Source organism: Spermophilus citellus, assembly GCF_964194105.1.
Source record: "Spermophilus citellus genome assembly, chromosome: 9".
Classification (NCBI taxonomy): Eukaryota; Metazoa; Chordata; class Mammalia; order Rodentia; family Sciuridae; genus Spermophilus; species Spermophilus citellus.
The window spans coordinates 11737813-11809901 of record NC_138191.1 but is presented as its reverse complement, the minus strand read 5'-3'; the positions used below and the strand labels follow the sequence as shown (position 1 = coordinate 11809901).

The 72089-nt window shown below is 42.0% G+C and overlaps 1 protein-coding gene across 1 annotated transcript; it reads left to right on the top strand.

The window, feature by feature from the left end:
• Window positions 1–37073: 37073 nt before the first annotated feature.
• Window positions 37074–71809, top strand: SLAMF1 (signaling lymphocytic activation molecule family member 1; the record flags this gene model as incomplete). Its single annotated transcript, XM_081308217.1, has 7 exons — window positions 37074–37329; window positions 45255–45593; window positions 47881–48168; window positions 58118–58216; window positions 62584–62657; window positions 70876–70956; window positions 71756–71809. Exons 1-7 carry the CDS (start codon window positions 37254–37256, stop codon window positions 71807–71809), a joined length of 1011 nt encoding a protein of 336 aa, XP_081164343.1. The 5' UTR covers window positions 37074–37253.
• Window positions 71810–72089: the final 280 nt, after the last annotated feature.

Below are 72089 nucleotides of genomic sequence, written 5' to 3'. Positions count from 1 at the left end.
TAATCCTCTAGACTAGAGTTGACCATTCCCCACTCTAAAATCAGCTTTGAAGGAGCAAAGAATTTCAATTAGCCTCTGGCCAAAGCAGAGGTATTTGCATCTGAAAAGATGAGGCAGGATCCAAAGGAGCAGAAATTCTGTCTCCTATGTCAACTGGTTGTATGCAAAATGCATAAAATTGAAGGCCCTCATTCAGAAAAAGGAGGAAGCCTGTGAAACTACTGACCAGCTTTTAGCACATATATACCTGTATATGTGCTATAAACTTATACCACATGCACATAAAATTTAAATACAAGTGTACATATCTGTGTCTTGGCTATACACATATGTGCACTTGTATTTAAATATATATATATATATATATACACACACACACACACACACACACATACATGGGAGAGAAAACAGGTTCAAATTGTTGTGGCTCAAATGGATAAACCAAAGAAGTGTAAGGGTCCGGCGAAACATTGGAGAAGGAAAGACCACACAAGACTAGCTTCATGCAATGGCAAGGGGGATTTTTATTAGGGATCCATTCCAACGCGTTGGGACTCTGTGCTCACTCAAGAAGGGAGAGCAGCCCAGAGCCCAGAGCAGAGGTCAAGCAGAGCTTAAGTACACTTTTTGGAGAGGGCGGTGGGCTTTGCATACATCAGAACAAATCATCATGAGGCGCGGGGAAATTGAACAACAACTCTGAGACATGATTAGTCCATTCATTGGAGGGAACAGTTTGGGCAGGGGTGATTGGTCACTTCCAAGTGGGGCACACATTCAAACTGATTGGTCCTGGGGCCTATACGCGTACGTGCCATGTTACCTGGAGCCCTTAGCTATTAAACAACCAGGGAATCAATGGAGATATTTACTGAGCAGCTCCTGCATTGTCCTAACAACTTACAGGTTCCGGGGATAGCAGAGGAATTGTAACAATAGGCTTTTACCTTTTAGCCCAGGCCTTGTAATCTAGAAGCTTTACAATGCCCTAGTCTTTTACACTTTAACTCAGACTTTTGCAGCTTAGAATCAGCTTAGAAATTTTACCTTTACAGAAGGATTTGGAAAAAAAAAAAAAAACACTTAAGAGTCAACATTTCCTCAGAGCCTGTCTTTTATCATTGTCATTCTTAATTCAAATGTACATGATAAATTGATTGTAATTTTGTAATTGAGGTGCAGATCAAGAAACAGAACACTTAAAACTTTTTTTTTTCTTTTTTTTTTAATTTTATTTTTTTTATTGGTTGTTCACAACATTACAAAGCTCTTGACATATCATATTTCACAATAACATTCTTAACAAGGAAGAAGGCAAAGTATCGTTTAATCACAGCTTACCACTTTAAGAGATTTCAGCTATTAATATCTTCTTGGGGAATTTCCTTTCAGATTAAAGATCGTCCTTGATACTCATCTCTGAACACTTAAAACTTTTAATAAATGTGAGGAGATTTTATTACGACATTTTTCTCAGACAAAAAGGGAAAGCATATAAGTTGCTAGATGTCTCCTCATTCCACCTGACTGCCAGGCACACGTGTTACATACATGCACACCTTTATCTTCTATATCTGAGTGCAAAGATGTCTCCTCTTGCTTGGTTGAATCATTCCCTGGGTGCCAGAAACACTTAGTCTGCAACCAAATAAATGTTCATCTTTCTTTTTTTCTCTCAAAATAATAAGCTCTGATATTTAGTTGGACACATTGCCACTCATCTAAAAGCTGTATTTCCCCCATTCTTTACGTCATTAGTGTAGCCATTCAACCAAGTTTTAGCCAATGCTATATAAATGGAAACCGTATGGAGCCCTCTGGAAAGGAAGGGGAAGGTATCTTTCTCGTCCTGCTGTCTGAGACAAAAATGTCACACAGCTGCAAGAGCTTGGAAGTCAAGGGCCAGAACCTAAGGATGGTAGAACCTAGAGCTATTCCAGACATCCTAGAGCCTGAGAGGTGTCTGAGGAATCCCCATGTAAACTTGAAATTACTCACCTTTTGTTGTTGTTGTTTTGTTTTGTTAAAGATCATTTAACCACTGAGCCACATCCCTGCCGCCTGCCACCCCCAACCTGCACTGGCAACTGACCTAAGATCACTCCTGTGAATTTGCAGGGACACAAAATAAAACACAGACACAATTTGCCTTTACACAAGCTTCAGGATGGCTTGCCCAGCTCTTGGCCTCAGGTTCCCAAAAAGGGTGAGCAAGAGAAAGTCAGGAGAGGCCCATGCAGGGATTGCGGGGGAGAGGGAGAGGGAGGAGGAAGGGAGAGGGAGAGATCAGAAGTGAGCTTTCATTGGGGGGAAACTTGTCGCGACCCCCTTGCCCGCAAGGAAGACGCAACACCGGGAATCTTCTTACAGCTGTTTATTCAGGCTCTGCAGAGTTCTTTCTTTCCCGGAAGCCCCTCCCAGCCTTAATAAAGTATCCGAACACCCAATGTGAAGCTGCCACGTGGAGCTTTCTCATAGGGTGTCAAAGAACCAAGTGCCAACTCTCCCAAAGAAGGAGTTGTTTGTCACAGACCACAACGAGGCCGGCGCCATCTTGTAATGGCGACCGGTCTGAAGAAACGGCTCACCACAGTTCCCCCTTTTGTTTTCTAAAAACAACACAGGCGAGAGTAGAGGTCCTATCCCACTGTGCAGAAGTGGCTGCATAGTATGGCTCAGCACATACTTATATATTTCTTGCAGATAGAATGGAAAGTTACCAGTAGGCGGGAGCAAGGACGGAGGGGGGCAGGTGGTCCTTGTCGACTCATACTAAGCCTTCAACCAGGAACCTTATCAGACCCAAGCAGGTCAGGACGTTCCCACATGACCATTATAGGCTGAATATGAAAACAGACACCACAAATCTTTCAAGGCCTGGTGAGCTGCCTCAAGGCCTTGTGAGCTGGCCTCTTTGACGTGCACAACAAGAAACCAGGGCTGGATCCAAGCCCTGGGGGCCGGGGGGAGTCCGTGCCAGCAGTTCCCCCTCTTTTGTTTGTGGCACGTCAAAGGGAATCAAGTAGCCCCTGTCTTAGGTCGTTCACTGCCCTTACAGTGCTTACCCGTCTCTGGGGAGGCCCCATTCCCCTGTCTTAGGTTGCAGTGCAAGCGTGAAAGTTGCCCGTCTCTGGGTACTACAAGATCAGCTCGTTGTTGCCAAGGCGTTTAGTGGTAGTGATCCAGCCAGTCATTATTGGGTCTTTAATTGGTTCCGGTTCAACAGGGCATAGAGTCAGAGGAGAGGAATAATAAAAATAAAGAAGGAAAAGGGGGTAAAAGGAGGAAGGCATGAAGCAGGGATCATTGTAGAAAAATCATCTTCGAATCGGTCGGAGACAAACTTCAGCAAGATCATCCTTGGTTTGTAGACGTTGATAATGGACCTGTATTGGCTTAGAAGTCAGGATGTTAATTTGGTCTTTAATAAATTGTGTCATTCTCTTGACAAGGCAGGGGCCTACAGCAACTATAAGGAGGAGACCGAAAAGCGGTCCCATATTGTGAGTGGAGGCATCTGCTTTAGCATTGCCTTCCGCCAGAGGTCCAGGAAGCTCTGAATGTCCTCGGATATGTCCAATGAATAAAGGATCTCGTCTAGCCCAAACAAGAAGTTGAACTGTTTGTAATTGTTCCATGATAGTAGATTGCCTGCCAATATAAGGGGCTGTTTCAATAACTAAGGCTAAATTGGCAACATAGAGACTATCAGTATACACATTAAGTGGGGTGGAATTGTAAAGTTTAAGAGTCATAATTAGAGCCTCAACTTCTGATCTTTGGGCAGACAGTTTAGGAACAGGGTGTCGAATTACTTGAGATCCATCAAAAACAACAGCAAATCCCCCTTTTGCTCCGTCTGTATAAACAGTCTGAGCTCCCGGGATAGGTTCCCCTTTAATAATTTTAGGAAAAATAATAGAACATTTTTTTAAGGCCTTCTAGAAGTTTATGTCGGGGGAAGTGATCATCAATTTGACCTTTGAAATTACAAAGGAAGAGACACCAAAGATTATGTTCTTGTTGTAATTTTAAAATCATATCCTGGGTATAAGGCTGAATGAGAATGTCAAAAGTTTTTCCAAACAGTGCATCACCCAAATATTTGGCTTTCCAGATCAGATTTATCACTAGTTCATAAAAGGGAGTTATCACCCGAGAGTTAGAAGCGGGTAGATGGACCCAATAAATGGGACCTGTTTGCCAAAACACTCCAGTAGGAGTTAATTTTGATGGCAGGATTATAAATGATAGGGGTATAGAATAATCTATCTGGGTAACCTGTATCTTTTGTGGGGCTGTTTTTATTAACCTGAGTGCCTTCAAGGCTTTTGGAGTAGGTTTTTACAGGGAGGTGGGTGAGGGGTCTCCTCTCAAAAGGTCATACAGGGATTTAAGTTAGTAGTTCAATATACTTAATGTTTAATCAACAATGTGAATTTATTTACCAAAATTAATCTTTATCTTAAACAGTAAGAATTATTAGGCAATAAGGATCTTTCTTTAAAGAAATAAACTTACATTTTAATAGGTGTTTATCATATCAAAATATGGACAAAATTTTTGTTCACATTAGTATAGTTAAATTAGGAAAATAACCTGAAATACCCTTAAATTAATTATAGTCAGTTTAGTATATATAAATCTCTTTTTTAATTGTTCTAACTTTTTACATCATCTGTTTAGATACCAATATAAACCCCCCCCTTTTTTTTTTTTTTTTTTTTTTTTTTTTTTTTTTGGAAAATGAATATAAAGACCTTGTTTTACCCAAAGATGATTTCTTTCTTCTTTTTAGGATCTATGTGTGCTTTTTCTTTGTTGAAGCACCTTTTTCTTAAAAAAAAATATACTTTGGAACAATTTCTGAAAACCTTAGAATCTATAAACAAATTATTATACTTTGATAAGAAATATCAATGAAAATATAGTTAAAACCCTTAGATATTTTGTAGAAATAATTATAATAATTTATCATCTTATAAGTTTAAACAGTAACCTTGAGAATTAGAAACTACTTGATTGTATTTTCACTTAAAAGCAAATTTATAGTAAACACATTTATCTCAAATATCTGTAACTGAAAAGGCAGAGTATCTGATAAATGTAGATATAAAACATAAATTATGGGTTTCCTGTTGAAGAAAAACAATTAGGCAAATATATATTAACTAATCAATTAGGCATGTGCTAATTAATTTATAGATTAACAAATATAGGTTATTTAAATATCTAAAAAATATATATTAAGAATAAGAACTTAACTTATAATTGTATTAACTTTATGTAACCACGTGGTCTTAAAATATTTGGATCCATTTTAATTTATTTTTAACTAGGAGTGCACTCTTTTATGTGACGTCACTTGATGTAACTGAAATAAGATCCTTGAGTATACATTTTTATTTTTATAGTTAGCAATTAGAATAAGGATTTTTTGGTCATCACAGGAACCTTGCCGGCTTGTTCCTGTGGCAAGCAAATGCATCCTCATAACTTCCAAAATTAAAAGTAAAATATAAAGAAGCATATTTGATATCTCTCATCAATAGAACATTATTTAGTAACACAACTACAGAGAAAAGTCAGGTTATTTAACTTGGAACTAGCTTAAATTTAGGACTGTAACATAGAAAGCTGTGGAATTAAATTTTGTCTGAAAAAGATATCTTTTGTTAGCATTGATAGGCAGGCATGTTTCAAAAATATAGGCTCTGAGTAGCTCCGGTAGAAATCTGAAACACAGCAAAACAGGTCAGTGGCTGGAAGGCGGGACTAGAAGTCCTGTCTGAGTGACTGTGGAAGAACCAATCGGCAGCCCCCAAAAGTGTGGGAGGTGGGACCAGGAAGCCGCTCTTCTGGCTAGGCACCCCATGGTTACCATGGTGATGCAAGCAACATGGAGTTCGCTGCCCATTTTCAGGGCAAAAGTTCTCCAAGGTTTCCTAGCCGATTGCATTTTGTTTGATTTTGTCTGCATTTTTCCCCGCCTGGCCAAGATCTTACTGCGGTAGCAGCTTGTTCTGTCTCTGGACCGCCCCGTACACTCTGGCTTCCGGGGCCCGGGGTGGGCCCCTGTTCCCGTTTCCCGGCTGCAGTGGGCGTCCCTGAGCATCAAACTTGGAATTACGCTCGCTGCTGTAGCTATCTGAGCATAGACCCCAGGACCATAATTAATTTGCTGATTTATGATAGCATATTGTCCTGAGCCTGTTAAAATTTCAAGGTTACACTGTGGGAAGCCGGCGTCCTGATTGACTCAGGCTAGCTCACGACACCTCTCTTGATTTTCACTTGTCCACAACAACAACAACAACAACAACAAAAAAAAATCCCTCCGGACAATACAGCCCTGCAAAGTTGTTGCCAGTCACTAGGTGTCAGCTGATTGGCAGAGAAAAACTCGAAGAGAGTCAATGTAAAGGGGGCATGGGGTCTGTAATTAGTAATTGCCTCCTGTAGTTGTTTAATGTCCTTAAAGGCTAAAGAAACATACACTCTGGCCGGCTGTCCATCGGCATCCAGGTTTTCAATTACTGGAAAAGTTTGGGATATCTTAGGCTGCCACTGAACACCCCCCCTGCCTTCTGGGGTTGTCCTCGTTCCAATCGGGGTTATAAGGAGGGAGTGCAACAGGGATCGGGGCCGTAGATGCTTTAAATCTTGACTTCTTCATTCGACCCTCCAGTTCCTCTATCTCCCTTTCCAGTTCCTCCTCCTGCCAGCTGTTACCATGGAGCCCAGTTAGTAACTCCCTTATCTTAGAAATGTACTCAGCACTGTGAAGCCCAGCTCAAGGCCAGAGGCCTTGTTACATATTTGTGTGAAAAACTAGTAAGGGAGTGTCTAGCGCCTGGAGTGCTGATCTTTTCAGACAGTAGCCAAATAAAACAGGACACAGCAACAAAAGAAACACAGAAAACAAAAGTGAAAGTACACAGTGCAGCTGCAATAAAATATGAGGCTCTCTCTTTCTTAGGAGAGGAGCTGATTCCGCTTTGGTCGCGGGTCCCACTAACCGGGACTATCAGGTCCCGCCCACCGGGACTATCGGGTCCCACCCACGGGACTGTCGGGTCCCACTCACCGGGACTATGGGGTCCCACTTACCGGGACTGTTCAGTGCACCACCTCTGACGACTTGCAAGTTTTGATTTTCCCGGGTCTCGGCACCACTTGTCGCGACCCCCTTGCCCGCAAGGAAGACGCAACACCGGGAATCTTCTTACAGCTGTTTATTCAGGCTCTGCAGAGTTCTTTCTTTCCCGGAAGCCCCTCCCAGCCTTAATAAAGTATCCGAACACCCAATGTGAAGCTGCCACGTGGAGCTTTCTCATAGGGTGTCAAAGAACCAAGTGCCAACTCTCCCAAAGAAGGAGTTGTTTGTCACAGACCACAACGAGGCCGGCGCCATCTTGTAATGGCGACCGGTCTGAAGAAACGGCTCACCACAGAAACTGTTCCTAGAAAGTTCTATCCATAAAAGGGCAGAAGGGGTAGAATACAAGGGAATAGGTGAGAGAAACTCAACCCTAGGGTTATGCCCATAAAGAAGACCTCCTTACTATAGGAGGGGATCTCTGCTCAAGCCATAATGAATGCAGTGGTTGGTCAGAGCCCGAGGCATCAGGACTGGAAGGCGCGCTCATTCAGTGTGGCTCTCCACACATCCCCAGCCCTTTTTTAAATGTTTTATTTTGAGATGGGGTCTTGCTAAGTTTTTAGAGCCTCCTTACGTTGTTGAGGTTGGTTGAACTCCCAATCCTCCTGCCTCTGCCACCTGAGTCCCTGGGATTATGACTTATCTTCTTTTAATTGAGAGAATAATAAACATTTATCTTATTTAAACCATTCTTTTTTAGGTCTGCACAGTTCCCCTAATCCTAATCCTAACTATTCTCCATGTGTATCCTCTATTAGTTAATACGCTTATTTCCTTATAGGAACCATTTCAAACGTTTAGCCAAATCCCTGTAGATTCAGGCAATGCCAAGAATACAATCTTCTCTGAATTCAGGTCTCCAGAATATGGTTATTTTTCTTGGGATTCTACTATATATTATAGATTAATCTCTCTTACAAACAGAAATAAATCCTAAATAAAATAGTGCTAAATTGGATTTAACATTATAAAATGTGCCATAAAATTTATCCTAACAGTGTAAAGATGGTCTAACCTTGTACTATCATAAGACATTATTTAAGTAACTAACCACATTAACATTAAAAGGAAAGATTGCAATCACTTTAATAATTGAAGAAAATGTAAACAATTTATATCAGAGCAAAGTGTTAGAATACCATTGAAATTAAAATAACTGTCATCTCTTAACCAACTACTAAGAAAATAACTTTTAAAAATAGAGTAGTGTTGGGGTATAGCTCAGTGGTAAAGCACCTGCCTCGCACATATGAGATCCTGGATTAGATTCCCTAGCATTACAAAATAAGTAAAGAAATGACTAGGGAATTTAAACAGTACACTAGAAATTATTTAACATTAAAAGTGCAGTAATGGGGGAATAGAAGAACACAAAATATATATATAGACAGAAAACAAATAGAAAAATGTCAAACACAGTCTACCTTGTCAGGAATTACATTAAATATAAATGGATTAAACATTTTAATTAAAAGACAGAGATTGACAAAATGGATTTTTAAAAAATGATTTATCCATATGCTATTTACAAAAAAAAATAGTTTATATTCAAATACACCAATAGATTGATAGTAAAGGATGGAAAAAGATAAACTATGTAAGAAGTAATCAAAATAAACCTGAGGTGTTGGCACTACGGTTAGTTAAACTAGTATTAAAGATAAAAATTGTTCTAAAGACAAGGAAAGTCATTTTATTATGACAAAAGGATCAATTCATCAAGAACATATAGCAATCACTAAAGTTTATACCCAAGGATTTGTAACATACCTTAAAGATCCAGTATTTTCTCAGAGTTTGCCTTTTATCCTTATCCATTTTTTTTATTCAAATGTCATGATAACATCCAGGAACAAAACTCAAAAGTACATGGAGCAAAAAAGAGAATTTAAGGAAGAAATAGACAATTCAAAAATAATTAGAGAATATTAATTTGAATATTATTGAAATTAAATGCTCTGTACTCTGATTTTAATAATGGATTAAACAACTGACATAAGATCATCAAAAAATTTGAATAATACTATAATTCAACTAAATAGACATCTATAGAATACTCTACCCAACAACACAAAACATTATTCTCAAATATACATGAAACATTCACTCAAAAGAGACTAGATGTTTGACTGTAAAACAAGTCTCAATAAAATGATTAAAATCACAAAATATTAAAAGTATGTTTCTGAAAACAATGGAGTAAAATTATTCATAAAACTCCCAGATTGGTGAATTTAGCAACATATTCCTAATTAATTAATGAGTTGAAAAATAAAACACAAAAGAAATTGGAAAATACTTGGAGATTAGTGAAAAAATACAATATGTCAAAAAGCTCAACAGATGAAGTAAAAGCACTGCCTAGAGGAAAATTTATATCTGTGAGTGCCTATACTAAAAGAGAAGAGCCAGGTGTGGTGATGCATGCCTATCAACTATTTGGGAGGCTGAGGCAGGAGGATTGCAAGTTTGAGGCCAGCCTCAGCAACTTAGCAAGGCCCTAAGCAACTTAGTGAAACCCTGACTCAAAATAAAAAGTACAAAGGGTTGGGGATGTAACTCAGTGGTAAAGCACCCTGAGTTCAATTCCCAGTACGAAAGAAAGAAAGAAAGAAGAGAGAGAGAGAGAGAGAGAGAGAGAGAGAGAGAGAGAGAGAGAGAGAGGGAGGGAGGGAGGGAGGGAAAAGAAAAGAAAAGAAAAGAAATAAGTAGAGAGACTGTATTCTTCAAGTATGTCCATGTCATAAAGGAGAAAAAATTGACTATGGAAATGTTCCACATTAAATTGTGGAGAGCCATCTGTGGGCTATGTGTGGACCACACCAGTGTTGTAACCCTTGAATAGGAAAATCTGGTATTTGGAAACTTCCTGTGGCAATCCCACTGGGTAAGATATCCCAGACACATGAGAAAACTATTCAGCTCTGCAGGTCCCCCCACAGCACGGGAGATGGTGACCTGCTGTAGCCACACAGCCTCTCAGAGATGGGTGTAACCTGCCAAGATGCCAATCATCCTGCAAGACATCATGAAGCAAGACCCACCCCTGAAATCTTATCCCTGCCTTTGATGTACCATGGGAGCTATTTTCTAGTTGTTCAACTCCAGTTCCTGTGTGGGATGGACCTAGCAGGCACTCCAAGCTCCCTTGAAGCTATAATTCTGACTCTGCTTCTTATTTTTCACTAATTATTTCAGATTTTAATTTTCTCCACTGGCTTAGGACCCTCCAGGAGAGGGACTGAAGACCTATAAAGACCTATGACAAGTTGAAGTAATGCTTATTTACATGACAACTAAATGATACCAGACGGGTTTTTGTACTAGAGGAGAAAACATGGCTTTAAGGACATTATTGACTTGAGCATGGTGGCACATTCCTGTAATCCCAGCTCCTCGGGAGGCTGAGGCAGGAGGATGATGAGTTCAAAGCCAGCTTCTGCTACATAGTGAGGCCCAAGCAACTCAGGAAAAGCCTGTCTCTAAATAAAATATTAAAAAGGGCTGGGGATGTGACTCAGTGGTTAAGTGCCTCTTTCAAACTCCCTTACCAAGAAAAATTTAAAAATAATAGAGGACATTATTGGGTCAGCTGACAAAATTGGAGCATGAACAGTGAATTAGATAAAACTATTGTCATTAATGTAAAATAGTGTAAATAGTGGTGGTTATGCTATGGTTGTGTAAGACTTCTCATTCCTCACACTGAAGTTAGGGATAAAGGGCCATGATATATGCAACTTACCCTCAAATAATTCTGGAAAAACCATGTGTGTGTATGTGTGTGTGTCTTTATGTGTGCACACAGAGAGAAAGAGCTTATATTAAGCCTATAAAATAGAGCTGGATGTGATTGTGCAAGCCTATAACCCCAGCAACTTGGGAAACAGAGACAGAAGGATTGCAAATTCAAGACTAGCTTCAGCAATTCACTGAGACACTGTCTTAAAATAAAAAGGACTGGGGGTGTAGCCCAATGGTACAGCATCCCTGGATTCAATCCCCAGGACCAACAAAAATAAAAATAAAAATGGGTCAAAGCCAGGCATGGTGGTGCATGCCTGTGATCCCTGCAAGTCTGGAGGTTGAAGCAGGAACATCATGAGTTCAGTCAGCCTCAGCATCTTGGTGAGGCCCTCAAGAAAGGTAGCAATACCCTGTCTTGAAATAAAGTGGCTCAGTGGCTAAGCACCCCTGAGTTCAATCCCTGGTACCAAAAAAGGGTGGGAGAGACATTAAAAAACAGGTATTCACAGCCACAGACAATTTGCAAATTTGTGGGATGGTTATTAGCTTTGTACTATTTCATGTAACTCCCTGAGTTTAACATTTATTTATTTTTTTTTAGTTGTTGATGGACCTTTTATTTATTTTATTTTATATGCAGTGCTGAGAATCGAACCCAGTGCCTCACACATGCTAGGCTCTACCACTGAGCCACAACCCCAGCCCCTAAATTTGACATTTTAAAATAGAAAGTTAAAAGGACATATTACCAGGGCACGGTAGCACATGCCTGTAATCCCAGTGACTCTGGAGGCTGAGACAGGAGGATTGAGAGTTCAAGGCCAGGCTTAGCGAATTTGTGAGACCCTGTCTCACAAATAGAAGAGGGGAGCCCTGGGGATGTAGCACAGCGGTAAAGTTCCCCTGGGTAAGATCCCCAGTACCAAAAGAAAAAAAAAAAGAAAAGGGAAAATTAATGAACCATATGCTGTGCTTGTTTCTCCCTGGTGATCCTTAAAGTTGCTGAAGGCCTGTTTTGTATGTACCCTACTACCCTCTTCCCCTATATAGGCTCCTCTTCTCTTAGATCTGCAGCTCTTAGTATATAACTATTTTCAACCTTGAACACCCACTGAATCATCTACCAGGAGAAGACATAGTATTTTTTTTCTTGATCCAATCAATGGGAGGTGAAAGCGTCCGTGGACAACATAGGGCAATAAGTTGGCCGTTGCTGTGCCCCACCTCTCTTTCCTTTCTGGATCAGCCTCACTATCTCTATGGACATATATGTGAGATCAGGCAAAGGGGGGTGACCAAAAGAGACAGATTTAAAAAGACCTCTAAAGAGGCTTTATTTGAGACTCACTCCTGCGCGGAAATCGATCAGACCAACAGAGTGGACAGGAGAAGAGTCTGAGGAGAAACCACGTGGGAGCTCGACCAGACTGGAATTTAATGGTGCTTAGGCAGGAAGGGAAGGGCTTGGGACAGGAAAAGATGTTTTTAGAGTCCCTTGCCCCACTGGACTTAGTTGGGGGAGCTAAACTCCAGGATTGGCCAGGGGGTCCTGCTGATTGACAGGTGTTAGTCAGGAGATCCTGTTGATTGACAGGCATTTCCGACACACCTGATTGCATGGGCTGCTTTGTCCTAAGTCACCGCCGCCACTGACCTGACATCCTGGCCTTTTTGACGATATAGGGCAGGGAATTTCATCTGGCTACTTCCTGTTGGCTTAGGAGCACTGGGGGGAAGGGGGTGGCTCGGGTGTTGGGTTCGGTGGGGAGGTGACTGTAGGGATGTTGGAGCATCTGGTTGTAGGTCACTCTGGTGATTTCACTCATGCGCTTTCAGGTGAACCTGGGGAGGCAGGGAGCAATGACTAATAGAAGTCCTATGACTAATATAGGAGTGAAAAGAGAGTCAGCCACACAATGAGGGTTGAGTTTGGCCAGCCTGGCCAAGGGTCATTTGATGGTTGCTGTTTACGCCTTTCACCCAATCGACGGAGGGTGTCAACATTCTCTTCAACCAATCCAGTTTCATTGATATAGTAGCAGCATTCTTCTTTCAGGAATAGACAGGTTCCTCCCTTGTCTGCTGTCAGGAGATCTAGAGATCCATGGTTCTGTAATGAAACTTGAGCAAGAGATGTTATTTGCCTTTGTAGGGAAGCTAGAGAGGTGGCCGATGCCTCTACTGCTTCCTGAAGTTGTTGTTCAAGCTTCTGAGTAGTGGCTACTGCATAACCAAGTCCTCCTGCCCCGAGTCCAGAGGCAGCAAGGGAGGAGGGCGGGGAAAGTCCAACTACTACTGGTAGAAAGATGGCCCTTCTTGTCCTGGAAAGGGAGGTGGTAACAAGCCATGTTAATTCAGCCTCACTGCACAGTGTTAGTTGAGGGACCCAAGTGGAAGGAACACCGAAAGCAAAGGGCATGTTGAGGCTTAGATTTTTGTTAGAGTACCATTGCACCAGAAAAAGGACCCCGGCAGAGCAAAGAATGGGGAAGAAATTCAAACAATCGATCAGGGTTCTGAACCAGAGGAAGTGTAGCAGCAAGGAAATTCCCTGATGAGTTACCAAAAAAAAAAAAAAAAAAAAAAAGTACTTCCTCAATGGGAATCACAATTAACGGAGTACAATCCAAACCTGTGCAGAAGAAACAGTCTGAAATGTTATTCACTTTGGACAAATTGAGAAGCTGAAGGCCCTGACATATTAGGGCCACCCATGAGAAAGGGTCAGCTCTAGGATGGGCAACTGCATCCAGATGGTGTTGGAGTTTCCTCTCTTGCTCCTGGATGGTTTTGTGAATTTGAGGGAACACTTGTATATAAGTTCTCCATGTTCTTATAGAGGCTGAGGGGTGTTTGGCAAAACCCCACGAATAAAATTTACCATCAACACCAGAAGCCCATTTCGGGTCCCATGGGTCCCAAATAGTTAATTTGGTGTATGCTTGATTCTCTTAGCCAGGCTTATCTAGGAAGCGTTTCTTGCATGAATTATAAGGGCTCCCACCATAAGTGTCAGGCCAGTGCTTACAGGATTCCTCAGTTTGGTTTGCTAGGAAGCATAGCATTGCTGCACATAAATGGGACGAGGTGGCCTGGTTGAATCCAGCAATATGAGGGGTGACCACCAGATTGCAGCCAGGGGAAGGGCAATCACCTTGACCCATAAACTGAGAACAGCTGGTGACATCCTGCTGCCGTGTTGCTTGGATGTAGAAGTGCCATCTATGGGTTGAGATAGAAACTTGAGAGAGATTAATGATTAGTAATAGAAGGAGAGTTTGGCTAGAAATCTTGAGTTTGGTGGGCCCCAGCATGGTGGAAGTCCAGGACTGGACATTTGGAACAGGTGTTTTCTAAGGTGGGAGACATGGTACCAGGAGGAGTGGCCCAAGAGCTTGGCTGCCGTTGGGGTAGTAAGTATGACTATGTGGGGTCCTGTCCAGTGAGGTTCCAATGATTGAGGATGCAGCTGTTGAAGTAAGACTGCGTCACCTGGTTGAAGAGGGTCGGGTTCATTTCCTGGTTGTGCTGGGATAGAGGTAACAGATGGTGCAGGAAGACACCAATCTGCATGTTCCCTTAGGAGTTTGTGTAGAAGTATGAGATAGGGCAGGTGGGACACAAGGGAAGGAGGATGACAGGAAAGCTTTGGTTGATTAAGAAAGGACGCCCATAGCAAAGCTCAAAGGGGCTAAGGCCTGAAGGGGATTCTAGGGGTTGCCCAAGTTTAGGTGAGGGCCAATGGCAGGAGATTGGGCCAGAACAGCCTGAGTTCAATAGCAAGTTTAGAAGATGATCCTTGAGAATGCTGTTAGCTCTGTCAACCTTACCCGAGGATTGGGGTCAGTAGGGGATGTGGAGCCTCCAAGTGATGTTGAGGTCTTTGGAGACTAGTTGAACAACCTGAGAAGTGAAGGCTGGACCATTGTCTGAGTGGATAGAGGTGGGAAGTCCAAACCTGGGAATGATCTGCTCAATGAGGATGGAGGCGACTGTGTCAGCAGTAAGAGAGTGCTATCCCCCAAGTCACAAGCAGTTAGATCCTGTGCCAAGGCTTGCCAAAGAGGTAGGAACTGTCCCTGAAGCCTTGGGGTAGGACTGTCTATATCAGCTGTTGAGACCTAGGGGATGTAGGGTCTTCCCATGTGAAGGCAAAGAGGTAGTAAGAGTCAGGATGGAGGGGCACTGTAAAGAAGGCAGCTTTAAGATCCAGGACAGTAAAGTGAGTGGTCAAAGGGGAGATATGGGAAAAAAGAGTGTAAGGGCTGGGAACCACCAGGTGGATGGGAATAACTGCCTTGTTTATTAGGCGGAGGTCCTGTACTAAGTGATAGGCACCTGAGGGTTTGTGTACCAGTGATATGGGAGTGTTGCAGGGGAAGTCAGTAAGGATTAGGAGTCCCTGGGCAAGTAACTGGTCTATGATGGGTTTAAGTCCCTCCCTATGAGTTTTGGAGATGGAAAATTGGGAACAAGAAGGAAATTTAGTTTGGGGTTTCAGCTGGATACGAACTGGCTTGTGGTGGGAGGCTATGACCACTTTGGAGAAAGACCTGGTTTGTGGTTGTGCTGGGATAGAGGTAACTAGGTCAGGGGGCAATGGGACAGTGGTTACAGTAAGGTTATTAGAGAGAGTAAGGATTAGAGCAGAAGATGGGTGGTAGTATCTGCCATGCGACCAGTGCTGGCTTCATGAAAGAAGGTCGGTTCATAAGTAATTGCTAGGGAGTTTAAAATTAAAGATACAAGACTCTCATTACCTTTAATACCAGAGGTGAGACGGCTTCTCCTAGCTCCCGCCTCCAGCCACCTAATGTGGTGGCGAGGTTTACAGAAGAGACTAGCGAGAGAGGGAGAACATGCCAGGGAGTGGGCTTTTATTGGGGAACAAAAACTTCCGGGGAAAATCCCATCCAATGAAGATTAAGGGGGACAGTATCCCAAGGTCAGGGGCAATGATTGGGTCTTCAGGGCAGTGGCCAGACACGCCTCTGCACAGACAAGCCCCGGACCTGGAGAAGGGTGGGGAAGGCTCTGACACAGCTGTGTCTAAGCACCTCTCACCCAGCCAGGGAGGTAACTCAAATCACGTGTGAGGATGGCCTCCCACAGTAGTATTCTTGGGGTTTAGTTGGAGAACATTTCTGCCTAGGAGAGGAACCGGACAGGATGGATTGACCAGAAAAAGAGTGTGAATGGGTGTCCCTCCAGGGCACAGGCCTGCTTAGCAGTTCAGTTTGGGGAGGAAGGTTTGCCATCAATCCCCATAACTGAGGCCTGGGAAGGAAACAGAGGCCCAGAGTGAGCAGGCAAGACTGAACAGGTAGCTCCTGTGTCCACAAGGAAGGTTATGAACTTACCCACTACCTGGAGCATTACCCTGGGCTCGGCAAGGGTGATGGGGGTCCTGAGTTTGGGCTTCTTCAGTCTTCTGTGAACCCCAATAGTTCAAGTGAAGGGACTGCCTGGCTGACCATACCCCTGCGTGGAGGCACCAAAGAAGGGCCAGCCATGGGGCAGTCGCTCTTCCAGTGTCCCGTCTGCTAACAGGAGGGGCACAGCCTGGAAGGAGGCCATGGGTTTGGACATTGATGAGCCCCAGTGACCTTCACATCCACATTTGAAGCAAGCCCCTGGAGGAGAGGAATTCTGGATCCCTGGGAAGCTCTTGTTTGAGCTGTAGGTCTCAGGGCTGCTGCCAAGGCCTGGGTTTGCAGTGTTACCTTTTTCTGTAATTGAGCCTGCCTGGCTAGTTCAGCTGACTCCTCTTGGGCGTTATAAACTTTAAAGGCCATTTTCATCAGGTCTTGGATAGGGATCTGAGGGCCCTCCTTAGCTCATTTGAGCTTTTTCTAATATCATGGGTCGATGGAGTAATGCAATGGGTTGTAGCCCTGGTGGGAGACTCAGCATCCAGCTTAGTGTATTTGGTGAGGGCATCTTTAAGGCGGTTGAGAAATAAGCCTGGATTTTCATCTGGATTCTGGGTGATTTCTCTCAGCTTATTAAAGTTAACCCCCTTATTGGAAACCACCTGCATGCCTGCTATAAGGTATTGGACCATGGGAGCACAATGATGGCAACCTTCTTGTTGGCCATCTTGATAGTCCCAGTTGGGTTTGGTTGGGAAATTCAACTTCTATGGATAAAAAAATATATCTGACTATTTTAGACAGTATAATTAATCAGAAAGGAAAACAGATAAAGAAAACTCAGTTATTACAATTCTTAAAGATTGTAGGTGAATATTGTCCTTGGTTTTGTGACCAAGAGTCTCCAAATTTACTTACTTGGGAGAAATTAGGAAGGAAGTTACAGAGAGTCTGTCTTTCTAATGAACTACCTGGAGGCATAGAAAATATACAGAAAACTTGGACGGCCCTAGAAGTTTGTCTTTTTGAATATATGGGCCAAAGTTCGTGGCCCCCTGAGAACCTTTTAAAAGGCATTCAAGGAGCTATTAGGTCTATTCAAATGGAGAATCAGCCTGAGGCTAAGTTAATTACCTTTCCCTTAAGCTGTTTAAAAACAAAGGCACTAGGGGCCAAGCCAAAGGTTAAAAATGTGAACTTAAACTCGCAGCCCCACGCAGAGGATTCAGATGGCGCAGATCAGCCCGCCTTCTCGCCACCATCATTTCCTCCTAGCGGGAGCCGAGCAACAATACGGGGAATTCCAAGCGAGGTCGCAGAGTGTGACGTCACTGGCGCTGACCAGGACAGTCCGCGATTTTTACCGGGACAGGGACAGAGATCACAGACAGTTTTTTTAGGACCTTCAAAGACAGTTGAATTAGATCCTAAAACAGGGCCAGAACAAATCCCTACTGGGATTTTTGGGCCGCTTCCTGATAATACTGTAGGTTTGAATTTGGGACGTAATGAATTAAAGGGAACCATTGAGGTAATACCTGGTGTGATAGATTCAGAATTTAAAGGACAGTTATATGTTACTGTAAAATCCAATTATGCCCTAAGGCTCACCCCAAAGGATATTTTTGCTCAATTAATATTATTGCCTTGTGTCTCAGAAAAGCACCTGCCAGTACATTCAGTTTCTAAACTGCCGGACAGAGTATACTGGTCCCAGTTAGTACGGCAAGAACGCCCTTTATTAAAACTTAGAATTAATAATAAAAATTTCCTAGGTATAATAGACACAGGGGCTGATATCTCGGTATTGTCCAGTAGGTTTTGGCCTAGGAACTGGCCTTTACATGTAGCACCAGCTAACCTAGAGGGAATAAGACAGGTTTCACAGCCTGCTCAAAGTGCCAACTATCTCTGTTGGGAAGATTCCGATGGGAACAGTGGAGTATTTAAGCCTTATGTGTTAGAGTCTTTACCAGCTAACCTGTGGGGAAGAGATATTTTAGCCAAAATGGGATTGTTATTAGTTACTCCAAATTCTATAAGGTCAATTGAGGAAATTAATCAGAGGTATTTTCCTGGAGATGATAAGGAGACCCTTCAGGAAGAGTATCTGTTTACAAGCCAATCTCCACGACAAAGATTAGTAAATGCTCCAAACCAAAATTTTTACTAGGGGCCCTGAGTACTTCCCCGATCCCTAAGACAGCTGAAAAAATCACGTGGCTCACAGAGGAGCCTATATGGATTTCTCAGTGGCCCATCTCAGGGGAAAAGCTTAAAATAATCCATAGATTAGTTGAGGAACAACTTCAGGCTAGTCATATTGAACCAACGCTTAGTCCTTGGAACACACTTAGTTTTGTTATTAAGAAAAAGTCAGGAAATTGGAGATTACTACAGGATTTAAGGGCAATAATCATGCAATTCAGCCTATGGGATCATTACAGCCAGGACTTCCCTCCCGCACAGCCATTCCTTTAGATTATATCTTGATAGTAATAGATTTAAAAGACTGCTTTTTCTCTATAAGGTTACATCCTGAAGATTGTGAAAGATTTGCTTTCACTGTCCCAGCAATTAATTTTAAGGAACCTGTTAAAAGATATTGCTGGACGGTACTTCCCCAGGAAATACGTAATAGTCCTACACTGTGCCAAAAATATGTTGACCAGGCGATAAATCCCATTAGAAATAGTTTTCCTGATGCATATATTATTCATTTTATGGATGATATATTATTAGCTCATGCTAATCCAGAGGTACTTTCAGAAATTTTTACTCAGTTAGAGACTTCACTTACAGCAATGGGTTTATGTATAGCTCCTCAAAAAATTCAAAAGGTATCTCCTTTTCAATATCTAGGTCAGATAATTCAAGGACATACAATCTGTCCTCAAAATCTTCAGATAAGAGTTAAAGAGTTACGTACCCTTAATGTCTTTCAAAAACTATTAGGAGATATTAACTGGCTAAGGCCATCCTTAAAACTAACTACTTCTGAGTTAAGTCCTTTATTTCAGATATTACAAGGAAATCCTTCTCCAACCTCTCCATGTCAACTAACCTTGGAAGCTAAAACAGCCTTAAGAAAAGTTGAAATTGCAATTAAAAATGCACAGCTTACTAGAATAGATCCTAAAGAAATAGTGTATTTATTAATATTTCCAACTGAGCATACCCCAACAGGAGCCATATGGCAAAGATTAGGAGTTATTGAGTGGATTTATTTATCCCACTCCCCTCAAAAAGCATTAATTCCTTTTCATGATTCTATAGCTCAATTAGTAATTAAAGGTAGAACTAGGATTTTACAATTAATTGGATCTGAGCCTGATATCATAATTATTCCATTTTCTGTTCAACAGACTAATTGGCTTTTTCAAACTTCTAGCTCATGGCAGATAGCTTTTGCAGATTTTCCTGGACAGATAGATAGCCATTATCCTCGTGATAAGACTGTACAATTTACATCATTAACGTCACTTATCTTTCCAAAGATTGTACAAGCTTATCCAATAGAGAAAGCTTTATCGGTGTTCACGGATGGTTCCAACTCCGGTAAGGCAGGTTTCTTCAGCCATGTTCACACAGAGGTAATACAAACTTCTTATACTTATGCCCAAAGAGCAGAGCTTCAAGCTCTGATTTGTGCCTTAGATTACTTTTCAAATGAGCCTATTAATATCTATTCTGACAGCTTATATGCAGTCGGAGTTACGAAAAATATTGAAACCTCAGTTATTGGGTTTACTTCATCACAGGAGTTATTTGAATTATTTCATAATTTACAGAAGGCAGTGCTAATGCAAAAGTACCCATGTTTCATAGGACACATCCGTGCCCATACTAATCTTCCTGGACCTCTAGTTTCAGGTAATGACAAAATTGATAAGTTAGTAGCTTTTTGTCAACAGATGTCTTCGTATGATGGTGCACTAGCTTCCCATTCCTTGCATCATCAAAATGCTTCTAGCTTACGTAAAAAATTTAATATTACCAGAGAACAAGCTCGTCAGATTGTAAGCCAATGCCCTAAGTGTGTTATTCATACTCCATCTCTGCCATCAGGGGTAAATCCCCATGGATTTAAACCAAATCAAATATGGCAAATGGATGTAACTCATATTCCTCAATTTGGTAAGCAATGTTATGTGCATGTTATAGTGGACACTTATTCTAGATTTATTTTTGCCACAGCACGTACTAAGGAAAATACTCAACATGTAATTTCTCATTGCTTAGCAGCTTTTTCCATTTTAGGGTGCCCTATGCAGATTAAAACAGATAATGCTCCAGCTTATGTAAGCTCTTCTTTTCAACAATTTTGCCAAGAGTTTAAAATTAATCATAAAACAGGAATTCCTTATAACCCCCAAGGTCAAGCCATTGTGGAACAAGCTCATTTATCTATTAAGCTTCAATTACAAAAATTAAAAGGGGGGAATAGGATTGTGACTCCCCAAAATAGCCTTAATCATGCCTTGTTTGTTTTAAATTTTTTAAACTGTGACTCAGAAGGTCACACTGCTGCTGAGAGACAAATGTCTCCTTCAGTAACAGGCCCCTTAGGCAGAGTTCTGTGGAAAGATTTACAAACTGGTCAGTGGAAGGGTCTGGACCCGTTAATAACATGGGGCCGAGGTCATGCTTGTATCTTCCCAGAAGGTGCTTTCCATCCTATTTGGGTGCCTGAACGTGCTATCAGACATGGAGGAGATAGAACCCAGATTCAAGCGACTGAGGATCGACCTGGAGGAGCCACAACCCAGAAGGAGGAGATATCGGAAGAAGATGAAGAAAGACCAGATTGAACCAGCCGAAAAGCTGATTTCGTGGAAAGATGTGAAGAAGCTAACAACCCAGGCTTCCCGAATACTTCGACGCCTAGGAAAGAGCAGGACCCCAGTGATGATGGTAGCAACAGTAATTGCCCTACTGGGCTGTCAGGTAAAAGGGAATCAAATAGACACTTATTGGACATATTTCCCAGATCCACCCCTGGTACACCCAGCTGTGTGGACTGGAGAATCTATTCCAGTATTTACTAATGACTCATTCATGATGGGAGGATTTTCAGATACTCATATTACTCCCAATCATGTGACTAGATTTAATTATTCTGGCTACAGTGCCCAATTACCTTTGTGTTGGTCACATGATAAACATGCTGGCTGTCTGAAAGTATCATTCGAAGAAAAGACAGCAATCGGTAAACCTAGACTGACAAATAATTCTATTTATGGGGACTTAAAACCTAATACTAGATCAGTAATTAAGATGGGACTTTCCCATAACAAGACAGTCATTTCTGCAAAACCTCCACAGATACCCCACTGTCCAAATAGTTCTATAATTGAGATCGGCACCTTTCCTAAATGGATGGATTGTGTAAATACCTTTCCTGTACAACATAAGGTGTCTAAAGATAGTGGGTATATTTTAGACTGGTCTCCAAAAATTGATAAGAGACAATTACGAAGAAATTCTGCTATGACACCTGCAGGATTTGTTAGTAATATTTTGACTTATAGTGAAGGAGGTGTTCAAAGAGATATTTGGCGTTTAATTGCTGCCTCAGAGTATTTACATTTTACAGATAAACCTTTACCAAAATTTGTCAGTAAGAACTGTAAAGAGGGATCTTGCTATGGCTTAAGAGCCTGTGTCCAATCTCCTTATGTTTTAATCATTGGAAATGTAAAAGTTAAATGGATAGATGATAGATATTTTGTTACTTGTAATAAGTGCAACCTAACCAATTGTATTACTAGGTATAATAGAGGAAAAGGAGTGCTGATACTTCATCAGCCCTCTTTCGTTTTATTACCTGCTAATATTTCAGAGCCATGGTATGCTGATGCTGGTTTACAAGTCTTGCAGCAAATTCATGCCCAGCTAACAAGACCTAAACATGCTATTGGTGTCATAATTGTTGGTGTCTTAGCACTGGTCTCATTTATTGCCTCAACTGTCTCTGCATCTCTGACATTGTCTCAGAATATTCAGCATGCAAAATTTCTTAATAATTTAGCTCAAAATACTTCCAAGGCTCTGCGTAATCAAGTAAATATTGATGAAAGGATTGAAACTAAATTAAACGCCTTAGAGGCTACTGTTATATACATAGGTAATTAACTTTCAGCCTTAAAATTTAAGGAAAGGCTTAAATGCCATGCTAATTATAAGTATGTATGTGTTACAGCTGCCAAGTACAATGCTTCTCTCCGGGATTGGGAGAAGGTTAAAAACCATTTATTAGGTATTTGGCAAAATAGTAATAATAGCTTGGATATTCTGGAACTTCATCACCATATCCAAGACATTCAAAATAATAGAGCTGATTTTTCGAATCCTTCTTCTTTGGCTAACCAAATATTGAAGGAGTTAAATGGATTCAACCCTGGAAATATTCTTAAACACTCGGCCTGGTACATTATTGGATTATTCTCTTTGCTGTTAATTCTCTTTTGTATTGTAACTATAGGATGGCGAGTCTTCCAATCAAGAATCCAGGAACTCCAGAGAGTGAACCGTGGCCTCATTGTTAAGAAAAGAAAGGGGGAATATGTGGGAAGCCATTCTAACACGTGATTGGGTGACTCCCGTTAAGGGCCTGAGGCGCTTTGGCTCTGTAGAAGCTTTCCCGACCCTTTCCTGATGAGAGAGCCCATCCGTGTGGGGGTGTGCCTGACCACTGACCCCGGGGACCCAATCACTGACCCTGACCTTGGAGTGCAGCCCCCCTCAACCTTCATTGGATGGAATTCTCCCCTGAATCTCTTGTTCCCCAAATAAAAGGCTACTCCCCGGCGTGTTCTCTCTCTCTCTCTCCTGCTAGCCCTGAGTAATCCTTGGTGCCCTGCTGGGCGGTTAGAGGAGGGAACCAGAGAGGGGAGCCATCTCGGACCTAGCAATATAAATAAGGTAACTGAGTCTGTGTGTTTTATTTTGATCTCTTCTAACTAACTTTATGCCTAGAACCTCATTAATGAAACCACTGTGCAGGCCGCGTGGTAGAGGGAACGGCTGCTTCACCTGTGGGGGGAGTCATATCTGTTAAACAAATTTGATCAGCATGATCTCATGTGGCCTGCTGGATGCAGCCTCACTCATCGGGGGTAAGGGTGGAGGAGAGAACAACATAGACGTCATGGCAGGTAAGATCCTAAGTCTGGGAGAGATACCGGAATTCCTTAATATAAGTAGAAGAGTCAGCAGAGAAGGACCCCAAGGTGCTTTTCAATCTGGGAAAGATTGTGAAGTGAAAATGGAACGTGTACTCGGACAATCCCTTTGGCACCAGCCACTCCCCTGAGAAGACAAAGGGACTTTGGGTTATCTGATAAGAGGAATGGATAAGGTCCAAGCAGAAGTTGAGGCATCCCAGCAACCCACTCAGGGGCCCAAACAGATGTGGGAGAGGGCTCACAGGAGGACTGGGATGTCCCCACAGTTCCTAGAGCTTTAAATGGAACGGGCAGGGTCTATGGCACATGTGTGACTTACTGATAGACCCCACGGATGGAAAGAGACTGGAAGGTCAGGGGAAACGAAAGAACTTACCCCACTCCTGTGGGCCCGGATGAAGGGAGAGGGAAAGAGCAGCTTAGGAATTTCCCGGTTCATTTGAAGCAGGAAGGGATGGACTTAATCCCTTGCAGGAGAAGCCCGAAAAATCCCTCCCAGTTTTTGGCACCAGATGTGAGATCAGGCAACAGTCGGCGACCAAAGGAGGCAGATTTTAAAAGACCACCAAATGAGACTTATTTGAGACTCACTCTCAGGCGGAACTCAATCAGACCAACAGAGTAGACAGGAGGAGGGTCTGAGGAGAAACCGAATGGGAGCTCAACCCGACTGGAATTTTACAGGGCTTAGGCAGGAAGGGAAGGGCTTGAGACAGGAAAGGTGTTTTTAGAGTCCCTTGTCCCGCTGGAGTTGGTTGGGGGAGCTGGCTGAACTCCAGGATTGGGCAGGGGGTCCTGCTGATTGACAGGCATTTCCTTAGGGGCCTGATTGATGTTTCTTTCACATGCAGGCTGTTTTGTCCTAAGTCACCGCCACCATCGACCTGACTATATATATATATATACCATAGTAACCATTTCTAAGTGTATCCTAATCCCCACAAAACAGCACAAGGCTCGTTTTATAATATAGTTTGATGATCTTGTGCTCATGCTAAAAATTTTAAAGGACAGGTGCATACACACACACACACACACACACACACACACACACACACACACAATATAACAATATATTTGTTGTTATATAAGATTGAACCACCCAGGGGCACTTAACCACTGAACCACTTCCCCAACCTTTTTTATATTTTATTTGAGACAGGGTCTCACTAAGTTGCTTAGGGCCTTGCTAAATTGCTGAGGCTGGCTTTGAACTCGAAATCCTGCTGTCTCAGTCTCCTGAGCCACTGGGATTAGAGGCCTGCACCATGCAGGACAGGACTTTTAAAGATACTAAGGCTACTAGTTACCCTTACATGACTTGATTCCTGTACATTTCTCCTGTCTCATTTCTAGTTTGGCTCCTCCCTTTCCCAAATGCTGTAACTTTCCTGTATTTGCAATTCCCCCAGAACTCACCCAGTGCCTTTGTTCACATTTTGCACTTCCTGGAATCCCCTGCTCCTTCCTCATTGACCCAACAAACTCTTACTCATTTGTTAAGACTCAGAACAAACATTGCTCTTCCAAAGCCCTAGAAACCCTTCTTAGGAGTAGGATACTCTCCTTTCCCCCTACATGTGATAAAAATGATACATAGACGACCTAGAAACCAGCAGGAGGGAAAGTCCACAAATTTTGCATTTCCCTATATTTTCTTAAATCTTTCAAGAGAGGGAAGTGGCTTGCCCAAGGCCATTTGACTAGTCACCAGCACAGCTGAGTCTGGAGATCAAAGACAATTTCTCCTTCCTTTGCTGAGGTCTACTGGTTATGCCCCTGGGCCTTAGCCCACTGTGGATCTGATGTTTTTGAGAGGTCTCTTGGTGTCTCTCAAACCCCAGATCATTGAATTCTGCAGGATGTTCTAGGATGGCAATATTGGAGGGCTTTTGGCTCTTAGAGTACACTCGAATGAGCATTTTGGTCTCCAGGTATAAACCTATTACTTGGAACTGCATTGGAAACCTCTGGAAGGTGTGTTTATCATAAGGGGAAAAGTATAACCTTTGGAGTCAGTCTTAAGTTTGAGTTCCAAACCTACCATTTATCAGTGTTAGATTCAAGGAAAAGTAAACTTTCTAATCTTTAGTTTCCTTATGTAAAAAACAATAGATAAGGGCTGGGGTTGTGACTCAGAGGTAGAGTGCTTGCGTAGCATGCATGAGGCACTGGTTTCGATCCTCAGCACCACATTAAAATAAAGATATTGTGTCCACCTATAACTAAAAAATAAATATTAAAAAACAGTAGATAATCCTTTTATGGAGATTAAGCAAGGTAGGTGCCATGGCACATGCGTGTGATCCCAGTGACTTGGGAGGCTGAGGCAAGAGGATCACAAGTTTGAGGCCAGTCTCAGCAACTTAGCAAAACCCTGCCTCAAAATTTAAAAAGGGCTGGAGATAGAACACCCCTGGGCTCAATCCCTAGTACTGGATTTTAATTTGACTGGCTCAACACAGGATCACTTAAAATTTCCTCCAGTTGTAAAATAAGATACAACTGATTACACGATTTCTGTGTCCCAGATCATACCCTTTTTAAATTTTCCCAGTCATATCTGTAGACTCAACATAAAGCCTGCCCTTGGGTTTGACTTAAATGACAGAAACTTTGCTTTCAGAGGAAGTGGAGAGGGCAGGCAGGTACCTGGGGAAATGCAAATTTGGTGGCTGAACAGGACTTCCCTGAGTCTGATGACTTCCAAGACGCGATGTAATTCCAGTGATGATGTAGAGAGAAAAGACCAGCCCAGGCTCAAAGAGTGGCTGCAATCTGTATATTCATTCCAAAAACACTTTAGAGTTCACTGTACATTAGGCATTGTCAGACTGGGGAAACATGAAGATAAATAGAACATAATGAAACTTAATCAGAAGATAGGTACACTGACTTAAGCCCAAGAGATCCGGTTTCTGGTTTTGGCTTTGCAAAAACTGGTCCTGTGGCAAGTCCCTCAGAGGTGTTAGCCTCTAAGCCCTACATATTCTCAGGGTGAGATAAGAAAGTTGAAAACGTGTTGGAAAAATAAATCAGTGGACAATAAAAAAGAAAGAAAGTTGAAAAAGTGGAATTTTTTTTGCGGGGGATGGGGTGGGGTTACTGGTCATGGAATCCTGGGGTGCTTTACCATAGAACTACATCCCCGTCCCCTTTTTACTTTTTATTTTGAGACAGGTTCTCACCAAGTGGCTCAGGCTGGCCTTGCATTTGTGATCCTCCTGCGTCAGCTTCCAAAGTCACTGGGATCACAGGTGTGTGTGCCCCTGTGCCCAAATGTATCCCTGAATTTTCATCTCAAAGCCAATCAATGCCCATGTGGAGGGAAGGAATTAAGACTGAGCAAAGGAGAAGTTAAACTTTGGATGGAGTTGCAGCAAAGGCCTCAGCTGACTTCGTGAGGTGCTCTGGGGCTGGGGTGACCCCTCAGAGCTGTTCCAGAGACAAGGGGACTGGACTTCTCATAGCCTTACTACTTTATAGATAAAAGTAATTGAGTTTCACCAACACTGTTGACTTACTTACCTGACATCACGACAGTGGTACATGCAATCCCTGTGATACAAATTGATATGTTTTCGTACTCCTTTGGCTATATTTACCTCTGCAACTAAAACTTCATCGGTATAAAAATTTCATAAGCATAAGGCCAAACCCTCAGATGCTTCGAGAGGCAGTATGAGTTGCTATACACATTAATCATCCAAGAAAGAATTAGAGCCTGGCACGGTGGCTCACACCTGTAATCCCAGCAGTTTAGGAGGTTGAGACAGGAGGATTATGAATTCAAAGCCAGCCTCAGCAACTTAGCAAGCCCTAAGTGATTCAGTGAAACCCTGTTTCTAAGTAAAATACAAAGCTGGCGGGGAGGGGGGGGCAGGCTTTGGGGATGTGGTTCAGTGATTAAGTGTCCCTGGGTTCAATCCCTTGTACCAAAAAAAGAAAAAAGAAAAGGAAAGGAAGGAAGGAAGGAAGGGAGGGAGGGAGGGAAAAGAAAAGAAAAGAATTAGAGCTGTATCTAAGTTCCCAAATTATAGATTTATGAAAATAGACAGTGGAAGTATCATGTGCTGTGGGACCTCCATGTATAACTCAGGATCAGAAGAGCAGGGGTGTACTTAGGGCAAGCCCAGGAGGAGTCTTTATAGAAGATTGGCAGCAAAGCAGCAATTACAGAGCCTGGGTCAGTGTCCAGTAATGGTCTAAAGGGATCCAAGTGCTGACAGGGAAGAAAGAGAAGGAGGGAGTGAAAGAGGAAGCCTAAGGTCAAGACCAGGACAGTTCCTAAGAAGACAGGAAAGACCAAAGGAAGGCAGGAGTCAAAAGATGGGCTGTGGAGGTAGCAGGACACTTTCCTAGTGTGTGCAGAGCCCTGGGTTCAATCCCCAGTACCACACACACAGACTCACATACACAGAGTCAAAAAATCCCTAATAGATAAATAGATTAGGATACGAGGCATAGATTCCAGGAGGGATGTGATAGAATAAATGCACAGAGCTATAGCTTTTCTCTTTCCTGTTCTTTTCTTATCTGGCCTTCCTGCTCCTAGACGCTAAAGACTCTGATAAGAGCTTAATAAGTGGTGTGTATGACGGGCCAGAATGGCAGGAAGTGGCAGAGTGTTTAACCAAGTTCTACCTCTGTTATTTATTTTCCATATGACTTTAGGCAAATTATTTAACTTTTTAAGCCTCAATTTTCCTCTTTGTAAATTGGGGGAAATAATAATATGGTTATAGCTGATGCAGAGTTCTGAGAAAGATGAGCTGTGTGACTGTAAAGTCATCGTACCCTTCTCTCATGACCTAGCACAGCTGTGTGAGCAGACTGTAAACTATGGACCCCCTACTTTTACGGTGGATTCTTATATTTCCAGTTCATTAGACAATGTAGAAAGCATCACAATTGCTTCTCTTTTTCCTAGCCCTGGGTCCATAGTACAGCTTTATTCTGGGAGTCTCCCTCAGGAACAAAAGTAGATCTTCTTGGATGCGGGAGGAATGACTCTACAGAAATCCCTACTGAAGGTTTTGGCTGGAGGAAAAGTCAAGAGTGGTGGGTCTCATGACACCATTTAAGTATGCATGTATGTAGGTGTGTATGTATGCGTGCATGTGTTTTGGCACTGGGGACGGAACCCAGGGCACTCTGCCACTGAACCACGTCTCCAACACTTTTTATTTTTTATTTTGAAACAAGGTCTCACTAAATTGCTGAGGCTGGCCTTGAACTTGCAGTACTCCTGTCTCAGCCTCCCTGATTGTTGAGATTACAAGCATGCAGAGCATGCAGCAATTAATTCCCCAGAGGTATTTATTATTAATATCCTGGGGCCCAAAGGAGACCAGGGCTTAACTTTTAGTGGCAAAGTCCACTAGGTTCTGTCATCATAACTGGTAGCAGTGAGTCATCCTTCTGAAAGACAATATAACAGAAATAGAGGCCCATTTAGTTTGCTACTGGGGTGCAGGGGTGCTTCACCTCTGAGTTAATCTCCAGCTCTTTTTATTTATGCTTCTTTTTTTTGACACAGTGTCCCAAGTTGCTAAGGCTGGCCTCCAACTTGTGATCCTCCTGCCTTAACCTCCCAAATCCCCTGGAATTCCAGACGTGTGCCATCATGCCCCACTTTTTTATACTATGTTAAATTTTTTTTTAAAAAAGCACAAATGTGTGTGCATACCATTGATTTTAGTTACAAATGTGTTTCTAGACTGCCATAGCCCATTGGTAAAAAAATACTTCACTTAAACACACCTTGGTAATGGGTACTGTTTCCACAGTCTTTAACCCCCTTTAACCATCCCCGGCACTAGCATCTTGACTATAATTATTATTTGGGATTAGCTATCAGATGTTTACTTATCATGATACCCAGAGACATTTTTTGATGATGAAATTTCATAATACAGCAAAAATATAAATTGAAACAGTCACTCCCAACCCCAAAGAATGAGAATCCTGTAGATGTTTTATACAGTTTAAATAAGCAATTTGTGCAATTGTTACACAGTGTGATTTTGGTATTGACTTTAAATCTCTCCACTCGTGGATTTCTGTGAAAATGAATCAGGTGAAGCTAAGGGTTCAATGCATATTTTCATTGTGCTTTACATTTTTAGTTATAATTCATAATTTATTTTGCTGTTCTGATTATATACTGATTTTTTTTAAAGAAAATGATAGTCAATGCTAAAATTTTTCAATTTGTTTATAACAGAATTTTAAATACTCTTGCGTAAAATCCATCTCCCTGTCTCCTATTCTTAACAACCCTTAACGTGCTTCTGTTTTTAATTTATGTTGCAAAATTACTGTTGTCCCTCTTACAGAGAAGCCCAGGAATGATGTTCATTTGTGGGTGCCTGGAACATTCTATTCCAATTCTCAGAGGATGGCTCCTGACCTTTCCTTTTTTTTTTAATTGATTATTTAAAGCATTACATAGCTCATGATATATCATCTTTCATACATTTGACTCAAATTGTGTTTTGAACTCCCATTTTCACCCCAAATACAGATTGCAGAATCACATCTGTTACATATTCACATTTTTACATAATGCCATATTAGTGACTGTTGTATTCTGCTACCTTTCCTATCCCCTACTATCCCCCCTCCCCTCCCCTCCCCTCCCATCTTCCCTCTCTACCTCCCCTGCTGTTGTTCAATTCTCTCCATTTTTTTCCCTCCCCCTTGCCCCTCATAACCTCTTATAATTTTATGTATCATTGAAGGTCTCCTACTATTTCCATGTGCTTTCCCTTCTCTCTCCCTTTCTCTCCCCCCATTCGTCTTTGCTTACTGTAGTCTTTTCCTCATGCTCTTCCTTCCTGTTCTGTTCTTAGTTGTTCTCTTTATATCAAAGCAGACATTTGGCATTTGTTTTTTAGGGCTTGGCTAGCTTCGCTTAGCATAATGTGCTCTAATGCCATCCATTTCCCTGCAAATTCTATGATTTTGTCATTTCTTAGTGCTGCATAATACTCCATTGTGTATAGATGCCACATTTTTTTTATCCATTCATCTATTGAGGGGCATCTAGATTGGTTCCACAGTCTAGCTATTGTGAATTGTGCCGCTATAATCATTGATGCAGCCGTATCCCTATAGAGCGCTTTTTTTTTTTAGTTGTATCTGGGCACAGTGCCTTTACTTTATTTTTATGGGATGCTGAGGATTGAACCCAGTGCCTCACAAGTGCTAGGCAAGCTCTCTACCACTGAGCTACAACTCCAGCCCCTGCTCTTGATCTTGACTACAGGTAATGTTTCCTGTGCATACCCAGCTGCACTTGCATGGGATTAATGAATTATTTAATCACCCATGCCCACTTCCAAGAAACAATGAGAATAATAGACAAGTGTAAAACCGCTACCAAGTACCAGGCACTGCATCAAACACCTTGTATTGATGTTATTTAGTTCTCCAACAGCCCTATGAGATATAGATAGATAGATAGATAGATAGATAGATAGATAGATAGATAGATAGATATAGATATAGACAGATAAGATAGATATATGTATAGATAGATATACATGTCTATGTATCTATATATATATATAGAGAGAGAGAGAGAGAGAGATTGATTTATTATGAGAAACTGGCTCATGTGATTATGGCAACCAATCTAGGAAAGCCAGTGGTAGGATTCCAGTTTAGATCTGAAGGCCTGAGAACCACACTAGCTGGTGTTGGAAATCTATCTAAGTATAGGAGAAGGTGAGTTGAGATTTCCCAATTCCAACAAGCACCCAGGAAGGAAAGGCAATTTCCTTCCTCCTCTACCTTTTGTTATATTCAGGTCCTTGACAGATTGGATCACTCCCTACCCATCTTGGGAAAGGCCGTCCACTCTTCTGAATCCACTAATTCAAATGCTAATCTCATCGAGAAACACCATCACAGATACTTTCAGAAATAATGTTTAATCTGGGCAGCCCCTGGTGCCATCAAGTTGATATAAAATTAAACATCAGTTGGTAATTAGATGTGTTATTTCTGTGGAGTGTAGCATTTTCCAGAAGAGTGCTCAGTGGACTTGTTAGACCCGTCAGGGGCTGCCAGGAAAAGGAGTGAACCTCGTGTGGAGGGAAGAACAAGATTGACGGTGGCTGTCCAGGTTTTTTCTAGGGTACTTTGGAAGTTATTGTCATATCTCCCACTTTAAGAAGGTGGATGAGGGGCGGGGGATGGAGTCCAGTTTTAGGTTCATAGTAAAGGCCTGGGGCTGATGACTCAAAAGCCACTGTCCCTGGTTCCTAAAATCTGTTCCTTCCTAGAAGGAGTAAAATGATGTGGGAATTTCCCCTCTCTCTAGCAACTTATGCCAGTAAAAACAGGCCAGCGAATTTCATGGCTGAGGGATATGAGAAAGCACACTAATCCTAGCAAGAATACTTCTAAAAATGCCAGGGAGTCTGTGAAGTGGTGACTCTCTTTCAGTCATTTCCCCCTTAAAGGACCTGAAGTGTTCAGAGTTAAGTCCAGGCAGGACCTAGGAGCGGAGAATCCCCACATAGAGCCTCTGGGGTCTGGAAGGAGGGCAGAAGCATCAGTGAAAATTAAAGGAGCCTGGACAGGAAGTGTTCAGATGACCCATGTCCACGGATCCCCCAGTCCCCAGTATTCAGTGCTCTGAACTGAATCTGAGCCCTGGAGGAGCTACTGCCGTGAGAAACCTGGTTGGGCCTTGCAGTGGGCAAACTCAGCCCCACAGATGGATAAGGGCTAGTATGTCCAGCCCTCCTCCTCCTTGGCCCTGGGCCATTCAGTACGTCCCTCTGCCCTGGAAGGTGTCTGGTGAGCATAATCACAAGGGCAAGAGAACTGGGTGAGAACAACCTCCCCGTCTAGTTTCATCCCCCCCACTTTCCCTGCAACTCCCACAGACCCAGCCCCACAACAGGGCTGTCTGGTCCACTGATCAGCTCAGCGCCCATGTCAGACATCTGCCCTCGCGGGCTTCCTCATCTCCCCAGCAGGACAGACCCCAGGGTGTTTTTCCCAGTGCTTTCCCCAGGCCAGTTTTAGACTCTACAAGTAGATCACCTAGGAGATGTTTAGAGTTTGGGGAAATTTTGTATTTTCATTTTGTTTTTATGGGTTTTTTTTTTCTTTACTTATCCAGATAAATGTGCTCATCATGAGACCCATGTGGCCAGGTGGTCCGTCCTGCCCCTCAGTGACTACCCTGTAGGTCTGTCTGGCTTTTATCTCAGGGACTCCTGGTCAGAGGCGATGACGAAGACAAGGCTTTGGCTGGGAAACCCATATGTTTGGGATCAGTCCAGCCCCAAACACCATCAGGAAGGTCATTCTGCCACCCCTAGCCAAAAGTGTCGGGAAAGAGAGAGAGAGTGGCAGCAAGTCTTAGGGAGACATTAAGTCCTTGCATTTAAGAGCAGGGTATGACCTCATTGCAAAGCCCAACTGAGGACGTTCGGGGAAGGCAGTTTTCCATGGAAATACGGCTGTCCTCAATCTTGGGTGGGCTCTGCGTCACCAAAGGGAAGGAGGTGGTGCTGTGCCACGAATGATGGAGGCCAGGGAGGGAGGGGACATGGTGCTCATCCAGGAGTCTCCTGCTGCCCATGCCTTGGTCTGTGCCCGAAGAAATGTTCTAATGATAATGGCCGTTGACCAGTATGAGTTTTAAGGTTGGCTGAGGTTTCTGCTCATATAATGGAAATGCTATAGTGAATAGATAGGGCACAGACTGGAGTCAGACAATCCAGGGTTTGGACCCAGTCCTTCCTCCTCCTCCTCCTCCTCCTCCTCCTCCTCCTCCTCCTCTTCCTCCTCCTCTTCCTCTTCCTCTTCCTCCTTTTTTCTTTTTCTTTCTTTCTTTCTTTTTCTTTTTTTTTTTTGTCTCTGAGCATTGGACAACTTCTATAATAGCCTCAATCTGTAAAAAGGTAAAAATTGTGACTACTCATTACTACTAGGAAGATTAACAAACTAATAGATGTGGAAACTCCAGATAACTAACTGGGGAGCTCAATTAGTGGGAAATCCTTCCTCCATACCCTCTTGAGTGTTCATGGGGGGAAAAATGAGTTCGTTTTAGTCAAAGAAAAGGAGTCCTTGACCTAGAGTCAGGATTCCCGACTTTGGTACCACACCTTACAACACCAGGAGCTCTGCCTGCTTCCTGGGGCTGCTGTGAGGACCAAATAGAGCCCACAATGTGAGGGCTTCTGAAAAGTGCATTTTCACCGGTGACTCTTCTGTTGTTGATTTGTCTAGCTGAAGGAAACAAGTATTTGGTATAGTAAGTGCACTAACTGCCCACCTGAGGTTAGTCACCTTACCTTAGTCCCATATTAGCTTCCTGTAGCTGCTATAAAAATAAAATTACCGCAGTCTTGGTAACTTAACAGCAGCAGTTCATGCTCTCACAGTTCTGTAGGCCAGAAGTACAAAGCTAGGCATCGGGAGGGCCAGGGTCCCTCTGAAGACTCTAGGGGAGTATCCTTCTCTGCTTCTTCCAGTCTCTGGTGTTCTGAGGTGTTCCTTGGAGTGTAGCTGCACAGACCCAGCCTCTGCCTCTGCCTCTACATGTGGTCTTCTTGCGTCTCTGTCCCTTTTCTCTCTCTTCTAAAAACACTCTCACTGAATTTTGGCCCCACCCTAACCAAGTGACAGGATCTCATCTTCATCCTTACCTTAATTACATCTGAAAGACCCTTATTCCAAATAAGCTCCCAGTCAAAGGTTCCAGGTAGACAAGAATTTGAGAGGGGAGACCGTTTAACTCACTACAGGGCCTCAGTCCCTATAGTAAAAACTTCTCTGGCCTCCCTCAGTGTACCAACTTCTTTAGCTTTAGGTCACACTGAACCGTGAATCCCTCAGACTAAGGCCTAGAACTAGCCCAATGTGGGTCTGCAAAGAGGATCCTGGGGAATGGGGTGGAGTGGCCACATCGTAAGGCTACAGAAGGGTTAATTCTAGAAATGAGAAGAAGGGCAAAATACTCATGAATGTAAGTGCCCGTTTGGAAAGAAAGGGGCTTGACCCTTTCTTACACTAGCGCCTACATTCTAGTAGTTGTGTGATTCAAGGAGACAACATCAATCTTTGAGTTAGACCCTGATCACTGTTTATAAAATGGAATTAATAATAAGAACTCCACCAAAGTGTTTCAAGGATTAGATGATTTGTGTGTGTGTATGTGTGCGTGTTGAGGGAGGCAAGGTTTCTGGGACTGAATCCAGAGGTGCTTTATCACTGAGCTTCATTCCCAGTCCTTTATATTTTTTATTTTGAGACAGGGTCTCACTAAGTTGCTGAGGCTGACCTCAAAACTTGTGATCCTCCTGCCTCAGCCTCCCGAGCAGCTGGGATTACAGGTGTGCACCACCATGTCTAGCTAGATCATATTATATTGAAAGACTACAGCATTTAATGGTCTTTTAAAAAGCCAAAATATATGTGTCTCTTTTTTTAAAGAGAGAGAGAGAGAGAGAAAGAGAGAGAGAGAGAGAGAATTTTTTAATATTTATTTTTTAGTTTTCGGTGGATACAACATCTTTATTTTTGTGATTTGTATGTGGTGCTGAGGATCGAACCCATCGCGCTGCGCATGCCAGGCGAGCCCACTACTGCTTGGGCCACATCCCCAGCCCATATATATGTCTTTTAAAAAGCCAAAATATATGTGTATTAACATCATAGGTCACTCTGTCTCAATTGAGTGGTTGTATGTTTTTTGAGATAATATGTAGGAGAATGAGATACCATATTATTTAGTTGTATTCCAGCTGATATTTTATAAATATACCGAGAGTATGCCACTCACTCCATCACTTGTATTCTCAGTTGTGATAGTACTGTGCTGGTAAAGAGTTAATAACCAGCTCTCTGAAAAATAATATCTGCACATATATACACACACATTTACGTACATGAAGGATACATAACCCACAACTTACAAAATACAATTTGTTATATTTTATTAAAATGTACAACATCCTCTATTGTAAATTCCATACAGCCAACTGATCCTCACAGAGCTCCTGTATTTCTATGGGCTTAACTAGTATCCATGACCAACCTGTGGTTACAACCGATGAATGCAGTTTCAACGTGAATGTTGGCCAATGTCCTATAAATTAAAGAAACGTGAAGCAACAAAGACATAGGTGGGGGCAACACTTCCTCATCAGTGATGCTAATGACTTTTTGCTGCATCAGATGGAAGTTTTTGAACACTGGAAAAATATTTCCTTCATTTTTAAAATGCCGTTCACTTCACAATGTAATGGGCCACACTTATAAGGTTAATTGTCATCAATTATGTTTTCCCTTTTGCTTTCGTATCTCAAGACAACCAACAAAACACTAAATTAAAGCCCTGACTTACAGTGCTTGTCAATTTCCATGATATTAATTTCCTTCATGGCTGATTATGATGTCATTTAATGCAGAGTTGGGAAGAGAGGTGCAATAGATACCATGATCTAGTGCATTATTTCCATCATACAGATTTCAAGGGGCATCGATGACATCAAGAGCGTAGAGAACAATCACGTAGTGCAATAATTAGGAAGTCATGAATTTTTGAGGTTTGATTCTCTGTTTTAAGTATATTTAAATAAATATAATTTAATCGTACATTTATGAAATTCGTGTGTGTGTGTATGTGTGTGTGTGTGTGTGTGTGTGTGTGTGTGTGTGTGTGTAAGATACTGGGTATCAAAACCTGTGCATGCTAGACAAGCCCTCTTACCACTGAATCACATCCCTGGCCTGAAGTTTGTTTTCATAAATGTATATAATTTCATAATGGCCATGTTTGTCAACCAGCTCACAAGATTCTTGAATATTTAACAACTGTCTCTCATGAGTTGGTTTGTACCAGGTCCAACACATTACAGTTGGGTACTGGGAAAGGAGGAGTGGCAGAAATGAAAGAAAAAGAGCCAATTCACCTCCTTCCACAGCTCCGACTACCCTGCCACCCTGGGCAGGCCAATAGAAGTATGCCTGTGGCCTGTTAATATGGACTCTGCTTTCAGAGTCTCTTTGTGAACACCCACAATAGTACTTTTCAGTGTTCCATTCTGATGGCTGGTCTTTCTTCTGCCGATTCCATCCCTTTCTCCTCAAAAGGGAAAAACCTCCTCAAAGCCCACCAGCATGAGGCTTGCTCAGTTCCACCACACTGTGCCCACAGGGAAATCTGCTTCCTGCCAGTGATCCACCCTCGCTCTCTGTGACTGAGGTCCCAGGGCCCCACTGCAAGTATAGGTATTCCCCCAGATCATGGAGGAAAACATCACCTCATCAAAGTTCAGTCACGTAAGTTCAGGTTTGAACTATCAAATCTGTGGGGTATTCTGGCAAAATTACTCAGGGCTAGGGTACTCTAAGAAGAGTTTACCAGAGAGAGCTGCTCAGAGAAGCTGTGACACTCATTTCCTGGAAACAGCTAAGGGAAAAAAAAAAAAAAGAGAGGGGAGCACATTTCAACCCCAAACCAGGGTTTGGCCAAAGTGACTTCACAATCTCTTTCCCGGCTCCAGTAATCAAAGTGCCTGACTTGTACGTGCTTCTCAAGAACGGCACAGTGATATAAAGCCTGCAGAGAGATGAGCAATCCTCGAGAAACAGGCAGAAAAAAGTCCCAGTGAGACAGGAAGTTGCCTGGTTCCTGATGCGTAAACTAGAGAGCAGAGCAGCCCTGTCGGACGCAGAGCCTGTTTCTGCCCTGGCATCTTGAGCAACTGCCGGGCTCCCGGCCAGGCCCCCTTCCTTTGTCCCCCCTAGCTGATGGATACCAAGGGGCTCCTGTCCTTGAGCCTCCTGCTAATTCTGTCCCTGGCTTTTGAGCTGAGCTACGCAACAGGTGAGTGCTGGTCTGTTGGGGGGTTTGGGTCCTGTGATTATCTGCCGGGGACTAGCATAACCTTATGGATGGAGAGAAGGCACAGGGGCTGAGTGAGGACTGTGCTTTAGCTGCCTTTTCCTTAGGGATTGGCTCTGGGTTTCAACTGCCTCTTTTTTAAGAGGAAGGAACATTATGAGTTCCTTGGCTCTTGGGTTCCAAGGCTCAGTCGCCACCAATCCTCGTTTCCTCCGAAGCTCTACGTCAAAGGCACCTGTTGGATTCCTAATCACCCTCTGGGGGTAGGAGGCTCAGGTCAAAGTTCTGGTGGAATGGTTGATTTTGTCTGGGTGTCTTTCTGGAAACAACCCAAGCTAGCAGGACTGAGTTAGACAGATGAAGTTCTGGGAGAAGATCTGTCCTACATCCCCATCCTGGGAGGGGACCCTCACAGGCATGAGCAGACAAATCAAAATAGGGTCCAATGAAAAAATAAGGTGTATAGCGGGAAAAGAGAGTAGAAGTGAAAATCCCGAGCCTTTGGCTGGGAACAGATAGTGACCACAGTGTGGTCATACTGGTGGCTACTTCTTGGAAGAGAAGGCTCCAAGGTGGCAAGAGGGGGAGAAGTCAGGATGTCTAGAGCTCAAAGCTGGTTACGGAATGTGGGAAATACTAACCAGGAACCTCAGGGTTAACGTCAAAGGAGTCTCTGCAGTAGGGTAGGGCTGGGCAGCAGAATTTTTGAAGCTGGGCTCTTCTCCAGCCTTTCTGGTTCTCTTACTGCCAAGGCAAGCTATTGTTTTCTGTTTAGTAGAACCAGGGCTATGCGAAAAGATATTTGAGAAAGAGAAAGGCCAGGAGTGGATGTCGATGTGTGTGGGTGGGGTGAGAGGCTCCCTCTGCCTACGTGCCTTGGGACTTTGGTTAGACTGTGGGAGGCAGCCTGGAGTGGAGTTGGCATTCGGGAAGGGGGGAAATCCTGAGGCCGAGGGTGTTTCAGCTTGGGGTTTTCAAGACCGCAAATCCATGATGGACTTTTCCAGGAAAAGCCCCAAGATATGCCAGGGATGTGGGGGTGCCATGCATGGGATCTATCACTTGTCAGGCTCTCAGATGAAGAAGCCCTTGCTCAGCTGTTTTCCCACCATCCCTAAGAATCAGCAGGCTCATGGCTCTTCTTTCCTGATGACAAGGAGAGGAAAGTGGTTCGCAAGAGAGACAAGCCTTTCTTCTTGCACCCCATTTGGAACCCCACCAATTTGGGGCATACTTTTTTGGTGGCTGTAGGGAGTAATGGGGCTAAATTGTGGGATGGATTTTTATGTCTTTGTTTTGCTTGATTCCTGATCAGTCTTGCTCAGGTCAGCAGCTCCCCTTAAGGCTCTGGAGGTCACGGGGGAGTCATTCCCCAAGGAGTGGCTGTCCGGTCCTTGCATTCCATTTTCAGAAATGTGTTCAAAAATTTTTGGGGTGTTTTTATTTTTAAATTCACACCCTTTTGTGAAGCCCCAATAAAACCCAGAAGGAAATGGTGTGCAAATGGGACAGGTCAGTCATGAACAGATTTACTCAACCAAGAAGCTTGACTCTTCTAAAATAAGTACCCACTCTCCTCCCCACTTCTATTCAGCTCCATTTCCAATTCCCAGTCCGAATCATAAAAATTGAAAACGTCCACATGTCCCCTTCCCTCTACAAAGTGAATTTTCCATTTCCCCCATAAGATTCTTTTAAAAATAAAAAAAAAAAGGTTGAAGTTCTGGTGAAATGGTTGATTTGGGTTTTTTTTAGAGAAGTTTTAGGTTCATAGCAAAATTGAGTGGAAGTTATAGGGTTCTCATGTCCCCCTGCCCCCATGTATGCATAGCCAACATCCCTGACTAGAGTGGTACATTCGTTATGATTGATGAACCTACCCCAATGAGATTTTTTTATTTCTCCATGCAGGGCCTCCCTACTCTCTTCACATACATGAGGTGAGAGGTGAGGGACAAGAGCCTGTCTAGAACTTATCCCCACTTGAATGTTCACTGGCCCAATCTATCTCAGGATGTTGATAGAGGCACTTCTAGTTCTCAAAAACTTCAATACTGCATGATTTCCTCCCCTTTGCTCTCTCTTGGACTAGAAATCAGAACTTTGGGGCTATTTGGTTTTATCTGTAGATTGATTTTGGATGATTCCATTCAGCAGCAATCTATTAAGAACACAAGGTATGGTAGGCACAGTTCAAGGTGTAGGGAGGCAAAAGGAACAGCCACAGCCTCTTCTTAGCCCCTGCCACAGTGTCTGGTATGTCAGAGCCTGTCCGTAGACGTGTGTTGAATGAATCACAGTTTTATTGTATATTTTCTAAATACTGGGCACATTCTAAGTGCTTTGTGTATCAGTCATTTATTTAATTCTTACATCAACCTATGAGATTTCTATTACTATTGTCATCATTACAACTTCATAAATGAGGAAAGAGATTCACAGGGTAGTTGAACAATTTCTCTGTGTTAATATAGCCTAACTCAAGGTCTCAATGAGTGAAACTGGGTCATAAGCCTATGTTTGGGGAGTGGGAAGAAAGCTAAAATTTGTATCCAGGGTCCCATGATAAAATTAGGCAGCATGGAGAAAGTACTGGATCTGAAATTTGGACAGTGGATAGAAATTTTTTTATTGTGCAAATTTTCATTAAACTTTTTTGTGCCCTAATTTTTTGGAAGGGTGTTGCATATGCATGTATAAAATTTCAACAATACAAAAGGGCAAAGAGTGGACTAACCTCCCTTCCATTCCCCTTGCTGGGGACAACCACTGTCACCAGTTTCTTGTGTGTGCTTTTGTTATTGTTGTTGTTATTGTTGTTGTTGTTGTTGTTTTTCAAATATCTGGGTCTGGTAGGTTGGATTTTTATGGAACTTGAAAAAGATAATTCTAGATGGAGGTGCAAATGTGAAATTAAAGGGTTTGGATGCTTGGGGAAATGGCAAGTCACCTGCTCTACCTGAAACCTAGGATTCACAGCTAAGACACGTACCACCTCTTCACCTGGCAAGTGGGGACAAGGGTCTCCATCATTTCCCCTATACAATACCTGTTAAGGGTGTTACAGAGATAAAGCACTCTGATTATGAAGAGAGGAGAACTTGGAGTCCATTTTCCCATTTGTTCATTCATTCATTCTATTCCATTTTATTGATTTACCTGGGCAGTAAGGATTCCCTGAGCTTCTGATGTGTCCCAGGTGGGAGTTAAACAGACACAGCCCCTACTCTTAGAAGCTTATAATTGAGTAAGAATGACATCCCACCTCAGAAGCCTGAGGCAGGAGGATTCTAAATTCAAACTCTGCCTGGACAGTTTAGTGAGAGCCTGCCTCAAAATAAAAAAATAAAAAGGTCTGGGGAATATAGCCCAGTAGTAAAGTACCTATGGGATCAATGCCCTGTACCAAAAACAAACAAAAAAACCTCTTTCATCAGGGATTAGGAATAATACTTGTTTAAAGAGAAACCTTAGATAATTTATCGTTTCTTTCTAGGCCTAAACGTAACATAAGAACTGGGAGGCCAATGAGTCCTGTCTCTTCTCTACCCAACCCCCACTACCACCAAATGCTATAGAAAGGTGTTAAAAGAACATGGGAGGTATCAGGGCCAGCCCTCCCTGCACACCCGCCCCCCCCCAGAGTTATCATCAGGTAGAATCCCATCTTGTGAAAGGGTTGCTGAATCCTACAGATTCCATTCAGGCCAGTCTTCATGGGTCCATGTGAATCACCGTACTTCTGCAGTAGAATTACCCATGAAGGAAAGTGAGTTGGTGTAAACAACTGTGAATGTTTCCTCCCGACCCTTGTAGTAAACAGGGGCTGGCTGAATCACAGACCCACTGGAAAACACTCACTCATCAGGCAAGAGGATGTTCCAGGAGCAGAGACGCCACTTGAAGGGCTTTAGGAACCACTTTAAAGCTCCAGTCATTTTTCCACTTGTGCTTGGGTGGGGATGATCTCAAGTACCCCCTCCGGACCTGGCCACTCACAGGTGCAGGAGTTATGTCATCGCTCTTTACGTGGGTGGTGAGGTGTTGAGGTCTCTTCCTGGCCAAGTTTTGATTCCATTCCCATGTATGTGAGCCACCCAGCCTGTCCTGTCATCTGCACTTGCCCTTTTCTTTCTCCCTTCCCTAGTCCAGAGTCCACAGGGTTAGATGGGAGGAAGGGGTGCATTGGAGACATTTGGGGGGATAAAGGGTGATGGTTTTAGACTAACGATAACTCTTATTCCTTTTTGCTCCATATTGAAATTGATCTAAAGAGATAAACAGTATGAAATCGACCAAAACATATTATGTATGTACAAATATGTGACAATAAATTCCACTATATATTATACATTATTCTTTTAAACACTAGACTCATACATTATTCTACTAGGTGTACTTATAATGCACTCACAAAAGTTATTAAAAATCAACAGGGATTTTAATTTTTTAAAATCTCAGATACCTTTGAGACACAGCATATATATAGAAGTACTCTTGGGAAAATGTACATATATTTATCTATGCAACTTTTTGTACACAAATTCAGGGGGTCTGTACTTGCATGGATTACTCTCAAGTATCAGAACTCAAGAGAGGACTCTCTCTCTTGGTACTATTCTACAAGTGAGGTGTGTGACCACCAGAGAGGACACATTTTCTGGACAGTCAGGCATTCCTAAGTGTAGCCGCATACTTCCCAATGTATCCATATAAACAAGAACCTAACAAAACCTTCTTCATCTAATCCAGCAAAGGGGTGAGCACTGTTTCAAGGATGAACATATTAGCAATATGTAAAAGAACAAATGTCTAATTGCCTCTCATTAACAATTATGCATCTAAACCACACTAATTCTGGTTTTACCCCAGGTGGCCCGCCATTTCTTTTTTTCACAATTACTCATCTCTAGTGATATTAGGTTGGCCCTTTGCTAGACAGTGTGACAATTTCAGAGCATTTTGGTACCAAGAATATTTTGATCAGTTTGCCCAATTTTCCAACAGCTCATCTTAACCACAGCCGATTGTGGAGGGGTCTCTTCTAGGTAGACACATTACTGAAGCAGACAGTTTAATTTTATCAACTACAGCAATCTATGCTCTCTCTGAGTCACGGGGCTTCTTTTATGAACACTAGCCTATAGTTAAATTCAGTTACATACATGTTAGATGAAGCTAATTAAGAGATTAGTCAGGCAGTGTGGTTTTAAACATTCATAAATCGAACAGATATTTATTAAAAACCTACTGTGTGCCTGGCACTGTTGTGGATCATAGGGCCAAAATAGTGGCCTTAAGTTCTTCCTCTGGAGGGAACTGCATTTAAGTGGGGGAGAGAAAATGAACATATGTAACATCAAGTAGTGAGAAGAGCAATGAGAGGGCTGTTTTTGATACATGGTCACAGGAGATAATTTTTTCAGTAAGGACTTAAGAGAGCCAGGTGTGGTGGTGTATTCCTATCATCCCATTAATTTAGGAGGCTGAGACAGGAAGATTCCAAGCTTGAGGTTAACCTGAGAAACTTAGTGACCCTATCTCAAAAAATAAAATAAATTGGGCTGGGGATATAGCTCAGTGGTAAAATGACCCTGAGTACCGAAACAAATAAACATTCTAAAATAAAGTGAAGGAATGAACTATCCAGGCACATAGGGAAGATATTTTCAAAGAGAAACAACAAAAGACATACTCTTGGCAAGTTTAAGGAACATATGAGCTATAGTGTCGTGAGAATGAGACAGGGGGCAGGAAATGGAAATAGAGCAGTACCAGGGGACCAGGTATGCAGTCTTTGAAGCTGTGTCAATCAAGGACTGTGACCTTCATTCTATGAGTGCTAGAAAGCTCTGGAAGTTTGAAAGAAGGAGAAAGAGATGAAATGGACCTGTTATCCATTATAGAGATGAGTTGGAAGATAATAGCAGTACCTAGTCTGTGATGATGGCGGTAGGGATGGAGAAGGTATGAAGTCCTCAGATGTCAGACTTCTTCTGAAGTTACAGCCAATAGGGTTTTCTATTCAACTGAATGTGGAGTGGGAGAGAAAAAAAGGAATCAAGGATCGTTCCATTGTTTTGTCTGAGAAATTGGGTGAATAACAGTGTTTGCAGAAGAAACTATGGTATCAGGAGGATGTGCGCTGTGTTTTAGTTGCCTTCAGACTCCACGTGTAGGTAGTGAAGAGCACAGAGAGGGTCTGGGCTGGAAAGGGCGACTCTGCAAGCCTTGCAGAAATATGCCAGACTCAGCAGCGGAATGAGAAACTGGATGAGTGTAGATAGAGAAGTCTGAGGTCTGAGCCCTGGGATACTGCAATACTTAGAAGTTGGATGAGCAGAAGATTCCCACCAAGGAAATTGAGAATGGTAAACCAATGAAATACAAGAGAAGTCATAGAAAGTGGTGGTTCAGGGACCAAACGAAGAGAGTATTTTCCAGGAAGGAGCCATGAACTCTTTCAAGTGCTCCTGAGAACCAAGGGAAGATAAAGGAGAATTGACTTGGCTTCCTGCCCTTGACAGTGACCTTGACAAAAGTGGTTCCAGTGAGTAGTAGGTTCCAGTGGGTCAGGGAAAGGGGAAGAGAAGGACCTTCTATAAAGGAAAAGAGAGAAATGAGGAAATAGTTGGGTCTGGACCTAGGATTAGAGAAGGAAGTTTTAAGATGAGGGAAATTACATGTTTTCCTGTTGTCCACGGGAGGAAATAACTCAGGAGACAAATGATAATGCAGTCAGTGTGGCAATTCCAGGAGAGAAAGCCTTGGCATAAGTGAGAGCTCTGGGGGTAAGTTCTCATCAGGAACGAAGATCATCCATCCAGGTGGGAAGGTTGATTTGGGATGCTAATAAATGGAAGGTTTTTTTTTTGGTTTTTTTTTTTTTTTTGGTGATCTTTTTGCCCAGTAAAGTAGAAAACAAGGTCATCAGGTGAGAGAGGAGGGAGAAAGACAGTTTGTGGGTTTGAGCAGAGAGGAGGTGTTAAATAATCAGCAGTAGGATCCCTTACCGTGGTTTGAAAGGTTTTTGGTTTTGTGTGTGTGTGTGTGTGTGTGTGTGTGTGTGTGTGTGTGTTTTCTTTTGTTGTTGGCTCAGCTTTTTTGAAAAAGAGAATAAAATAATATCTCCCTCCTCAGCTTTATTAATTATCTCAGGGATTTTTGGAGAGCTAGGATTCCAGTTTGGACTCCGGACTCACCGTCTCCCTAATTCTGAGTCTCTCAGATTTTTCGGTCTTCCTTGTCACTTGTCCTGATGCCTCTGTACTCTGGTTTCTTGGGTTCATGAGCTCAGAACCACTTTCAACGCTGCCACTTTTCATCCTACCTACCCAATGGCATTGAGAATTCTGGTAGAGAAACAAGCAGACCTGGATTCTAGTTCCTTACTAATGTGACTTCAGGGAAGTCATTTGCCTTGTTTCTGGTTTAAGTACCTTAACTGTAAAATCTAAATTGATACTGTTAGTTAATACAATTCTATTGTAAGTCATTTTAAGATTTCCATTGAGCCGGGGACAGTGGTGCACACCTGTAATCCCAAGAACTGGGGAGGCTGAGGCAGGAGGATCACCCAACTGAGGCCATTCTCAGCAACTTAGTGAGACCCTCTCTCAAAATAAAAATTTAAAAAAAAATAAAAGGGATGAGGATGTAGGTCAGTGGTGGAGTGCCACAGGGTTCAATTCTCATTACAAAAAAAAAAAAATTTCCACTGAGATTTTTGAAATATTAATAGTATAGTGAGGTTCCTCATGGCAGTCCTTGTAGACCACTAAAGACCTTGCAACCCCAGGGGGAGCTGGAGAGGAGTGGGGAGAACCTCATCCTGTCATTCCTGATCCACAACATGATGCAATTCTCAAAGGCCCTCAACTTAAGGGACTCTCTTCTCCCTTCCACAGGTGGGGGCGTGATGAACTGCCCAAAGATTCTCTGGCGGTTGGGAAGTGACGTGGTGCTGCCCCTGACAAGTGAACGGATAAATAAAAGCATGAACAAAAGCATTCATATTCTTGTCACCATGGCCGAGTCACCAGAAAGCAGCATCAAGAAGAAAATAGTATCTCTCGATCCATCTGAAAAGGGCTCTCCAAGTTACCTGGAGGATGGCTATCAGTTCCACCTGGAAAACCTGAGCCTGGTGATCTTGGGCAGCAAGAATGACAGCAAGGGATGGTACTTTATGAGCCTGGAGGAAAACATCTCGGTCCGGCAATTTTGTGTGCAGCTGGAGCTTTATGGTAATGATGGGAAGATGGTCCCAGGCCCAAGAATTTGGGGAAGGGTATTCAGAATTGGGAGCAACTGGAAAGATCATCCAGTCTGAGGGGTATTTAAACTGTGTTTCATGGAAGTGCTTTTAGAAGTGACAACTTTTTTTCTACAAATTGTATGTTGGTGTTGCTGATTGGCCTTAGCCACTTTGACCCATTTCCAATGGAAAGGGGCCCCACTGCCTGTGGACTGGAGGGGTTGCACCCTAAGACTCTGGGTTTGCAAATAAGATTTTATTTAAAGAAAGAATTTTTCCTGATTTTTCAAAAGTTTGAATGCCACTGGTCCAACCTGACCTCTCGTTCATTAATGGGGACACTGAAATCCAGAGAAGTGGTTTGCACATGCTTACACACGTCTGTGTAGGTGGCTCACTGCAGTGTGGGTTCTTGATAGTGCTGAAATTCCGCCCACATTCTGCTCTCTCAGCCCTGTACCCTGAATCACACCTACATAATGGAAGAAGCACTTTTTTTTTTTTTTTTTTTTTTTTTTTTGCTTTTAAAACGAAAGCTCTGGTTCTAATGTCACTTAGTTGCAGAATTTAAACTAGAACTTAGGTTCACCTAAAGCCAAGGTCGGGGGATATTTTAGCCTCTTTAACTACCAACCCTCTTGAATGCACCCAAAGTTTGTATTGCTTAGAACCAGAGGCTCACCTGAATTCCCAAAAGTCCCAACAGCCATCTGGGGCTTTCCTGCTTCTTTGAAGTAACTTCCTTATCTCTGAAGATGGAACAGGGAGCTCCACTTACTCAGCATTCAAAGAAATGCTGGGTATCTAGGTACCCTCTCCACCACTGACCCCAACCAAACCCGGACCTCCTCCTTCCCTTTTCTGAAAACAGGGCATACAGAATTCCCAGAGCCCTTGACCAGGTACCCAGGAGTCCTGGCCACTCTAAGAGTGACTCTGGAGCAAGGTACCTGTGAGCATGGAGGCCACGCATAATGCGTCAAAACAACGTACATGTCACGTATACTGTCCTTTTGTTCCTCTATGTTTACTGCCTTTGGCCCATTTTGTGATAAAATTCTTACGTAGGAAAATGTGGTCTCTGCACCCCTAGTCTTCTTCTCAAGTCAAAGAAAGAGGCTGGACTTTGGAGACAAGACCAGTTTCCAATCTTAGCTTAGCTTGGCCCCCCGGAAGCTGTGCAATATTATGTAAGACATCTCATTTCTCTGGGACTCGGTCTTCTCATCTATAAAATTGAAATCATTGTAACTCAGGTTATATATGTGTATATATGCACACATACATATTTATATATTTTTTTCTTTCACCATCCTGGAGATTAAACCTTGGGGTTGTTCCACTGAGCTACATCCTCAGTCTTTTTTATTTTTTATTTTTTTATTTTGAGACAAGGTTTTGTTAAGTTGCTAAGGCTGGCCTCAAACTTTCAATCCACCTGCCTCAGCCTCCCAAGTTACTGAAATTAAGGGTATGTGCCACCGTGCCTGGCCCTTGAGTTAGAATTGTTGAGAAGATTAAAGAGGATGACGGATATGAAACCACAGAACTATCCTTATCTTATAGTAGTTATAAATAGATAAGACTTTCCCTTTGGCTTTGCCTATTTCTTCATGGCTATAGTGTGGGATAGATTGATGGAGCCTATAGCTGTGATTGAGAACCTATCCCTACCTTAAGACACACAGAAACACTTGTCCTCCCCCCTCTGGCCACCTCAGAAGATGAAATCCTACCACTAAAAACTAGTGCTTTTATGTCTCGGAGGTCATACTTAAATTAAAACCCATGAGTGATTAGTTGATGGCAAACTCCCTGATACAGGAGAACATTCTAGACCAAGAACATCAGGAAGAGCTGGGCATGGTGACTCAGGAGGCTGAGGCAGGAGGATTGCAATTTTGAGGCCAGCATCAGCAACTAAGCAAGACTCTGTCTCAAAAAAATAAATAAATAAAAAGGACTGGGGATGTAGCTCAGTGGTAAACCTCTGGGTTCAATCCTCAAGAAAAGAGAGAGAGAGAGAGAGAGAGAGAACACCAGGAAGGGCAAGTGTAGTCCTAACAGTATTGCCCACACACATTCTTCTCCACTCTATCTCAGGAGAGATAATACAAAATAATCATTGCCCGTGAGAGATAAATCATACTGAAGTTCCATCAGAGAGGGAGAGAAACGTGTCATTAGGCTATACTTTGTTTTAACAAAAATGTCAAGAGAGAATTCCAAGGACTTCATTTCAGTGATGGCTCCCTTCTTCCTCCTCCACCTGACAGAGCAGGTCTCCACTCCAGAAATTAAAGTGTTAAACGCAACTCAAGAGAAAGACAATGGGACCTGCAGCTTGATACTGTCCTGCACAGCGGAGAAGGGGGACCACGTGACTTACACCTGGAGTGAGGAGGGCACCCACCTGCTGAGCTCAGCCAACAGCTCCCACCTCCTGTACCTTACCCTTGGTCAGCAGCATGCTGACAACGTCTACGTCTGCACTGCAAGCAACCCCGTCAGCAACAGCTCCCAGGCCTTCATTCCAGGGCGCAGGTGCGGTTTCAAGTCCTCAGGTGAGTATGCTGGTGGCAGCCAGGGTGCCACATTAATGAGTGTGGGCTCAGTCCCTAACTGAGCCAGTTGCTCTGCCTCCACAGTCAAGGTCTTCCCCTCAGCAACAGGGCTTTATATTTTCTTTATAGCTTGCAAATTCTCCACTGTGCATTCAGTGAACATGCTGCCATGTTAACCAGGGTGACATTATTACCACAGTTGAGGAAAACAATGAGAAAAGATGGAGCCAGATGCAGAACCCCGGTCTCCGATGTGAGATCCTTTCTCTCTGCCTGCTGTCTCGGGTTCAACCTACAAGGGTGGTTTAGGGAATGTAAGGGGACAGGTCCAAATCCCAAGCCCATGTCTTACTAATGGTGGAACAGTTCTACACCATCAATAAATGTTTATTGATCACCTATGCTATAGAAAAGTGGGAATAGATACATGATCTTTACTCTTCAGCAATGCATTGTCAAGATCAGATATAAAACATTTGCTCAAATAATGAAACACAGTATACAATAGAAGGCCTCATTTTATGGAAAGAATGAAGACTCTCACAGCAGGTTAAAAGACCATGGGAATCAGAAAAAAAGTGGGACTCATTAAGGTCTGGACTGTGAAATTTGGGAACTATCAATAAATTGCATAGCATTATATGATTGGCAAAACACTTTCATCTGATTAATCTTCTTAGGCCCTTAAAATAACCTTGGCAGATGGGTGCTTGAAGATCATAGCATTTAAGTACCCACCTCAAGTTTCTTCAACCGGTAGATAGTGGAGTTAGCACCTAAACCTAGATCTTTTGATGGATCTTTTTGTAGAAAAAAAAAATTACCATCGTTCTGTTGGAAGAAAGAGCTGATTAAGTGCACCTAACCCGGTAGGAGCAGGATAGAACTCTGTCACTTTCCACCAAAGATACTGCATCCCTGCCTCAGGCAGGTTCAGGGACAGAAGGAACAAAGCACTGGCTCTGTGAGGCATTGCTAATCCCCTGACATTCTCTCCTCTGCATTCACTGGGGGGAAACAAGTCATTCTAAGGAGACACCTGCCCACAATAGACTTGCTGTCTATGCAGAGGTCTTTCCCAGATGACCAGTGATGGGGAAAAGGGAAATCTAGTTACTTATGCCCTCAACATAGCACTTCCTACAACAGAGACTCCGCTTGAGCATTTTCAGATGAATTACTGGGGAAAGAATTGCTGCTGTCTGGTATGCAACTGAGAGTTCTTTGATGGACCCAGTACAGTGAACGTTGCCTCTCCCAGCCATTTCATGACAGGTGTCAATCATCTGTCCACCTGCTTGCATACAAATCATATTCAGAGGCTATTCTCCCAGCCCAGATCTCTCTCCCTTATTATGGTCATTCAGAAAACACTTGCAGGAATAAGCACACTGTTGCATAGTGGGAACTTTGTAGGGCATGTTCCCAGATCGCCCCCATCTGATGCTGTCCTTCCTGCTTACAAGGGTAAATCATTCAACCTCCCTTAGACTTCTTCATCTATAAATAATAACTATTAACAGGTCTTAACTGCTTCCTATTTTTACAGCAATCAGATAATATAGGTAGTATAACCATGTTCACTTCACAGACCAAAACTAAAAAGGTTAAGTGAGCTCACACACAAAAGTGAAGGACCCGGGTGGTCTGATCCTGGAGTCCTCACAGTTATTAGTGGAAGAGAGAATGCACTTAAAATGCCATATATGCCATAATTAAAAGGTATTTTTGGTTGTGAGGGAGAAGTAGCCATTACCCCAGCATAGGCCTCTCTGGTTATAATAGTCTAATGAAAGACGAAATACCCTGCCCTCCCAACCCCAAAATGGGGGAGAACTCTTTTCATGCTTCTCACTGTGGTTTAACAATGATTTAACCAAGTTGGCCAGACATGGTAGCGCCACCTGTAATCCCAGCTACTGGGGGTCTCAAGTTAAAGTCCAGTCTGGACAACTTTAGAAGAACCTGTCTCAGAATAAAAAAATAGAAAAGGCTGAAGATGTAGCTCAGTGGTCGAGAGCCCCTGGGTTCAATCCCTAATATTGAAAAAACAAACAAACAAGATGGTGAACTAGTGAGGTTCCATCCAGAGGTGATAGTCTATGATTCAGTGTGTCCACAAGAACTATTAATAAAGGGTTGCCAAAGTGTCTTGGTTTGCTGGGGCTGCCAAAGCAAAGGGCCACAAATTGGATGGTTGAAAATATTGAAATTTATTGTCTCATGGTTCTGGAGGCTAGAAGTTCAAGATCATGGTGTAGGCAGGAGTGATTCTTCTGAGGCCTCTGGTCTCGGCTTGCAGAAGGTCACCTTCTCACCCTGTTCACACATGGTCTTTCCTTTGTGCCTGTGCATCCTGGTGTCTCTGCGTATGCAGATTTCCTCTCAAAAGGACTCTAGTCAAATTAGACCAGAGCCCACCTCACTGAAACTTAATCACCTCTGTAAAAACCTTATCCCTAAATACAGTCACATTCTGAATTACTGTTCAGAATTACTGCTTCCACATATGAGATGCGTGGGGTGAAAAGCACAATCAAACCCACAACATCACCCTAATGGACTTATCTTTTTAACTTGATTATCTCTGTAAAGACCTCGTCTCCAAAGAAAGTCACATTCTAAGGACTACAACATATGAATGTGAGGGTAACGCAATTCAACCCATAAAACAAGTAGAGATCCTCCCTACCCCCTACCCCCAGAGACAGGGCATCACAGCACACCACATCCAAAGCAGGTCACACAGCTGGTTTGCCATATGCTCTTCCCATCACACCAGGTTGCCTACATCACTGAAAACGGTTTTATTGGTACACTAAATTGTGTCTGCAAAGGAATAGTACTAATTTTTAAAATACTGTGTTTAGTTTAACAAAACTTTTCTTGAGGTTTTACTATGTCCCAACATTGTGCAAGGTGCTGAGCACACAAAGATTAAAAGGCACGATCCTTATCTTTAACGAAGGAGGTAGTTCTCTAAACAAATAATTTCTGAGGTTATATTGTATGATAATTGCAAAACAGAAACATGTACAAGGCAAAGAAGAGGGAAGGGAAAACACCATCTCAAGGGATCAGAGAACACAAAAGAGACAAAAATGGGTATTTAAGAATAAAAAAATTAACCAAGCTGTCCAAAGAGACTCCAGGCAGAGGAAAAGCAGATACATCAGGGACTTGCTGTATATTACCCTGTAGGTGATAGGTTCTAATAGCGTTTTAGATGGAGCAGTAGCCATCAGTTTTGAATTTCAAAGATAAAATTCAGTGGAATAGACTGGGGTAAAAAAAGAGGCAGAAGAAAAAGGAACTAGTTATGGGTGGGGGAGGGAGAGATTATCGCAGTCATCCATCACAAGATAATCAGGCCCCGGCCAAAACAGTGACTGTCGGTTTAACAAAGACTTTTTCATAGTGTGTTCAAGGGGAAAATCTAGCTTTGGGATTAAATGGTGGTGGGGTTTGTGGGTTTATTAGAGGTTGCCATCTAATAATTAAGATCCTGACTCTATAAGACATTTTCTACTTTCATTAATGAAAAACTCAAAAGTTGTTCATGGTGCCATGAGACCAAATGGGACTTGATGTCAGCACTGTCTTTTGACAGGACTCAGTTAAACTAAACCATGCAAGAACATGTTTGTATCTTGAAAAAATATTAAAGTGACATTTATCCATGATCTTAGTTATACATCCAACCACCCTGTTCCAATTCACTGCTTTAGTGAGGAACACTTTAATGTCTATTATTAATGAGGCATCTTTATTGCAAAAATCCAAATCCTTGGGTGCTACAAGATCCTTTGTTAAGGTCACGTGAAGCACATTGAGGTGGCTCAACAGTAGACAGTGTGTGACTTGCTGCTGACCTAATTTGCCATATTTTGAAATAGTTCTATCTGTGCTAGGATGGTTGATATAAAACCCTAAACAAATCAACTAAAAGGGAATGTCCCCAGATGTTCATCTTGAAAGGGAGAACTTTTTTAGGAGATTAGCAAAATTGCTGGCTTAGCAAATCTGATTAACTCAATGAAAGAAAAGAGAGACACTTGCCAGTGAGCTTTACAGGGTCCCCCTTTAAGCCATTTCTTCAAATATGGAGCTCCTTTTATATATATATATATATATATATATATATATATATATATATATATAGAGAGAGAGAGAGAGAGAGAGAGAGAGAGAGAGAGAGAGGATTGAACCCAGAGGTGCTTAACCACTGAGCCACATCCCCAGCCTTTTTTAAAATATTTTATTAGAGATAGTGTCCAGCTGAGTTGCTAAGTGCCTTCGCCCTAAATTGCTGAGACTGACTTTGGGAGAAATGCTCCTGCGGGCACCACTACCCTGTACACAATCTGGTAGGATAGGCAGGTGTGAAGGATTTTTCCAGAAGGCGTGGATTCTGCAAAAATGTTTACTTGGATGATCCTGGACCTTAAATTTGCTTATAGTTCATGAGGACCCTTTTTCCACCCCCGATTCTAAGTGGAAACAGACACCAACAAGAAGGTACATCTTGAAGATAGTTGACTTCTTCAAGGAGATGGGTTCCATGTTGGCAGCCCTGTTGACAGAACCACATGAAAGGCAGGAAAGAGATCCGGTACTCTCAGACCGTTACGTGAGCATCTCGGCATCTCTGAGGTGAACTAGATTTGTTTCTCAGATTCTTTTTTGTTTGTTTGTTTTCTTATCTTCCTTTAAAAATACGGTTTGGGGACTTGAGAAGAAAGAAAAGCTTTTGTGTTTCTGTGGCAACAGACTTTGAGAGATTTTTTTTAAAAAAGGGGGGCCTCTGGCCTTCTCCTTGGAGGTGTGGCTGTCAACCAGCTCATCTCATGGAAACCACAGCCCAGGGAGAAAGGTTCACAGGGTGGAGACCCACACAAAGTACCCTTCATAAATAGCACAAGGGTTCTCAGCCAGCCTGCTCAGCTGCTTCTAAAAGGTTCCAGAGGAAAAGCCCCAAACCTCTGGTTCAAGAATGTTCATGTACTCAGATGAGGTGGTGCACACCTGGAATCCCAGCTACTTGGAGGTTGAAGCAAGAGGATTGCAAGTTCAAGGTCAGTCTGGGCAACTCAGCAAGCCCCTACACAACTTAGCAAGACACTGTCTCAAAACAACAACAAAAAAAGTGTAGCTCAGTGATAGAGCATGCTGGGGTTCAACCCCCATTACCAAAAAAAAAAAGAATGTCCATGTAGTATTTCGTTCTGAAAGATGGTAGGATTGTGGACCCAAAGACAACTTTTATCTGATTTCTGAGAATCGCCATTCTGAGTGTCCTTATTATATTACTGAACACAAAGAGAGAAAGCCGGGGCTTTGGGGACCATGAGTGGCATATTGAGAACACAGACATACGCTTTCCTCCTGGCTCCGTTATTTTTAAATTATAAAGCATATGCCACACTAGGCCCTGGCTCCTTCCCTTCAACTCTAGCCTTGGGAAATTTAGAAGGTGACTCTGCATTCCTTCTAATACCTTCTTACTTACTCATTAATTGGAACTGGGGATTGAACCCAGGGGCACTTTACCACTGAGCTACATCCCTAGCCCCAATCCCTTTTTAACCTTGAGACAAGTTTGCCCTAAATTGCTAACATTGACCTTGAACTTGGAATCTGCGTCAGCCATCCTTGTTACTGGAATTGCAGGTGTGTGCCGCTGTACCTGGCAACTTTCTTATATTTAGCACTCTGATAATTCTTAACAAAAGGTTACATTAGTCTTTTTCCAGATTCATTCATATGACCTTTAATATAAATTAAGTCCATCTAGTGCACATAGAATGGTCCCTGTCCTATATTGTATCAGATGGAATTAGAAATGCAAATAAAGAACAAAGTACTGAGTCCACCTTTATGAAATTTCAATCTCAGTGGGATTTCTATACTTCATCTGATTGATTTGGGGGGCGGGTACTTGGGATTGGACCCAGGGTGTTTCCCCCACCACCACCACTGAGCTACATCCCCAGCCCTGTTTATGTTTTTATTTTTAAGATAGAGTCTCACTAAGTTTCTTAGGGCTTCATTAAGTTACTGAGGCAGACCTTGAACTTTTGATCCTTCTGCCTTAGCCTCCTGAATTTCTGGGATTACAGGCTCGTATCACTTGTCAGGCCCAGACTGAAAAATCTTATCCCATTAAAGAAACCACTACTAGAGTTGCTCTTTGGAAGGTAACATTATTCGTTTAGGATAGTACTCTAATAAATACTAGGATGTAGAATATGAGAACACCAAGAAATCCAGGTGAATGTTGGAGGCTCTGTAGGAAAAAAAAAGGGGGAGGATATTGCTCATTCAGAAATAGGAACAGAAAGCAAAGCTCTGAGCCCATCAGATGGTAAAAGCATTCTGGTTCACATTAGAATTGGCTCCCTGTGATACTTCAAATCTTCAGTAGAGAATTTAAACCCACAAAATTTCTGAGGTAGGGTTTTTTGGTTTTGCTTTTGTTTGGTGTGGAAACTGATGTAGGACTGAACGTTGCACCCAAGCCTGCACAGAGCAGAACAAGTGGGGTTATAGGAGCAAAGACTTAGAGGATCATGAAGAAATGGCTCTCAGAAACTATAGGCAGCTGATCTCAACAAGCTAGAAAAGCAGCATTTTGCCTCACTTGTGGCTTTTGCTAGGAGCACAGAGTCCCTGACATTTAACTTCCATATCAATATCATAATTAGAGAATAGCACAAAGTGGATGGGCACCACGTGCAGAAACACTTTGGCCTGTTATTCAGGTAGGGAAACTAAGTCATAAGCAACAGATGAGATGGAACTGAGGTATTTGTACAATGGTGAGGAGACTCCTTTGGACTTGAGATCAAACCTATCTCTCCACCCTTCCAATCAACCAACAGGAATTTACTGAGGACTTGTTATGGTTTGGTTTTGTTTGTGGATGTGTATATTGGTTTTGTTGGCAGAACCCAGGGGTACTGTACCCCTGAGATACATCTCCCAGCCCTTTTAATTGTTTGTTTTGAGACAGGGTCTCACTAAATTGCCCAGGCCTGTCTCATATTCCCAAGTATCTCTATCCATCTATCCCTCCCCAACACTCTCTTTCTCTCTTTGGTACTAGGGGTTGAACCCAGGGGCACTTAGCCACTGGGCCACAACCCCAGCCCTTTTTGTATTTTATTTTGAGACAATCACACTAAATTACTGAGATTAGCTTTGAACTTGGGATCCTCCTGCCTCAGCCCCTTGAGCTGCTGGGATTACAGGTGTGAGCCACTGCACTTTACCTGAGTCTCTTGGTTACAGGTACATACATACCACTGTGCCTGGTTTTGAGGACTTATTTTGTACCAGTACTGAGAAAATTGCAAAAGACATACTGTATAAGAGTTGGTCTCTGGCCTCTAAGAACTGAACAGCTAGTTAGGGAATTGATGATTACGGAAGTAGTTGATATTTAATTAACCAGGTGATGGATTCCAGGTACCACGCGGCATATTCCACGCATCACTGTCCTGATTCATCAGAACAACTCTGCAAGCTGAATATCATTATTATCATTTTACTGATGAGAAAACTAAGGCCCCAGAGGCTAGAACGGCTTACGTGAGGCACAGAGCTATGAAGTGGTACACAAAGAATTTGAGTCCATCTGTCCGGCTCCAAATGCCATCACGGAAAGGGGTCTCCATGGCAAAGATAATGTTGCCAAAACACAGATGTTGAAGGAGCCCAGTGCAGAGGGAAGAATGAAGAGGACAGGGTGGCCAGGGAAGGAGATACAGAGGATGTAAGTGTGATCTGAGCTTTGAGGCTGGGCAGGCATGGTGGACAGCCAAGGTGCTTCAGGAAGGAGAACTATGGAGTGCAGTATGGGATCAGGAGTGGGTGCCTGTTAGATGGAGGTTTCTCCGTGGGTCCCTGGTGTGGACAGCGTAAGCCCTGAACCAAGGATACCCTCTCTCTGACACATACACACCTCCCAGCACTGAGGGTTCTCAGTCACCATAAACCAGTCAGAGTGACTTTTCAGAGTGGAACAGCTCACAGGATACCTACGGCCTCAGCAGTGATTCCAAATCTCATGCTTTAGACAAAAATCAGAAGTCTTCTTAGAACTTTATGTTTACCCCTAAACTTTTTGATCAAATCATATGACTGTTGAAGTTGGTATTTGGCAGGGTTCAAATATGTTTAATTTGGGGAAGAGAATCTGTAACCGAGTTTTTCACCAGTCAGTTCAATGAGATACCTTGAGATGACTTGATGTATGAAAAGCCCAGGAAGAAAAGAATCTTTTCAAACCCAGAAGGAAAGTTCTGGGTAGCTATTGGCTGTAGGCCCTATTGGATCTTGGTGCGATGCCGTTTATCAATTCAATGAGATCTCAGTCTATATTTTGGCCAGTCCTGTAAACACCTGATTTGTTCTGTAATGACTCAGTTCCTTTGTAACCTACCTCTTCCTTCCTTTCTGTGTCTTCCCAACAAATCCCTCACAGGTTCGACAAAAAGCAGGCTTGTTCCACAATCATCCTTCAAAGTCACCCTTATCCATTCATATTAACACCTCGTGTTTGTGCTATTCAGAAGTTAAGTGCTATTACATGGAAGCATATTGCTTTAGGTCGACCCCCACTGTTCATCACCCTGGTGTAACTCTGTCTTTAGCAGGCAGCTGTACTTCTACTCCTAGACCAAGTTCTAGTTCTTGAGGTTCTCCATGCCTGCTTCCCTATCCATAAAATGGGAATAATGAGGGCTGGGGATGTGGCTCAAGCAGTAGCGCGCTCGCCTCGCATGCGTGCGGCCCGGGTTCGATCCTCAGCACCACATACCAACAAAGATGTTGTGTCCGCCGAGAACTAAAAATAAATATTAAAAAAAAAATTCTCTCTCTCTGTCTCTCTCCTCTCTCAAAAAAAAAAAAATGGGAATAATGAGAGTATCTACCCTGTAATATTATTGTGATAATCAAATACATTAGTACACAAATGCACACCAGCACAAACATCTGACCAATTGTATGCACTTAATAATTGCCTAATATTACTGAACTGTATGTCTTATCTACTGGGGCAGGAGGTCTCATCCACTAGTTTCCAAAGTGTTGCTCCTGTTTCAAAAGGATTTGGTAAAGTGGCTAATGGAGAGAAAGTTATAAAGCTGACTCTCTGATTTGGGGCCTGGCTGAGCCTGGCTAATTTTAAACATGACAGTAAGTGAGAGGAAAAACGACATGCTTTTCTTCTAGTTCAGGTCTGGTGAGTTCAACATAGTTATTTGCATTAAAGGACAATAATAGTACTGTTGTGTTTATTTTTTAAAATAAAGAGCAGATTTTTTTTTTCTTCCCCCAGTGTCTCATGAGAATGGTGTGAGGGCATGGGGATAGCATTCGGAACGAGTAAAAGTTCTTTTTGACCCAAAATGGATATGGGACTCATTAGAAATTTAAAAATAGAAATGGGGCAGAGATAAAGATACGTTTCATTTTAGACATGATAAATTGAAGAGGAAATGAAGCATTTTAATAGAAAAATAATCTATGGAAATTAGGAATATGGAAAGTCAAGTATAGTGAATGAAATTAGGGTAAGAAAACAAGGAAATCTTCAGTGGTCTAAAGCTGACCTTTAAAATCTAGTAAACAAAGCAGGGTATGCAGCAACCCCTGTAATCCCAGCAAGGCAGCAGGATCACAAGTTTGAGGCCGATCTCAGCAACCTAGCAAGGCCAAAAGAGCAACTTAGTGAGACTCTGTCTCAAAATAATAAATAGTAGTTCAGTGACAAAATGCCCATGAGTTCAATATCAGGAAAAACAAACTACCAACAACAACAACAAAAACCCATAAATGAATAACTCCCCTTGGAACAGAACAGAAAGCCCAGTCTTCCCACTTGGTCGTAGGATGTTTTTAAACTTGCAATGCTTTTGAGATTGCCCTTTTGAATTTTTTTCAGAATCAAGACAATGGGGACTGTTGGCTGGACTGTTGCTAGGGGGCATCGTGGGCGTCATCATGACTATTGAAGTGGTAATCCTACTGTGGAGAAGAAGAGGTAGGTGTCTGGACAGTAAAGAGATTCTTACTAGACTCTTAGGTAAGCAGAGGACCTCTCCCCACAAGCCTAGACTTGCTCTCACCACTGCAGCGTTCTATGTGGAGCCACTTTTGAAAAATACTAAATAAACATCTCCTGGGACCTTGCTCAATTCAATTGAATTCAACATGTCTTGATCCTCTACACCATCCTCTACTTGAACCTCTGGGAATAATAGAGAAAAGAGCCAGAGGTGTGTAATGTGGGAAACATTATGCAATTTCAACTTAGTGGAGATATGCCCAGCATGCTGAAGGGGTCCAGAAGAGAGGCTTAACAGAATTCATTAGGGAGAAGAATTCAGAGAATTCTTGGATCTCCTACAAAATTTCTCCCAGGATAAACCAGGTGCAGTGGCTCACACCTGTAATTCCAGTGACTTGGGAGGCTGAGGCAGGAAGATCACCAGTCTGGGCCAATTATCCAGGTCCTGTCTCAAAAAAATTTTTAAAAAATTTTTTAAAAACTATAAAAGACTGGAGATGTAGCTCAGTGGTACAGTGCCTTTGAGTTCCATCCCCAGTACCAAAAAAAAAAAATTCCCAGGAGACTGAAACCAGTACGGCTCGATTATTTTTCTGTAGTTTAAGTGTTAACAGATATTCTCTCCTGGCCACTCCTGCAAATTATCTTATGACTCAATATCTCAGAGCAGTGTGCTTCCCTAGGCCACACTGTCACCGACCCACACTGGAACCAGAATATCCTGCCCTGAGACCAGGACAAATGTCCTGACTGGCCCTCCCGTGCTCATATCGCCATTGCAGCCAGTGATGGATCCCATTCTCAAGCAGATCAATGTTATCCACATAACAATCTTCTTAGAAAAGCCCTTACCTCAGCAATCTGATGTTGGTTTTGCTTATATAAAAAAAAAATCTAGATCACAGCACATCTGCCTACTTTTTCTCATTTCCTCCATCTAAGACTTGGCTGGGGAGGCAATGGGGGAGGAGGAGTGGGTGATTCAGATAGAAATTCTGTTGAGAACCTAAGGTATGGGGGTGGGGCGACCACATGTGGCTTCTATTATAAGGAAACAATGAGATACTAGGGATGAGAAAACCGAGATGAACTCACCCATTAACCTAGTTAGCAAAGGTGCTGGGATTCAGACCCTTGCTTTCCTCAAACACATTCTACTCATCACATGCTTGAGCTCCAAAGAAAACAGTGCTTCCCAGCCCACCACATCTCTGCCAACCAACACACCCATCTTCATCTCTAGTCACTATTTATTCCTTGTAAACACAAAAGTCAGCTTCAAACTGGTGTTCAAACCTACAGTTAGTTGCTATACCCTCCACAAAACTGCAGCTTCTAATAGTATCATCTAATGGCATCTTCTAATGGTATCGTCTCCAGAATGCAGCCTAATTCTGAAGAGGGTCAAATGGACTCTCTGGTAATTTCAGCTCCAGGAAAATACACTGGCTACCAACATAGGCTTTGACTTTAGACAAACTTACATTCAAATGTGGACTTTGCTACTGATAAGCCGCATAAACCAAGCAAATGACTCATTGCTTATCTGCAAAATAGGGTTAATGTTATGTACTTCATGGTATTGTGGTGTTGATTGTTAAGTCAATATGCAGGAAATACCAAACACAGTGGCTTCCAAGAGTGATACATACATACATACATGCATACACACACACACACACACACACACACACACACAAATAAATCTCTTGATGTACATGAGTTAAAACATTAGTGTTTAAGTTCCATTGCCATCTGAGGGCTGCATCAGAAGAATCTAAAAGTAGTACTTAGAGGGCTGGGGATGTAGCTCAGTAGTAGAGCACTTGCCTAGCATGTATGAGGCCCTGGGTTCTATCCCCAGCAACACACACACACACACACACACACACACACAAATAGTACTTATAGCAAGTTTAAAATACTTGAAATCATGGTAACATAGGACACTTTTCTGCTTCAGGTAGAGCTGAAAAGGACATTTCACTGTTTGGGTAAGGGAAGATACCCATTGAGATGACATCAGTTTGTGCAGCGTGTCACATAGCTAATGACTAGAATAAGATGCCCCAATTTTAAGATCAAGACCTCTTTCATTAGATCCTAAGACCTTGCTGGCTTTGAGTCCAAGTTGAACTGGCTCCTGAAAACCTGCTCTGGCACTGGGATGGGGGGACGGGAATCAGAGACTAAATTATATTGAGCCCGTGGTGGGTTTTTTTTTTTTTTTTTTTTTTTTGGTTTTTTGAGTCAGCTGCTCTTTTTTCACTTGTTTGACCATTTAGGACTGAATTCTCCAATTCAAAATTTCATCCTGAGCTGACCTAAAAGATTGAAAGTCTGTGAGGACTGGAACCTTCTCTACTCGTATCCCCTAGGATACAGCACCCAGGACAGTGCTAGGCAGCTGTACCTAACTTTGCAAACACTCATGTATTTGAACCAAAAGGATATATTTCACAGATCTGCCTTGCATCCATCCATCCCTCCACTACCTCCAACTGCTTCTGGTCACCCCCCAGCATTACCCTCTATTTCACTCTCTTGTTCTCTGACAAGAGTGAAGTTGGAGCCATGCCATGCCCATACACACACAGGAAAATCATGCACTGACTTCTTTTGAATTCCTTGAAATTTCTCTGGGGCTGCCCACCATTTCCTTCCCCAAATTCACACCATCATGCAGCACATTCCACCACATTCACAACATACACACTGGGACTTCCCCTCTCAGATAAAAGTGGACTTCTCCTCTGAGAAGGATAAATTCATCAGTGTTAAAAATGTTTACCCGAAAGAGTATGATTTCCTCTGGGCCAAGCCCCTTTATTACCTCTGCCTGGATTTTATAATACTACACTAAAAGTCCTCTGTGCTTCAGTCTGTGAGTTTCCCACCATTCTCAGTTCTGCCTGATATATGCAAATGATAAGCAACGTTCAAACGAATAAGGACAGGCGCAGTGGCACACGCCTATGACCCCAGTAACTCAGGAGGCTGAGGCCGGAGGATCACAGATTCAAAGCCAGCCTGGGAAACTTAGCAAGACTCAGTCTCAAAAGAAAATAATTAAAAGGTCTGAGATGTAGTTCAGTAGCACAACACTCCAGGATACTGAAAACACTTTTAAGTAAAGAGGTTAAGTTATAGAGAAAATATGTATGACAACATTTGTGTAAAACGAAACAAACTAAAACCTATATACATATAGCGAATGCCCAGAACTACACTGTTCAATAGTCACGTGTAGCTAGTAATATTTATTTATTATTTATTTTTGAGACAGGGGCTCCCTATGTTGCCCAGACTGGTCTGGACCAAACTCAGGCTCTGCCACCTCACGAGTTAATTTAATTTGACTTAAATAAGATATAAAATAGAGTTTTCCAGTTGCATTAGCCACATTTCAAGTGCTCAGTTGCCACTTAGGGCTACTGCCTGTATTAGACTGTGCAATTCTGGAACATTTCCATCATCACAGAAAGTACTATATTGCACAGAGCTAGTCTAGAAGGGCATACATCAAACTTTTTAAAAGTGGTTACTTCTGGGAATGAAACTGGGTTGATTAGGGAGAGGGACTTTACTTTTTACATTATACAATTTCTATGTAATTTAATGTTTTGTAATGAGAGTGGATTACTCATAATTTTAAAAGAAAACTTCCTAAATTGGTTAAAAAGTAACATTTAAAAGTGATTAATTTACAGAGAATCTAGGTCCTGAGCAAACTTTCCAGATGGAGAGAGTAGAATGACTGTACAATTATATTTTCCAAATAGTCTCAGGAAGACCATCCTTCTATAGTATCACCCTTCACATCCACACATACACCCTCCACATACACACATCCTCTAGAAATACGTCAGCAAGCTGTGAGTGAAACAGCATCTACCAGCTGGAGGAAACAAAAGAGGTATAAATAAACCTGCCCTGACATCAAAGAACTTAGAATCCTACTAGAAGAGCAGATAGGCCCATAAATGATAGACATTATAATAATTGAATGGCACACCAATGAGAACTCTACTGAACACTTACTGGGCATTTACTGTGTGCTGGGCCCTGTTCTAAGAACTTTACAAGAATATTTCATAATTACCACAATAGGCCCCATGAGGCAGGTATTTCAAATTTCATTTTTCAGGTAGGGAAAGAGGCCTAGAGAGATCAAGAAACGAACCCAGCATCCTATGACACATGTTCAGGGGCTTGGGACTCGGTACCTTGTTCTTATGGTAGCCTGGGGAAAGGTGAGTTTCACTGGGAAGTAAAGACCAGACAGTTCTGAGCAGGGCTGGAGACTGGGGAAATAACCACTCTGGTTTCTTTTCCCCCAGGTAACAAAAACCAATACCAACCAGCCGCGGAAGAAAAAAGCCTTACTATCTACGCCCAAGTCCAGAAAGCAGGCGTAAGTTCTTTACTTTCCTTGGGAGGGACCTGCCATGTTTCCCACAGGATTCCTGGCCAGTCCACCTTGCATGTCTGACATTCATGGCTCTGCGTGGATTATACAGCAGATGAGATTAGGGAACGATAAGTCAAGAACCAGAGCTCTCCTGGAGGTCACTAAACCAGTGTCACATGGGGCTGTTTATTATTTGAAATAGTGGGAAACACTGGGTGATCTTCTGGTCATCTACTTCTTCCTAAGAAAAAAAATGAGCAAGCTGTGAACATATGACATATGACTCCTTCCAACTCGGGCCTTCTAGGAGTGCAGAGTTCTCTGTTACCAAACTCTCCTTCTCTGGGGAAAAGGGTGCAGGTTTGAGAGAAGGAGAGGGGATGGTTTGGAAAGGCTATGGCGTGACATGTTGAACTGACCCAAGTTTAGGAAGACAGCAAAAGGGATAGGGAAGGGAGGATCTCGAGGATTCTGGCTAAGAGTGTGGTTGAAGTGAAAGATGCTGTGAAGATTGGAGATGGAAGAAAGCAAAACTGGCAGTGTGATCACAGGACTAAGAAGAAAATGATGGGGAAATTGAGACACAATGGAATTTGGGGAGCAGATACCACTGGATATAAGAGGGAGGGAGGCTGCAAGGACTGTGGTCAAATGTGGAGCCATTATCGTTTTTTCAGACATGAAATCAATTCTAGGTGATTTATAAGCCAAAAGCAGGACTTTTGGGGGTGTGGGGGGTAAGCAAATTCTGGAGTAAAATATGTGAAGATAAAGACAACTTTGATAAGTACTTTGGAAAATTGCATCTGATGACACTAAATTCCTTTCTGAGGACCAGGAGACAGATTCTTGGACAGAGCTCTTATTTCTGCTATGTCCTAGTGATCTGGAGGCTTTATTACACTTGCTGAAAACAAATCTCCATTTAAACATAAGCAAGTCCCAAGAGTAACCGCCTTATCTCTTGCATTTGCACGTGTGGGTCACCAGGTCCATCCTCACTGTAGTGTTTTCCTAGCTACTACCTCCTATGCGCTAGCTAGCAACCTTTTTGACTGAAGCCTGCCATGCATACCAAAAAAAGGGTACAACACGTAAATGTCAGCTTAGTGAGTGCCCTTAAATGTCCTCTTGACAGCTGGGAAAATAGGTCAACCCCATCTTGGTTTTCTTCATGAGGTTTTGGCTATTCTTTTCCTTTTATACTTTTATGTGTATTTTAGAATCAGAGACAGTTTCTTAAGTACTACAAAAAAAAAAAATCCTACTAGGATTGCATCGAATCCACCCACCTATTTGACCAGAAATGGCATTTTTCTGCATTGGTCTGGCATAAAACCACAACCCACATACCCAAAACAAGAAATAGAAAGAACATTGCCAGTACCTCTAGAAGACCTCCCTCTCTCTTGCCCCGAGATAACCACCATCCTGACTTCTAGAGATATGGTTCATTTTTTTTTTCTTTTTTAACTTTTACAAATAATCCTCGATGCTTTTTTCTTTCTTTCATTTGTTCTTTTTGTTTGTTTGTTTGCTGGATATTCCCTTTAAACTGAGATATAATGCATTCATTTTCTTTGCTGTATAGACTCTCAATGTCTAAATGTAGTAAAGTTTTTTATCCAGTTGACTATTGATGAACAGCATTTGGCTTATCTAGAGCTGGAGGTCATTATGAAAATTGCAACTACGGACATTCATACACTTGTGTTCTGGTGAATATGTGCTCATATTTTTGTCAAGCACATACCTAAAAGCAGAATTTCTGAATGATGGGCTATGCATTCCTCAAAATGACTGGAAAGACCCAATTAATCTTCAAAGTAGGCATATCAATTTACTTATCTATAAATGGATTTCAGTTGCTGCACATGCTAAGAAAAATTAGAATCAGTTTCAAATTTTAGACATACTGTTGGATGTGTCTTCTTTGGTCTCATTTTGCATTTCTTTGATTAGTAAAGAAGTTAAACAACTTTTTATTGGCCATATGAAAATCTTTTTTCTTAAAGTGGCTATTAAATCTCTTGCCCATTTACCTTTGTTTGTTTTAGGCTTTTTAAATGAATTAATATAGTTTGATTTTAATATTTTGGATATGAGCTCTTTGGCAGCTATATTAGTAACATCTGTGACTTGCTTTTAAAAATTTCTCAGAGCTATCTATTGATAAAGAGAAGTTCTTAATTTCAGCATAGAACAATTTAGTAATCTCTTCCTTAAGAGTTAACACTTTCTGTGTCCAGAGAAATCTCTCTTGATTCCCAGGTAATGAAAAGATTCTTCTATAATCTTCCAAAATCTGTATGGTTTCTCTTTCACATTTATATTTTTTATAAACCTGAAAATGACTTTTGGAGTTTGGTATAAAAGGGGTCAGGTTTTATTCTTTTTCCATGTGAATATCCTACTAACTGTTTACTGAAAAGATTGTCCTTGCCCCTCTGCTGGGTCATCTTTATCATAACTCAGGGTGATTCTACTTTATTTTTGGTACTGAGGATTCAACTCAGGGGCATTTGACCACTGAGCCACATTCCCAGCCCTATTTTGTATTTTATTTAGAGACAGGGTCTCACTGAGATGCTTAGTGCCTTGCTTTTGCTGAGGCTGGCTTTGAACTCTCAATCCTCCTGCCTCAGCCTCCTGCTGGGATTAGAGACATGAGCTGTCGCGTCCAGCTATGTGTAATTCTATTTTAAAGTGCTATATTCCATCCTATTGATGTATTTGTATATACTTCTACCAGTGCTCTACCATCTTCATTTTAGATGTATTATAAATTTTGATATCTGGTCAAAAGAATCTTCCCACTTGTTCTTTTTCTTGACCATTATTATATTTATTTCAAAAGCAGTTGTTAAACTCACCCTCTCCAGACCTTACTAGAATTTTAATTAGAATTGCATGGCGGGGAGGGGGTTTGTGGCTCAGCAGTGGAGCACTCACCTAGCACAGGTGAGGCCCTGGGTTCAATCCTCAGCACCACATAAAAATAAATAAATAAAATAAAGATATTGTGTCCAACTACAACTAAAAAATAAATATTTTTTAAAAAGAATTGCATAGACCCCTTTGAGGATGAACTACATCTTTATTGTAATGAGTCTTTTAATTCACAAAAAATGACAGTTCCTTCCTTTCTTTAATTTCCCTAAATGATGTTTTATAGTTTTCTGAGTAAGGGAACTTTATGTCCTTAATAATTTATTACTTGGAATTTGATATTTTGGGATACTTTCAACAATGCTCTCTTTTTTAAAAGGCTTAGTTTCTAGTAATTTATTATCGACATATAAAAATACAATCGTTCTTTTTACATTTACCTTATATCTCACATTGCTAAACCCATTTGTAAGTTCTAGAAATTTGTCTATAGATGTTTCCGTTTTCTCTGTAAAATACTGCATCATCTGTAAAATTAGTCTGATTTGTTCATTTACAAATCAGAGAACTTCTCTTCCTTTCTCTTGCCTTATTTTACTTGCTGAGATGTGCCACATGGTGGTGAATGGAAGTGGTAAGAGTGACATCCTTGTGTGGTTCCAAATTCAAAAAGAAAGTTTTGTTGGGTGCAGTGGTGCACACCTATAATCCTAGTGGCTTGGGAGGCTGAGACAGGAGGATTGCAAGTTCAAAGCCAACCTCAGTAACTTAGCTTAGTCCCTAAGCAATTTAGCAAGACCCTGTCTCAAAACAAAAAATAAAAAAGGCTGGGGATGCGGCTTAGTGGTTAAGTTCAACCCCTGGTACCAGGAGGAAAAAAAAAAAAAACTTTCAATATCTCTCAATTATGATTTCTGCTGAGGTTTTCAGTAATGGTCCTTTTACCACATTAGGAAGAGTGTGAGGGGCTGGGGCTGGGGCTGTAGCTCAGTGGTAGAGTGTCTGCCTTGCATGTGTCAGGCATTGGGTTCAATCCTCAGCACCACATAAAAATAAATAATAAATTTTAAAAAAATAGAAGAGTGTAATCTGGGGGTAAAGGTCCAGTGATACAGAGCATCTGCCTAGCAAGTGGGAGGCCCTGGTCTCAGCCCAGCACTGAAAAACAAAATACAATAACAAACAAACAAAAAAGGACTATTCTATTCTTGTTTCACTAAGACACTTGACTACGAATTGATGTTGAATTTTACCAACACTCTCTGTGTCTGTTGAGATAATCTTACGGTTATTGTTGTTGATTTTCACTTATCTGATGTGACAGCCTACTAATCTGCAAAAGTCAAACCCACTTTGAATTCCTGGAATAGAAGCAATTTAGTCTGGTTCTTTTAAAATATTGCTGGATATTATAGGTTAGTACTCTGTTAACTTTTTTTTTTTTCTGCTTACGTTTCTGAGTGAAATGGGCCTGTAAATCTCCTTTCTTGTAATGCATTTATGAAGTGTCTGGTATCAAGATAGTGCTAACCATGCAAAATGAGTTGGGGTGTATGTTAGTTTCCTGGGAGTGCCATACAAATCACCACAAACCTGATGGCTTAAAACAACAGAATATTCCCCAACAGCTCTGCAAGCCAGAAGTCTAAAATCAAGAGGACAAACTGGCAGAACCAAACGTGCGCTGAATGCTCTCTGGGAGAAACCTCTTTACCTCTGTTGGCATCTGGCAGCCCCAGGCAGTGTCTGGAGTCTGTTGGATTGGGGCTTCATTGCTACAATTTCTACCCCCTTCTTCACATGACTCTTCCCTGTCTGTGCCTTTACCACCTTCAAAAGACACACATCAGTAGATTTAGGGCACATTCCAATCCAGTGTGACCTCATTTTGAAGTTCTTACCTTAATTACATTTGCTAGGACTTCTATTCCAAACAGAGTCACATTCCAAGACTCTGGGTGAACATGACTTTTTTCTTTCATTTTTTTTCGTAATTGTAGATGGACAGGATGGCTTTATTATATTTGTTTCTTTTTATGTGGTGCTAAGGATTGAATTCAATGCCTCACACAGGCTCGGCAAGCTCTCCATCCCTGAGCTACAGTCCCAGCCTTGAACATATCTTTTCAGGGTCACAATTCAACTCACTACAGGGTATTTTTCATTTTAGTGATTCTCTGGAAATGTTTGGGTAGGACTGATCTTCTTTTTCTCCTTAAGTATTTAGTCGGATTTACTGGTGAAGGTCTCTGAGCCTGACATTTCTTTGGTGGAGGACTTTAAAAGTTATTCTTTTATTATTCCATTCTCTCCTCTATTACATTAGCAATTAAATAATATCTTTTCTGTTATTTTAGTGGCTACATTAGAAATTACAAATGCATCCCTATTGTTACTGAAGTTTAATATTTATTCCCTTTATATTATTTTAATTTCATATTTTTAAACATACAAAACATAATTTTTGAGACATATCATTGTTGTTTTGTATGTTAATATGTACTTAGAATTACCCACATCCTTATGTTTCCTGTGTTTATATTTTCAATGTTTATTTTATCATTATAAAGGATATAACATAGACAATTACTCAACATTAACATTTATTTTTGTTCTTATTTGTAATTGCTTTACAATATCCTTACAAAAATACAATTGCATGGAAAATTATTTAGTCAGTGTTTACTATCTGCTGGGAACTCTCCTAGGACTTACCAGGGCAACTGTCTTAAGTAATTAATTCCAGGGGACACCTAAGAATATGTGGAAATAATGCTCCTGAGGTTGCTTCATTTGATGCCCCCGGGAGATGTGCAAATCAGTGACCCTAACGTAAGACATTGAGTTAAAAAAATGTTCTAGTATATTTTAAATAACTTCCTGTGCCTAGATAAAATTACCAAAGGGAAATCTAACAATAGTTCCAATAGGGCTGTGGGTGATTTTTCAAATACATCTTCCTTCTTTCTAAAACTTCCTAATTAAATGTTAAACACATAAGTTATTTACCTCCTCCTTTCTGCTGTTAATTATTACTAAACTCACAGACAGGAAGACAGGCAGGGATTACTTTTATGGATAAAAGTCACTAAATAAATTGTTTTTATTTTCTCTTCATTCATCTCAAAGCTTCCAGAAATTCTTCCTTAAATGCAAATTTGCTCTTAAATGTACTAAGAATTATATAGAAACTTGAAAGCCATCTATATGACCATCTACTTTCTGCTTGAATCATATTCCACAAACATTACTTCCAAAGTGTTAGCCAGCTCCATTGGAATTAAAGAGAGTCTGAATAAGCAGAGTCAGAGTCACCTGGAAACTTACCAGAAACGCAGAGTCTCAGGCCCCTAAGCCAGATCCTCTGAAATAGAACCAACCTTCTAATAAGATCCCAAGGTAATTCATATGCACAGAGCAAGAGTGGGAAGCCCTGATCTAGTCCCTGCCCAAACACTTGCAGCAATAAGGAATGCACTGCCTTCCAAGGCTCACCATCCCACATCTGAGCATCTTTCACTATTAGAAAATATTCTTTATATTGGACCAAAATATTTCCTCCAAACCCGAGGGACTCTACTGACAAACCTAATTCCTCCACATGGTGATCCATCAAATATGTGTAGGGAAAGATCATGTCCCCCTTGAGTCTTCTTTCCTCCAGTTTCTTTACTCTTCCAGTTTCTTCCAATTTCTTTGCTCTCCCCTTAGATGGCAAGATTCCAAGTTCTCTCCCATTCAACACATGCTATGGCTTCAAGTCTTGCTCTATATTCAAAGAAAGTTGGAGCAGCATTGGACCATCACCAGGGTCCCCAAAATGTGCTGAGTAATGACTTCCCTACCAAAAGTTATGCCATTCCCATCTCACAGGGGTAGGATCTCAATTTATCCCTACACTGACTTGTCTGGCATTGTGGATTTTATTTTATTGGTTGATTTACCTGTTGCTACATTATAGCCATACACAGTAGTGGGATTCATTGTCACATATTTGCATATGCCCATAACATAATTTGGTCAATTTCATTCCACTCAGGTATTATGGATTTTAATTCATTCAACATAATATCAGTGCAGTATAGTGGTGCATGCCTATAATCCTAGCAACTGGGGAGGCTGAAGGAAGAGGCTTGCAAGTTTGAGGCCAGTCTCAGGAACTTAGCAAGACCTGTCTCAATATAAAAACCAAAAGGGGTGGGGATGTAGCTCTGTGGCAAAGTACCCCTGGGTTCAATCTTGACTACTGAAAAAAAAATTAATACCAACAAAGGCCTACTGAAGTTTTTGTTATTAGTTTGTTGTCGTTGTTGTTTTGGTGTGTGTGTGTGTGTGTGTGTGTGTGTGTGTGTGATGTTCCCAGCACTGTTTTGTGGAGAATGCAAATAAACATAGGCTACTTCTCAAGGAACTTACGATCTGTTTGGGGAAATGACATACAAATACATCAGTATCTTAAATATAGCATTCAGTTGCCAGAATGTGTGAATGAAATTTTTGAATACCTGAGGAACTTAAGTAAAGGATAGGTCATTATAAATTGAGGAAACCAAAGGAGAGTAGTGATAGAAAGAGAATGCTCTTTAAGTTAAAGACCTTGGTAGGCCTAATGTGGTGCAGGCCTGTTAATCTCAGCGACTTGGGAAGCTGGGGCAGGAGGATTGCAAGTTAGAGGCCAGCTTCAGCAACTTAGTGAGACTCCTTTTCAAAATAAAAAAAAAATGAAATGGACTGAGGGTGTAACTCAGCACCCCTGGATTCAATTCCTAGTACCAAAAAAAAAAAAAAAAAAAAACCACCTTGGTAGGACTCCTGGTTTTGATACTTCATGCATGTATTTATTAGGAAAGTACTTGATCTTCTTGCACTTTAGCTTCTTTATCAATATTTGGCATAGAAAGTGGTTGTGAGGCAAATGAAAAGACATACGTTAGGCTGAGGAATAGGGGGGACAGCAGCCTGGGGTAGAACAAACTCTGCATGTGATGGCCTAATTCCTATTAAGAACTCATCCTCTTTGGCTGCCCTGTAAGAGCCACGCCAATTTCAGTTCACTATGGGGAAGACTTTAAAAGACCATGGGTTATGCTAAGGGAATGAGGATACCTTGGGAGGTGGTGAGCTCCATTATGTCACTTGGGGACTTCAAGCAAAGCCTAGAGAACTGGGTTCCAGGGAAGTTGGGGAGAGAATTCCCACCTAGAAAGGAGGTTGGACCAAGTGACTCTAAGTTTTCAACTTGAACTACTGGAATGTGGGCTTCTCCGTGGGGGGAGTGGCATGGGAACTGACTCTGCACCCAGCTAACCTGCTTTCTTGGCTTCTTCTGCAGACTCTTCAGAAGAAACTTGACCCCCTGCCAGCTGAGGACCCCTGCACCACCATTTATGTGGCTGCCACAGAGCCAGTCCAGGTGAGAGAAGGCATCTCTCGGTGCCTTTCCGCGGCAGAGAGGGAACAGGTAGAGAGGGGAAGGGGTGGGGAGCTGGTTTGGGTTTTGTTTTTCTGTGGTGATGAAATGGAACAGATCGGTGAGTCCTGAACTTGGAAGGTAGCCCATGGCAAGCAGTCAGCCAAGGGAGAGCTGTGACCTTGGTTCTAGGGCTTCCATGAAACTCCTTGCTCCTCCTTGTGACATGAACAGTGACTTACTCCTTGCACTAGTGTTTCTCTGAGAGTCGTGTAAAGACCCCATCAGAGCTAGCACACTTGTGAAAAATAAAGATTCCTGGGGCGTCCCACCTAGAACTCTGTTAAATCAGAACATCGATGGAGATTACCCAGGGACTTACACATTTAGAAAAATATATATATATATCTTCTAGGTGATTGTTGTGCATACTTAAGTTTAGGGGTTGGAGTTTGGGTCCAAGAGTTCTCAACTCCACCTGTAGAACAGAATCACCAGGGGAGCCTTGTAAAACTGCTCCTGCCTTCTGTTGAACTCTGATGTGGTAGCCCATGAACAGGCACATGTTAATCAAGAATGAAATTTCATTTTAAAAAAAAAACTATCATCGTGGAAATGCTCATGCCTAGACACTGACTGCCCCATTTTAATCAGAGTATTTAGGGCTGGCGCTCTGCATAGGCTTTAGTAAAGCCTAGAATAGAACAGGACACAAAACTAACACGAGACTCACCTGTTCCACCCCCTTGCAAGGTCGGCATGGATTGCGCTTAACGTCTGACAGGATTCTCTCCTTCACTAGATGAACAGAAAGAAATTCGGAGCTGAAATCTTGGCTCCAGTTGGGCTCTACTGAAGTATTACGGGAGACAGAATGACAGAGGCACAAAGACACAATATTTCTACATTTCTCTCTCTTCTTCAAAGCTCTTCCTGCACATACACCCAAACGTGCCCAGAGAGGTGCCCTGTTCCAAATAGATATTCCTCTTAAAGATCTATTCTCAGTACACTGTCAAATCCAAGGAGGGAAGTAAAAATATAAATTTGATTTAAAAGGCTTTGAAAAAAAGAACGTAGTTTTTTTAATGAAAAATAAAGTATGTTATATTTTATAGCAAAGCCTCCTACATTGC